This window comes from Callorhinus ursinus, unplaced genomic scaffold (genome assembly GCF_003265705.2).
Source record: "Callorhinus ursinus isolate GAN/ISIS: 27379988/994484 unplaced genomic scaffold, GSC_fseal_2.0 scaffold4, whole genome shotgun sequence".
In the NCBI taxonomy this organism is placed as follows: domain Eukaryota; kingdom Metazoa; phylum Chordata; class Mammalia; order Carnivora; family Otariidae; genus Callorhinus; species Callorhinus ursinus.
The window spans coordinates 20,149,188-20,210,135 of record NW_027397066.1 but is presented as its reverse complement, the minus strand read 5'-3'; the positions used below and the strand labels follow the sequence as shown (position 1 = coordinate 20,210,135).

The 60,948-nt window shown below is 38.8% G+C and overlaps 1 protein-coding gene across 4 annotated transcripts; it reads right to left on the bottom strand.

Moving 5' to 3' along the window:
• Positions 1 to 589: 589 nt before the first annotated feature.
• Positions 590 to 29,547, bottom strand: PI4K2B (phosphatidylinositol 4-kinase type 2 beta). 4 transcript variants are annotated; one of them, XR_012377868.1, is made up of 11 exons: positions 29,054 to 29,547; positions 21,420 to 21,556; positions 19,551 to 19,751; positions 18,800 to 18,931; positions 17,029 to 17,182; positions 15,421 to 15,482; positions 13,741 to 13,840; positions 9,825 to 9,958; positions 9,191 to 9,250; positions 7,832 to 7,982; positions 2,890 to 3,012 (listed from the first exon to the last, which is right to left on the bottom strand). XR_012377868.1 is itself a non-coding variant. In XM_025887318.2 (10 exons), exons 1-10 carry the CDS (start codon positions 29,361 to 29,363, stop codon positions 2,839 to 2,841), a joined length of 1,464 nt encoding a protein of 487 aa, XP_025743103.1. In that variant the 5' UTR covers positions 29,364 to 29,547; the 3' UTR covers positions 590 to 2,838. The 4 variants fall into 4 exon arrangements, 3 of the variants coding, with proteins under 3 accessions (XP_025743103.1, XP_025743104.1, XP_073747596.1); XM_025887318.2 differs by lacking the exon at positions 7,832 to 7,982 and having other exon boundaries at positions 590 to 3,012; XM_025887319.2 differs by lacking the exon at positions 7,832 to 7,982 and having other exon boundaries at positions 590 to 3,012; positions 17,029 to 17,167.
• Positions 29,548 to 60,948: the final 31,401 nt, after the last annotated feature.

The following is a 60,948-nucleotide window of genomic DNA, read 5'->3' as shown; positions in this document are numbered from 1 at the left end:
TATAACATCGCGCCTGGGGGTTTGGGGAGATTAAAAAACCACCCGCTGTTGCTACCATGGCACCTCCTAAAATTGATTCTTTATTTTAAAATAATTTGTATTTTTCTGTTATATTATAATGCCCAGGACAGGGCAGACTACGCTACAGCAACACATAAATTCCAGACTTCCGTGACTCAACACAAGCACTTATTTCTTGCTCACATCAGTCAGCGCGCTCTCCTGGTGGTTCGCCAAGCCGTGACCAACAGGCCCCGGCTGCATGCATTCTGCGAATTCTTTGTATATATGCCAACAGGAAGAGAAGAGGTGGTCAATCATGGCCACTGCAGGTGAAGGCAGTGAGTTTTACTGCCAGATCTGGAAGTCACGTCGATCACTCGTCCCCACGTGTCACTGGCCCCGGACGAACTGCGACAGAGGCTGGGCAGAGGTAAGAGCGACACTACGAATCTTTGCCACAACTCTGTACTGTTGCCCAAGCACCTCTGGGAGAAAAGACAGACTATCAAACGTAAGACCCTGCCTAGCTCTTCATGCGTCTGTAAGAGGATTTCGGATGTAATGTGATTAAAGAACACTCGCTATCTGTTTTTAATAAGGCTTTAATTCCATCAGTACAGAACTTTAAATAAAAAAAAAAATTGTGACTCAAACTGTTTTCAAGTCTGCAAAAAACCTTCCAAAGGTTTTCCACAGCCTCCAACCGCTGACAAATTCAGGGGAGAATAAGAAAGCATATAATTAAACAAAAGTAAAATGTCTCCAATTATAAAGGTTCCAGTTAAATATGGCTTTTAGAATTTTAAAGAATTAAACTATACCACTAATATACGAGGGAAATGGTGGTTTGGCATCATTCATAAACATAAATGTGTTCACAAATATTCGAAATATTCAATATACATACTTGAGGAGAACCGTGACCTTAAGCAATGATTAGTCTACCAAGTTTGACGCTATAAATACACTCATTGAAAAAAATTAACACAATATTTAAATAAGAATCAAGTTCATGAAAATTTACAAAATATAACCAATGTACTCTGACTTATGATCATATCTTAAATATTTCAACTTTACTCTTCTAGCCTGATGAGGCCATTTAAAAAATAGTTCCACACTATTTTTAACTTCAGGATATAAAACAGTAGGAATTTACTAAGTTTTCCATTATAAAAATTAATATAGCAATTCTCAAAATACTAAAAAAACCATTTTATGAAAGCAGTACTCACATCATAACAACTTATTTAAGAACACATCTTCAAAAGGCACATTTTAATCACTAGTATTTATCTGAAGATGGTAGTTGAGTTTTGAATTTCCAGTCAGTTTCCCATGCTCTCAGCATGAAGACGGCAGGAGCTCAGGGGAGGCAGGGGACCGTGAGTGTCCAGGGGGCGTGTACCGAGGCAGCAGTGTTCTTACTCGCCACATCCACAGAGACCAGGAGAAAGAGGTGAAGGAAGGGGGATCTGCAGACCTGTCTTCTGCCCTAATTTAACCTTCATGAAATATTTTTTACACGAAAATATTTAATTAAAAAAAAAAAATCACAAGACAGAAAGCTAAAAAACCAAAAGGCCCAGACCTCAAACTGCCAGTTTAGTTTGAGTGGTAATGTTACTTGTTTGTGGCCTGAAGAAAAGAATGAAGCTTCTGGTTCCTTGTAATCAAATCTTTGGACTGGGCTCGTCTCAATTTAAATCACTTGGTGAGTTAAAGGTGCTACAAAGTCCTAGGATGTCTGGTATACTGATTTTCAAAATCAGATATAAATGACTTTACGGTTATCTTTGTCATGTTCCCCATTAGTTAGGGCTGATATTTTAAAGTCGACTGTTAATTAAACTAACACTGGTAATTTCAAATACCCTACAATATGACTGTTATTTTTAAGGACTTATGCCCTAGAACCCCAAAATGCAATCCAATATACACTTTGAGGTATGGTTTACTTTTCAGTGAAGTTAATACCAACTGAACTACTAAACCGAGTAAGATCAGTACTCTAAAGTACTAACTGATTGTGTAACTGATCCCATGCAAGAAACAAAAGGGACTTTTAACGCTATTTTGGAATTTCAAAATATTGGAGATCTGCCTTAATTTCATGTTAGTCCCCTCCAGTCTCAGTTGAGTGTTTCCATTTTTTTTTTTAAAAAGGGGGAATATCTTTAGATTTGTTTCCTTACTATAACAAAATAATTGACCAAAAATATTCTGAAGTACAGAAAATAAAATGGTCACTTTTTACTCAACCAAAATATAACTTTCTGGTCCCTAACAATGGTCACTTTAGGGACTTATTCAAGTTCTAAAATAGCAGCTTTTTCAATTAAGGCAACATTGCTCTATTCTTACCTGTTTTTCTATTAACCACTTATTAAAGTTCGTAAGAGCAGTTTCACCCTCAAAGGCCTTTTATAATGTAAGAAGAGTGAACATGAACATCCTTCTCAATGTTTAAAAAATAATATAAAAAGTTATTCAAAGTCAACAAATACCTTATTTTTCTACTTGGAATTCTAAAGTAATTACAGTCATTTCAGAACGTATAAACCATGAAATTACCTTTTAAACTAACATCAACAACAAAAAATACAATTTTTCTACAAAAATACATATAGGAGATTTATCACTGCTTCCCTGAAATAGAAATTTAATATTTGGACAAAAAGACTGTAAACTTTTGATTACATTCAAAAGATAACCTTTTAAAGACTTACATTATTTGAGGTTTTGGCAATGGGAGCTCTGAACAGCAGATTTGCATTACTGTATTGTTTTAACAATATCGTGCCAAACGGTTTGTTTCCTTTACTCTTACATCTGCTACCAGGAGGAAAAGAATGGCTTCCTGCAGTGGACAGTCTGGGTGAACGCACTGCTCAGATGCACGATCCGACCCTGACTTCCACCTTGACTGCGTTCCACAAGCACACACGGCATCTGCACCAGCTGCACAGGACTCTTCCTGTCTTTCAGTGCCTGGGTAAGATTTAAGATCTGTGCAAAGAAGAGATATTTTCACTAGTTCATATAAGATAAAAAAACCTTCCTTCAGTTCACTGACACGATTTTAACCATTTATTCATAACTATAATTTTTATTTCATCCATTTATGCCCAACAGACCGAATAAAGTAAATGGCTCCACATCATCCATTTGACATAGAAGCTAAACGAAGACTGGTCTAAGTTGTCTGCTTGTTCCATAATTTGGCTATTGTTGATAGTGCTGCTATAAACATCAGGGGGCATGTAACCCTTCAAATCAGTATTTTTGTATTCTTTGTATAAATTCCTGATAGTGCAATTGCTGGGTCATAGTGTAGTTCTATTTTTAACTTTTTGAGGAACCTACGTACTGTTTTCCAGAGTGGCTGCACCAGCTTGCATTCCCGCCAGCAGTGTATGGAAGGAGCCCAAATGGCCACCACTGATGAATGGGTAAAGAAGATGTGGAATACACACACACACACACACACACACACACACACACACACAATGGATTATTACTCAGCCATAAGAAAAAATGAAGTTTGCCATTTTCGGCGACGTGGATGGAGCTAGAGAGTATTATGCTAAGCAAAATAAGTCAGAGAAAGACAAATACCATATGATTTCACTCATATGTGAAATTTAAGAAACAAAACAAATGATCATAGGGGAAAAAAAGAGAGAGGCAAACCAAGAAACAGACTCTTAACTATAGAGAACAAACTGAGAGTTACCAGAGGGGAAGTGGGTGGGGGCATGAGGGAAATAGGGGATGGGATTAAAGAGGGCACTTGTGATAAGCACCAAGTATTGTATGGAAGGGGTGAATCACTCAATCGTATACCTGAAACTAATATTACACTGTATGTTAGCTGGAATTAATAAAAACTTAAAAACAATAGTCTGCTTTTAACTACATACTTGCCTTATCCACTCATCCAACAAAATAATTATTGCATGCCTACTACCTGCTAGGCTCTAAGCGCTGGGGCTACAACAGGAAAAAAACAAACAAAATCCCTGCTTCCATAAGGCTTACATTTTAGCAGGGGGAGGAGTCACTAAGCATGAATCAGTAAATTATACCAAGTATTACAGGGTAAAAGTGTGATGGGAAAGCATGAGGCAAGGCAAAGGGGTTAAAGAATTAGGGAAGGTAGCCATTTAAAATAAAGTTTCATTTAAGAGTTTACTAGGAAGAATAAAATATATTACATTCCATGTTTAAACATACTCAGAATTGCTACTTGAGCACATAAATAAGGTTATGAAACTCAATGCATAGCTTACAGCCTATTCTACTCTGTTCAGATAAAATAAAATTTTAATAATTCATTTTCTTTTTTCCTGCATATCAGGTAAAAAATTCCCTTTGTTACATACTTTAGAAACAAAGATGTCTCCTTCAGGTATTTGAAAATATTTAATATACAGATAGTATGCATTTTAGTGGTTCTTGTAAAGATTATTTAATAGTGATAGCATAAAGGTTTCAACATAAAGCCATACTAATAAATAAAATTCAAATACTTTGAATAGTATAAAACTGACGGTTTAGATCCTAGAAAATCTGAACTATTTAACACCTCAGGAAATAAATCTTTACTAGCTACAGTAGTTACTCACTGTATTTATGTTTTAGGATCCCTTTCAAGTTCTTCCCTTAAAATCTTCTAGGCTGGCTATACTTGGATAATAAGACACAAAGAATTCATGAAATTCACATTTATAAGCATTGTTTTTATCATGAAAATAAATGTGGGCACATTTATTAGTTTCTTCTTCTGGTTTTAAAAATTCTATTCTAAAAATGTTAGTCTAAACACACTAATTTAAGTAATATCTAATATTTTCCTGACTCTAAAGACATGATTGTTGTAGAGAATCTGGAAAACAAAATGGTATAAAGAAAATGAAAGTCATTCTACAAGCTTAACAATTTTTAAATATATAACAGCAAAAATTACTCAATCCTGAAACTATTCTAAATATTAATGTTTCTTTGAAAGTTGAGAAGACACTTGATGATCTTGGATTTATTTATTAAAGAGACATCTACAGAGCATGCGCTGTGCTGGGGCAGAGAGAAGATTGAACAGGAGAAAAAAACCCATGTGAGCCCTTAAAGTACACACATTCTAGAAACAAACAGCCATATGAACAAATAACTAGAATAAAAAGCAATAAACACTTTAACAACAGTGGACCTATGCCCTGACTTAAAATCTGACCCCCTCCCCTAGATATCACCCATTTTTTCATTTCTGAAAGAACAAACAAATATATTATTATATATATAAATCAGAGAAGACTATTTTTAGAAATAGACTAAGCACTGCAGGCAAGGAGAAACACTCTAGTCTCCATCGATGCCACATTTGAGAACTGGGATGTGATGGTTAGGCCAAAGGCAGATGATATAAACTCACAGACTTCCACATACAGACTCTGCTCTCCTTTAGACTAGTTCACTGGTCCTCAAATTTTAGTGGGTATAAGAATTACTGTACTATCTAAAACCACACCTATTTTCTGGTTGATTTTAAGCGATAGTAAACAACAGTAATATGCCCAACATGCTGTTTTAACATCTGATTTTTGAGTCAAGGCTGACACCAGTGTATTTCCAGGGAATGCTGCAGAAAACAGAACTCTGAGCCTAGGAAGATAGGGCTGGAGCTTGAAGGAAAACCGTCCTCCAGAGGAAGAAGAAAGGGTAACTGAGGAGTGGTAAGAAGGCACATGAGGGTGCCACTGGGAAATGGGAAACGGGAGGGAAGGATGGCTAGGAGTGGCCAGGCTTAGGGGAAGCCACCACTGCCCAGAGATAAGGCAGGTGCATGGGATGGATGCAGGAAGAGTGCCAAAGGTCCCGTGGCCTGTGCTCTAAGTTGGCACTGGAACCAATGCACACCCAGGAGTCATGGAGTCGTACGTCACAGGAGACATGATCAGATGTGCTTTCAGAGAGATGGTTCTGGACTACTGTGAAAGAGAGACAGGAGAAGGGGTCAGGATACCACTTACAAGATCATTACATCCAGAGAAGAGATGGGAAGGGTCGCAGGCAGAGGCAATGCCCAAATGTAGCTGATGTGCCAGACGAAGAGTTCCTTATTTTACAGACTCAACATGTTACTTAACCCCGTTGAGCCAAGCTTCCTCCACATAAAACGCAGAGAACTATGGAGAGCTGCTGTAAGGATAAGTGATACCAAACATCACAGGGGTAAAGTACTCAGGAGCTACTCAAGTGTTCGTTTTCTTTTCTTCAACATCAATTATTACTGAGTCTGCAAATGAGCTTCTGGTTTAAAAGTCACTGAATAGGTGTTCACTGTGTATTCCTAGGGCAGTTTATTATTTCTGCCATTTTTTCAGACCACATGTAAAATACATTTCGCATAAATATGTCCCGAGGTCCAGTGTTCCCAACAGGCACAGTAATAGTAATATGCCTGGCACAGATAGAACACAAAATGAATGATCTTAGACTCTTAACGACAAGAGAACAAACTGAGGGTTGATGGAGGGAGGTGGGTGGGGGATGGGCTAGATGGGTGATGGGTATGAAGGTGCGCACTTGTGATGAGCATTGGGTGTTGTCTGTCAGTGATAAATCACCACACTCTATTCCTGAAACTAATATTGCACTACATGTTAACTAACTAGAATTTAAACAAAAACTTGAAACATAAAAAATAATAAAACAAAATGAATGATCTTACTGACCCTGATCATGACCTACTGTATTTAAAGTAACATTCAAAATCTTTAACTTTAATAAACATTACCAGTCCCAGACTTAAAAAAAAAAATGCCTTCATATAAGTTCTTAGTTCCAGTCCACATCTTTAGGAGAAGAATTAGAACATGTCACTGATTATGTGTGCAAAACTAAAAACTTACCATAAACTAGGGCAAAAGATTTGGTTGTACCAAAGCACAAATCTGAAGTTAAGTGGAAAACTGGAGGGGGGCAAAGAGGTTTAAGGAAAATTATAAACAATAGAAATAAAATAAGTATTTTGACTTAGTTAAGGAACTGGCTGAATAATGATTTTGTTGCTTGGAACATAGGTTGCTTTTATTTGTTTTTGTTTGTTAGGCTTCTGTTTCAAAACACTGATTTACTTTAGGACATAAAATACTATCTAACTTTTCAGACAACCTTTTTTTAAAAAACAGCTAAAACCAAAAAGCTATATATATATAATCATGTACATGGTCAGGGTACCTTATTCTTTTTGGCTATCAGAAAGACAAAACCAAATTAAGATTTAAAAAAACTAAAACAAAATAAAATTAAAACATATAGCCAAGGCATCCTTTTATCTTTTTCTTTCCCCAGATCTTGAGCTTGTCATTTTTACATCTTATTATACACATTTGTGTAATACCTTAACTCATTTGTGAATGAGACAGGACATGAATAAATAAACTTAAAATAGCAGGTAGCCTCTGGTCTAGCTTTGTGACAAGACCTCAGAACTGGAATGTCCCCATATCTTTTCAGACAAGCATTTTAAAATTTATATTTAAATTCCTCAGGTACTAACTTTAATCTACAATTAAAGCTGACACAATTATTTACAGCTTTTCCTTAAAAAGAATTCCTAAGATATATCTTTAGGGATAAGAGAATTCTTGAAGATGGAGCATACTGATAAATCAATTTTGTTTCAAGCGAAAGGGTCAACTTAGGGCCTAATTATCTATGCCAGAAAACTTAGCTCAATTATAGTTTGGGATGGTAACACTCTTCAACATAATTATAATCACCAATCACTTGAGCCCTTCATACATGCCTGAATTACCTCACTCACCTCCCTGCAAGGCTCCCTGGCTTCAGCCGCCTCTTCTGCTGAGCAAATCTACACCTCACTGTCCAGCCTCACCTTCTGCAGTGATCCTTAATCTTTGTTTGGGTTAGAGACTCCTTTTGCTGACATATAAATCCTATTGCCTGTCCCCACCCTAAAATGCACATATAAACAGAATTTAGCAGAAGTTCAGGGAGTTCACAAAAGCAACCCAGGAGGTGTCCTCTCTAGAAATATTGTCTCATCACAACGTTTCTGAATGGTAATCTCTCATGGCTCTAATCCCTTCCACATGGAATCTGTATTCTGGTACTCACGGCCTCCAAGATCTGGCTATAGCCTACTTCTCCAGCCATTTCGCTTACTATTTAAAACTTATGATTCCAGCAAAGGACTGAATACATACAATGGAGCACAGAGAGGTGTATGAAGTAATAATCCATCTCTTTTCCCTGACTCCTGGCCTCGTCATCACAGCACATGCTCCAGGAAAGAAGGAACCAGGTTTTGCTCATGGTTTTATTTCAATCACCAGAACACTTTCTGGCACTAGTTCTGTCAATAAATATTTGGTGAACGAATGATTTTCTAATTTAATTATACATATTTGTTAAAGTTATATAATGTAATAATCAGTACAAGAACTAGACTTCTTTGCCCCAGGTATGCATGCAGCAAACAGCTACCTTAAAATTAAATGCATACTTTAGGAAGAAAAAGTTAATTAGTAAGTCACTAAAAGACAATGTTTACAGTAATTTATTTGTTTACAATATTTACAAAATTATTTACATTAATTTATTTTCATGTCAAGTCTTCCTTTTGGAATCTAAATACTACTAATAGAGTGGAAGGACCAGACATTATCGGTAGGTCAGCCAGCCTACAGGTCCACACCAGCAGACCTAACACCTTGTATCCCTAAGTAAAGGAGGTAAGGAGTGACACGACTGAGTTACAATCAGTACTTTTATGCCTCAAGCAGTGCTCAACATTGGTGACGTGGTGATTCACTGACTGCTCCGGGAAAGGCCAAACACATTCTATGAGAAAGACAATCAACAGGCAACGGAACTTGGTATTGGAACATCCAAGCAAGTAGATAGGAGGAAAAATATAGTTAACACTGGGGAAAACAGTTATCAAAATGAGGACAAAGAATTCACAGGAGGGGAAACTGGCTAACAAACAATAAACAAAAAGGTCAAAAAATATCTAATTTAGAACATGAGGAAAGCCGCTACTGAAATCCACTTCATTTTTAATCACACGAGCTATTTTGGTTCAGCATAAAAGAACTGCATCTTTGGGTCACCATGGAGAAAAAAGTTAATGAACAAGATCATAAAAAGGTTAACTTACCTGACCCCTCATCACAGACATCTGACTTTCAAAAGTGGCTTTGTTAAATCTTCTGTCGGTCTTTTGTGGAACAGAAAAAAAACCCCACATTATTATAATTCCAAAAATCAAGATCTTTGAAACAAATATTTGAAAAGAAATGAACTCTTCAACTCAGCACGTAAGGCCATTCTGACACCTTCCTAATAGATAAAATAACGTTTAAAAAGTATTTTTCCTTGATTTATTTTTGGATGCCTCTAGAATGACAAGAATAGTTTATTTATACTCCAACTGGTTCCAAAAGGATTTAAAATGACCTTCCAGCCAATGGGTTTAGGCTTTTTTGAGAGGACTCAATCATAGCAGCTCACCAAGCATTTATTATAAATTATAGAGTGCTTTTGTAAAAATTCAACTTTTGAAGAAAACAACTTGTCAAGTTTTAATACAATTTCACTTCAGAGAACACTCATAATCAGTGTAACTTCACAAATTTATGCTCCTGTAAGGTAAAACTGTTAATTCCTTTTTAAGTCAAGTTCTACTGCAAGTAGTGATACCAGAAGCAATAAATTGCCAATTAGCTCTATTAAGAAAATCTCCTCTAAGATTTATTTCATTTTCCACAATAATTAACTAAAAATTTGTTTACCTTAAAAAGTTCATGAAGATCTTCACATAAATCTTGCACAAAGTTCATGTCAGAAATATATGGTAGAATTAAGTTTCTTATTTCTTCAGAAAAAGGAACTTTGGCTTGAGGAAGCCAAGCCCAGTGAAATGGATCTAACAAAAGAGAGAGAGAGAGAGAGAAAGAAGTTATCAGAGAATGATCACCCGAATCCAAGTTTGGTTGGTCAATTTAGATGGTAAAGCACAATCACTTCTTAGCCTTTTGGCTAAGATCAAGTGTAGACGGTAAGGCACAGGAAGGTATTACTGGAACTAATTAGGTTCCTAAGTTTTAAATAGTAAAGAGTAAGAATTTCAATAATGAGTCTATCTCAAACAGCCCTACATCAAAAATATATCTGAATCTCTGGTTCCTGAGTTTGGAAATTACGGGACACCTATAATTTGTTCACAGCCCCAGATCAAATACCATGGCTGACATTTCCCTGCCCTCTTACTCACAAATCATCAGGAATTGACCACTTGCATGCGTATGGAAACATACAATTTTCCAAAATTTTAAGTCATTAGTAGGTAAATAGGTAAGTGGCTTTAAGGGATCAACGATCCATTACTCCAGGCTAATTCTAGTTTTCTCCTAAGAAGACCATTAAATCTATGCAGTACTAGGATTAGAAAGATTTGTAAAGTAGTAGAATCTTCTAGAGACTAGGGTGCATATTCAGATTCCTGCAAGAAAGTGTAAGGCTTGTAACAATATGATCACCCACAAAACCACTGTGGGTTCACACAATGACAACCTCCAGCTTTGATGGCTCCTACCACTTAGAAAGCCCTAAGGAAAAAATCTATATCTAGAGTCATTCCTTCTTACTTCTCTTTTACTATATCCTTGTACACTGTGGGAAGCACACTGTCCATTCCTCTGGCCCACATCTCCCTGAAGCTATAACCAATTTCCTTTTTACTCTTCCCTGACCAATCACATAAAAGCCCTATTCCAAGCCTGCTTTTACTTCCAATCCCTATCCCTCAATTTCTATTATCACCATTCAAACTCTCTCATCTAGGGGCACCTGGGTGGCTTAGCTGGTTGAGCATCTGACTCGAGATTTCAGCGTAGGTCATGATCTCAGGGTTGTGGGATTGAGCCAGGCATCAGGCTCCGCACTCAGCGCAGAGTCGGCTGGAGATTCTTTCTCCCTTTCCCTCTGCCCCTCCCCTGCTCAAGTGCACTCTTTCTTTAATAAAAAAACAAAACAAACAAAAAACCTCTCTCCCCTAAGACCACCAGTCATTTCATAAGAGTCTCTCCAAAGGCCCATTTGTTCTCATGCTACTTAATGTCTCTGTATCAAGTAGTACTGTTCTTGATCATCTCCCTCTGTAAAATTCTCTATGTGGCTTTGGAAATACTACTCTTTCAAAGTGTACCTTCTATCTTTTAGGCCACTTCTCTCGTTTGCTGGCTTTTCCTTTCATCTGCAATGACACCAGTCCCCGTTTCTCTCCTTCATTTGCTAAACATTCATGAAACATTTACTGAGTATTTCTGTATCTCACATTGTCCTAGTGACGGTATTTGTTCACCATGACCTCCCTGGGCAGTAACCACCACCACGGTGACAGTTTAAAAACTATATCCTCAACATCAATTCCTTATTTAAGTTCCAGATCCTTAATTCTCATCTGCATACTTGGCACAATTTCCCAGATGTATTGTAGGCACCTTAAACTTAACACTTTTAAAATACGATTTGCATATAAATTCCAAACTATTAGAGGAAAAAAACCAATGAAACAAAGACATCTTAAGTCAGTTCAACAAAAGATAGGAAAGGAAAAAAAACAACTGGAATTTATGGTCAATAGAAAAAAACAAGATGGCAGGAAAAGTTCAAACACATCAGTAATTTATTGAGACTTTAACTAGAGTTGAGTACACCTATTAAAAGAATCTCAGATTGGGTAAAAAAAATATCCAGTTAAGTGTTGTTTATAAGTCATATACTTAAAACAATATGATGGAAGTAAAAAATAAAAGTATAGAATAATACCAGGTAAATGCTAATAAAAAGAAATGAGGTGTAGCAATGTAACAACAGATAAAATAAGAAAAATAAAAAACACTGAGGGATAAAGTGGGATATATTTCACACTAATAAAAGAACAAGCCACCAGCAAGATAAAATGCTGAGCCTTTATGTATGTGAAATACACAGCAAAAAAACGTATAGAAATGCAATAAGAAATTGCCAGAATCAATCACAGTGAACTTCAACTCTGTCAAAAATTAACAGATCAAAAAAAATTATGATTCGACTAACAACTAACAAACTTTAATTAATAGACAGATGCAGAACTTTGTGTTCACACACATTCTTTTCAAGTGCCTTCAAACTGGCCATCTACAAGATGATAAAGGAATTACTAACGAATTTCAAAGAGAATTCACGCAGCTGCATTCACAGATCACAAAGCAATAAAACTTGAAAATGACAATGGCCGATTCTTTTTTTTTAAATCAACTGACATAGAAAATGTAAAACCAAACAAAATCTTCCTAAATTACTCCCGCCAAAGGGTAAATCTGATAGTATGAATATGCAGAGCAGAACAACAGAGCAGCCCCTACCTAATCCTATGGCTTAGCCAAAAGAATACCTACAGAAAAATATATAGGCAAGCAAAATACGATGAACACAACAGAAGAAAAGAATAACGATGGAAAACAGAAATCAGTGAAAGAGAAAAAGCAAACAAAATGAAAACCTGATCAATACAAGGCCAATTATACGAAAACAATGAATCGTGGATCACTACATCAAAAACTAATGATGTATTGTATGGTGACTAACATAACATAATAAAATAAAAAAAAATACAAGGCCAATGATCTTTGAAAAAAAAGTAGAAAATAAGTAAGTGTAATAAGGCCAATGCTTTAGACAAGTCTGTGGCAAGCCTGATTAAAAAAAAAAAAAAAAAGCCCACTAATAAACAGTAGGAATTTAAAAAGGCACAGTCATAGCGATTATTTATTTTGTATTTAGTTTTAAAGTAAGTGCCACACCCAGCATGGAGCCCAATGTGGGGCTCAGACTCAGGACCCTGAGATCAAAACCTGAGCTAAGGTCAAGAGCTGAGTGCTTCAATCGACGGAGCCACCCAGGTGCCTCGAAAAAGAGATTATTTAAAAAATATATTACATATATTTCAGAAATATAAAAAAATTTAAAAACTAGTACAATGAACTCTTATATTTTGAATAATCTTATTCCCAAATTTTTACAAAACGTGTTTCACCTATCCCTGTCTTCCCTCCCCCTAAATATTTTAAGGCAAATTAGATATCATTTCCTTTCACACCTAAATACTTAATATACATAGAGGGGATTTTTTTAAATTATAAGACAATTCTATAAAAACCTTTGTACCCATAAATCTAGATCTCAAGATGGCATGAACAATTTTAAGCAAAATAAAAATGTCAAAAATTAGCTCAAAAAGATGTAGCAAACCAGACCAGTAACCACAGAGAATGAACAGGTAGATAAAACACTACTCACTTGGAAGGGGGTAGGTAAGTCTAAACTGTTTTGTAAGTGAATACTACCCAACACATTAAAGTTAAATTCTACCCAAATATTAAAATAGATGATTCCCAATTTGTAAATATTTAAAAACTTATTCTAGAAGACTAACACAAGCCAAAAAACCAAAACCAGACCCAGTCATTCAAAGCTAAGCAAACAATACATGGCAAGGCCCATGCAATACACATTTCTGTATCCCCAGACTCTAGACCAGAGCCCTAATCAATGGTTATCCTTCACCCAGGTTTTCTTCTCCTTTTTTGATATCTGTAATTTTTGTTCCCTTCTTATTCTGGAAAAGGCTAATCATAGAATCTATAGGTGGTTCTAAATACTCACATGTTCTCCATTCATCAGGATGCTTAAAAGGAAATGCCAGACCATTATCAATTGCAGCTATTTTAATAAGTGATTCTTTATTATCAATCCACTGCGTTTCCTAAAGAAGAAAAAAATGGTCTGCTGATAAAAAATTTGTATGAATATTTCCAAAAGATCAAGTATTAAATAAATTTTTAAAAATTACTAAGGTTTAAAGACATTTTATGTGAAGAGCCTATAAAAATAAAAAATAAGTTGCCAGAAAATACAAATTTTTACCCTCAAAAGGAAGAAACTGTCTTATAAATCAGTAAGAATTTCATAATCACTGTTTTTTTTTAATTTGTTATTATAAATTTAGATAGTAATGGTTTCATTTTTTTTCCTCTTTGGGGAAGAGGACCTGGAAATGCTAAGACTTAACGATATATTGTTCCAGGTAATTTATTGCTATATGCACTGCTTAAATGTATGACATTTGCAAAATACTGATATTTTTAAGAGAACTTAACAAACCTACCTTATTAAAAATTTAGTCTTTCCTAGGGTCCCCTAGAAATAATTAGTCCAAATACAAAATGTTTCTAAATAAAATTACCCAAAGACCAAATATAATAAGGTCCAGTAGAAGGAATCTCAAGATACTATTCATTACAGAATGTAGGCCATTCCTAACTTCTACATTTTTCCATAGCTGAAACAAAGACCTTGAGAGCAAGAGGGTTTTCATGTTAAGGAGTACTTATTATGTAAAGATAGATGGCTGCCATTATTAAGTGGCCAACATAAAAACAAAAGGTGAAAAAGATAAAATTAAAAGTATTAGCATGAAGGTCTGTTTGACATATGTCTGGTTAGTTTCTTTTAGTTTATATCAAATATCTGACCTCAACGAAAATGCACAAAATACTTAAAAGAATGAAGTTTTCAGTAAAATCTAATTGCTTAAGATATACCAATAAAATATATTTAGAAACTATTATGAATGTGTATATTTATGTGTGTATTTTAAACCCATTTCTGCTACAATTGCCATTTTTTTTTCTATTTACAACTTCACTGAGGTATAATTTACACACAATAAACTTCACATATTAAAGTATACAATTTGATAAGCATTTGCAGATGTGAAACCTTCACCAAAAGTTTCCTGGTGTCCTGTGCAGTCCCTCCTTCCCTCTGCCCCACCTGCAGGCAACCATGGTCTGCTTTCTGTCACCAGGGATTAGTCTGCAGTTTCTAGATTTTTATGTAAGTGGAATCAGACAGTGTGTTCCCTTTTTGTGTAGCTTCTTTCACTCAGCAGGATTTTTAGATTCATCCACATTATTGAGTAGTCATAAGACTCAGAAAGAAGCGAATTACTAAAATATAAACATGCTGACCAAAAATACCAGAAGCCTTTATTTTTATTACATAAAGGCAAAATAAATCTAGTGGTTCTACAACAAATTTTACAAGTTCTAAAAAAAAGTTGTAAAAAAATACAACATAAAAGCTACATAGATTTAGAAAAATAGAATTTAAAAAACACAATGTAAACGGAAGGAAAGAAAAAAGATGAGAAAAACAGAAAAAGGAGATAAAATCAAGGATCTAAATGAAGGAAATGAAGAAATGAAGAATAACATAAAATTTAAGGAATCGTTTACAGAAATTGATTGTGCCTGTATGGGTATAATTTTGAAATTTCCTTACCTTAATTTCTTTTCCCTGTTTCTGCTTTTCATATTTGATTAACCAATTATCATTTCCCCTGTCTTTCAAGACAAAACAAATCTGTTACTTCACTTTTTATGGATATCATAGCTTAATAGAAAAAGGAATAATCTAGTCACCTTTTGATTTTTAAGACCTTGATTGGTTATCTGTGGCCTATGTTTACATATTAAAAGCTCTAATTTAACACACACAAACTAAAAAATACTTACAAATGTTAGCTAGCACTTTTTGAGAGTTTACTCTGTGCCAGGCATTGTTGTAAGTACTTAACATGTACTAGTTCATTTAATCCTTACAACCACTCTGTGAGGTATGTATAATTATTATCAAGAACTATCAAATCAGGGAGCCTGGGTGGCTCAGTCGGTTAAGTGTCTGCCTTCTGCTCAGGTCATGATCTCAGGGCCCTGGGACTGAGCCCCACCTCAGGATCTCAGCTCAGTGGAGGGTCTTCTTCTCCCTCTCCCTCTGCTCCTCTCCCCTGCTCAGTGCCTGCTCTCTCTCTCTCTCTCTCTTGCTCTCTCTCTCTCAAATAAATAAATCTTAAAAAAAAAAAAGAACTATTAAATCAAGTTTGTTAAAATCAAGGATAACTTCTCTTTACCTTAGGAAGAAAAAACATCTACCTCTATTGCCAGGCAAATTTCTGGGTAGATTCTCACCTAATGTCTATAGAAGTTCTCTAGTCTCTACATCAATTTTAACATTAATCCAGGACCATATTAATTAAGAAGGTAACTCTGGAAAAGTATAATAATGCTTTTTCAGAAATCAATATAAATGAGCAAGCATTTTGAGCCAGAACTTCAGAGTGCATCAGAATTATCTGGAGGACATGTTAAAACAGACTGGTGGCCACCATTTGCAGAGTTTCTGCTTTAGTAGGACTGGGGTGCACTCCTCTGAGAAGATGTAAATGTAACAAGTCCCCACATAATGCTGACCCAGTCGGTCCAGGGAACCACATTTGGGAACCACTGTTTCAGATTATTGACATCATTGCTCCCTTCGAGAACAGAAAAAATTAAGAGTATAATGTATTTATAGACTATACTAACAGTCACCTAACATCAAAAGAAGCATCTAAAGTAATTTACACAATCAAGTTTTTAATTATTCATATTACACAGATAACATTTCTGGCTTTGACCTACTGCCCAGAACTTCCCCAGTAGGGACAGGAACTGACCTCTATCACCGGGGCAGGAGCCTGCTAGGAGTTAGGATCTCCAGTACAGGTTGCCCAGGGGAGTCAGTACTACATCTCTGTTTTCCAAGGCAGATAGAGAAAAAGTAGCCTCAAGACTTCTGCATCAAGAGTTGAATACGGGGACACCTGGGTGGCTTAGTCAGTTGGGCGCCTGCCTTCAGCTCAGGTCATGATCTCAAGTGTCCTGGGATCCAGCCCAGAATCAGGTTCCCTGCTCAGCGGGGAGAGTCTGCTTCTCCCTCTCCCTCTGCCCTTTCCCCTGCTTTGCTCTTTCTCTGTCTCAAATAAATAAGTAAAATTAAAAAAAAATAAAGAGTTGAATACAATTTGCAAGCTAACAAGATTTGAGTGAACGAATAAGAGAACTTCAATACCTGTATTTCTGATGATATAATCCAAAATAACCAATCTTTCAAACTGTGACTGAAATTCTTTTCTAATATTCTCAGGCAAAGGGTCAGCTTCAAATTTCCTAAGCCAATATTCAGCCTCCTTGTAACCTTCAACAAATAACTGAAAGGAACCAATCTATAATTTTAAGAACTATAGTTAGAAAAGAAAGTACAAGAAAAAAGGGATTACTTTTTCAATTTCTCAGTAGTATCATCATAAAATGTTATATAAACATGGTAAGAAAAAGAGTTAACACTAATTTAGATAAGCCACGTTTATCAAAACCATTTTTATACACTAATTTTAAATAATCACATAAAGAATACATAGCAAATTAAAAATGCTCAACCCTAGGCTTTTGAGGAGCATAGACTATTTTAGGATAATTAAAAAAGAAAATGCCTCTCAAGGTGATAATCTCAACTCAGAAAGCTGTTTTCTAAAAATATTCATTAAAATGACTTTAATTATGGAAGCCAAATAGTACAGCTATCCTGGTCATTTAATAACAGTGCAATTTTATCTTATGGAAGAAATACTTTAGGATTTTTTCTTTACAACATAAAATACAGAATATAGCTTTATTTTAAAAAAAGAATGCATTGTTTGACTCTGCAGATTACAGATACTGTCACAAATTTTAAAGAACTAATCAATCAATCATAAACTCTATAGTGGTTTTTAAGAAAATCCTTTCCTCGAAAATATGTCCATTTTAAAATGCATTTCTGTCACTAAAATTACTATATGCATGTATTTACAGCACAGGACATACAGGTCACCTAGTTGGTCTCATAAATACAAACTACCACAAAGAAAATCTATTTCTTATCTTAACACTATGTTCTTGTTGTTGGCATGAAATTTTAACTATTGCTAAAAGGTTTTCTTTAAAGCACTTATAAGTCCTAGTAGTCATAAATATGGAAATAATAATATCCTTCTTTAGTCACACTTAATTTCAGCATATCCAAGGAATAATAGGCCTTGTAAAAATTTCCAAACTTCCTGCTTACCTGGAGTACAATTTTAAAAACAATTTATGTTAACCATGAATTTTTATTCAAATTCTTTTATCTAGACAAATGCATTGCAACCACAAAAGAAAATCACAAATATATTAAAAAAAAAAAAGCCTAAAGTTTTTCTAGAATGCTTTCCCATGAATCCTCCCCACTCTTGCTTAGTTAGCTGCTAATCATTCCTCAGGTTTATTTAAAAGTGGTAAGAAAGAACAAAATCTAGTATGTAGCCAGTAACATAATTACTACCACTTACTACACTGTGTGCCGGGTACCATACCAAGTACTTGACATGAATTTCTTCATTTAATCTCACAGCCCCAGGAGGTAGTTTTTCTCACCCCCGTTTTATAGAGCCTAGGGCTTAGAGAGTAGGGGACTTGCCCAAGGTCTCAGAGCTAACTGGTAGAGAGGCTGGGAGGGAAACCCAGGTCTGGTTCTTGACCTGTGCATTTAGCCTTTACTTTAAAAAGCCAAAGGTGCAAACTCCTCTTGGAAACACTCCCTAACCATCCAAACTGAGTGAGACAACCCTCCCCAATCTCTGACCTTCCTGCATTTAACCATCCTAACAGCTTTATCATATTGCACTGAGATGGCTTATTCATTATAAGCTCTTTGAGTATGAAAAACCCATTTTATTTACTATTATATCTGCACCTACAGCACACAGTGCTCAGGTAATATATGCTGAATTGCCCCCCAAATAAAACTTAGCACAGTAATTTACCTTAGGAGGGAGTCCTATCCGATGGAATTTTCTACCTACTTTTGGCACTTTCTCTAAAGCATACTTTTTGCCTCGAGATTTTGCACGGTCAATTGCACTGTAGTTAAATGTCTCACTGACAAGCCAAACCACCTAGAAACACACAGTTTTAGAAAAATGGTTATTAGAATTTGCATTGCAGTATTTCTACTCATACACTACATGAAATGTACTCTAAAACTATAAATTAGCAGAGTTTAACCCTATACTAAATGTCTCAGATAATCTAAAATAGAAAGGCTTAGGGATTTTGCAAACTCAGTTAAATGGCATATATTTCTGGGAGGGACAGCCTAAAACTGGCCAGTGGAAGCAAGAAGTAATCGTCCAGAGTTGTTGAATTAGGAACGAACATTCTGAGGAAGTCTTCAAGTAAAAATTTATAAAGGCTAAAAAGAAAAAAAAAAGCAGTCCTTTGAGCACATTAGTTATCTCTACCTTCAAGAGAGTATCTAGAACCTCAGTATTTTTCTTTCTAAATTTTAGTTTTTTTCCCTCTTGTCAGCACCATAGAACCTTGTATGAGCAGGGGATATTCCCCTTGGACACTATGTGGATCTCCACTAGAATCAATTTATTAATTACTCATGACTCTGGATTACCAAAACAAGTGCTCAACTTTAGGCTCTGTCATTAGAAATATTACTAAAGTGTTCACAGAGAAGTAGACTATAAATTAGAAGTACATAATTAAAAACAATTTCTCTTTTACCTTTGTTTTAGGTACAATGCCCAGATGAAGCTTTTCATCCACAAGGGAGGCACCAGCTTCAGAAAGGTATCCCTGATTAGGAAGCAGGCAGCCTCTACCAAAGCAGCAAGGGCAGCAGACCTTATGAACATATTTGGTCCATTTTGGATTCAGTTGGCCATAAGGCTCTTCTGATTTGGGTTTAAACACACCAATAATTTTCTATATAAAAAAGTAGAAATTTTGTTAAGACTTTTAATATAGAGAGACAATAATCCATAAAATGCATTTTGAGCAATCTTTTTGTATTTCTTCCCACCAGATTTGGGCATTATCCTTACATCTTAAGAGGTTCAGTTTTAATTATGTTTTTATATTCATTCTCATTCAACAATCTAACATCAATAATCCTTTGGGCTAGTAGTTTTCAAACTGTGCTCTGAGAAACACTAGGGAAGGTGAGAGTGGAGATGAGAGAGGGCTCTAAGACCCCATGCCACTTAACTAGATCAACTCTGACTTCATCTGTTTTGTTACTGTACTTCCAAGTTATGAAAGGGTTACACTGATTTACAATGTTTGAAAACCACTGCTCTAGGTCAAACTAGGTCAAACGATGTTATTATTCAGTATCTATTAAATATCAAAATTATATGTTTGTTTATCATCTACTTTCTCATTAGATGTACATTCTAAAGGACAGAGACTTTGCTTGTTAGGGCTGTATCCCAAGTATTCAGTACAGTGCCTGTACACAGTAGGCATTCAAGCATTTGTTAAATGACCTAATAAATCCAATGACAAAAAGTAGTCTCTAAAATACAAAGGTAATGATAGCTACATGTGAACATCTATGCTGTGAGATCCTCCTACCCTAATCTTTTCCCATTTTTTTTTTATGAATCAATTTTAAATAAATTCTCTCCTCTTGAAAAAATTGCTCATGGATATCTCAAGTCTATAATCTTTATTACTGGTCTGATAAAATATATTCATATTAAATTTAGAGGGTGAATTATCCTTAGACAAGATTTAAAATTTTAAGTATATAATTGCTTATAATTTTAAGTACATAATTGCTTTATAATGTAATAAAATCTAAGTCTCTAGTAAAAAAGTCAACAAGAACAAATTACAAAATCATACTTGGAATAAAGGCTGATAGATTGACATTACCTACATATACATTTAAAACTCAAAAAAGACTTTGTTTTTTAAAATACATCTTCAATCTTTGCAAAAAATATTAGGATAAAATCATAATCTTTTTTACTCCTGAAAAAAGAACTGCTGGCTATGTAACATTCAGAAAGCTCTTAGAGATAATAATATAGATTTCTGAAAAATTCTAGACTAAGTGGAACAAAGTCCCATATCAACTTCTTTCTTCTGCCCTAGAATTATACTTTGGTTCATTTCACTATGTCACATTCCAATGTCTTCAATCTTCAGACTGCCCAGGCTCCTCTGGCATAATGCAGGAAAAAATACTCCTAGGGCAAAATAAGCCTTTGAAAAAGATCTGGAAATGACATTAAATACGTTTTGAAAGTTTAAATTTCTACTTTGGTTGGCTAATATAGTTGCTGTAAAGTAAGGACTTATGAATATAAACTCAACAAATCCTTTGCTGAATATGAGTATTCCATAAATGCTTGAAACCAAGTATTAAAATAGTAGGACACCAAACTATGACTTAAAATGAAGAGCTTTATTTCTAAATAGTAGAATGCTTTAGTTAAAAATAACAAAAACTTGATCATTATTTTTGAAAAGGGTGCAATCAGATTTATTAGGAAAATATCTTCAGAACCTCACAGTGATTTCACATTCAAATTAGTGTTTTCCAAAATTTCTGTTATGTATACTACAGATCTGTGAAATTCTCACCCTCTTAGGATCCTTCACAAAGTAACTTCCACTTGAACCTTGAGAGATTCTTTCTGGAAAAACTCCAAATTCTATTGCTTGCTCTGCTTTCAACACAATATCAGCAAATTCAGGATCATCCAAGAATGTATTCAATGCTGAAGAATCAATAATTATTGCATTAAAAAAAATCAATGTTAATATAGAACATAAAGAAAAAAGAAAGGCCAGCTATGAGAATGCTCATGACAGGGACCTGTAATACTGGGTTAGGTTATTAGCATTAGGATATTAAGGTACAGAAACAAAAATGTAATCAAGCATTGTATGGGTTGCTTGGCTCCTTCCTTTTTTCCCCCTAACCCCACTTCTCTTTAAACTTCAAGTAATGACACATGAAAAACAAAATCCCTATTTGTTGAAATAATCACACTAATGAATATCTCACATTACTCTGGATTCCTCTCTTCCAGTGATTTTGTTCTCCAGCCTATCTCAACCTCCAACTGCACAGTCATACCTCAAATCTGTCATTACTAATACCTGCAACCTCTCTATACCTTTCAATTTCAAGCACCTTCTATCTCCTAGTTCATTCCTTCTGGTACCGTGAATCCAAAAATTCTTCCACGCCCCTAGGGCCTACAAAGCACTGATCTACCATGTTGTCAACTGATCTTTGTGTCCTTATGTCCCTCCTTGGCCAGCTGAAATTATGGTCAGTCAGCACATAATCACTCTTCCTTTCCTCCCTCCCCTCATCATGGTCACCTGGAAAAATACCAGTCCTGATTAAACTCAACTGTCTGCTGAGTATGCCTAGGCCTGGAGAGCTAAACTCAATTAGACAAACATACACAAACACAATGCCCGATAGCTCACTTTAATTTAAATTCATCACCAGAAATCTCAGGTGGGCCCTTCATGGTGCCTGGGGAGCATACTACATTCCTGTTACGAACAGACTGTCCTCCCAAAATATGTTGAAGCCCTAACTCCCAATGGAATGGCATTGGGAGATGGAGTCTTTGGAAGGTAATTATGTTTAGATGAGGTCATGAGGGTAGGGCGCCCACGACAGGATTAGTGCCAAGGGCATGCTCTCTCTCGCCCTGTGTCACATGAGGACACAGAGAGAAGGTGGCCATCTGCAAGCCAAGAAGCCAGCCCTGATCATGCCAGCACTCTCATCTTGGACTTCTCAGTCTCTGGAACTGTTAGAAATAAGTTGTTTAAACCACTTCGTCTATGATATTTTGTTCTAGCAGTCTGAACTAGCACAACTCCCGGTACATAGTCTCTCCCACTGTTCTGGGCAACTCTCACACCCTGCCCTCTTCTCAAATTTCCAACACCTCCTCTCTCTCAGATGAGCCTTAAGAGATGCAAGCAGAAAAAACTATCATCAGCCCTCTGCACCACATCTGCCCACGACATCCTCTGCCTTCCACCTATTACTATAGATGAACCACCTAAATTCCAAGATCAGCTCATTCATTTTGTGTACCAGACCCTATCTCTTCCTGCCGACTCCTGGGCATTTCTTCAGCAGTTCTTCCCTACATCAATATTTCCCTCTTTACTGGATCATTTCCATCACCATACAAAGCATGCTGTAATTGTTCTCATCCTAACTCTAACTCCCACAATACTCCTAGACATTTCCTCACTTTCTTTGACCCTCTGTATAGCAGAAGGCCTCTATAGTTATTTATATTTACCATCTCCAATTTTTCTTCCCTGATTTTCTCTTGAACCCATTTAAATCAGGCTTCTGTCCCAACCATTCCATTGATAAAACTTTTGCTGGGGTATGTAGTCGTCCATATCGCTAAATCTAACCTTAGAACTTACCTTCCTTGCCCAACTCCAACATATGACCCTGTTGGTCACTCCCTCCTCCTTCACTTGGCTTCCAGGATCCCCCTTCTCCAGGTTTTCCCACCTCATTGGCTCCTCTTTTTCAGTCTCTTTGCTGGCTCATTTTTATCTCCCTGACAGGTTGACTTTGCAATGCCTCAGATTCAGTTCATGGTCCTCTTCTCTTCTTCATCAACACTGATGACTCCCAAATTTATATTTCAAGACTGGACTTCTGCCCTGAACTCCAAACTACTATACTCAACATCTCTACTTGGATGTTTAATGGACAGCTGAAACTTTACTCCCCAATATTCAATTCTTATCTTCGCCACCCCTCCTGACTGCTTCCCTCCCAGGCTTCCCTATTTCAGTTGTTGGCAACTCCAAAATCTTTCAGCTGCTCAGGCCAAAAACCTTGGAATCATCCATGATCTTATACTCTCACCTCCAACATCCAAGCCATCAGCAGGTTGCCTGGCTCTACCTTACATAAACACCCAGAATCCAACCATCTCCATTCCCCTGATGTGATTCAAGTGACCATCAACTCTCACCTGGATAATTATAAGTCTAACCACTCTCCGTCTTTCACCCATGCCTTCTCTATACTCAACAGAGAAGCTATAGCAGTAATCCTTTTAAAACTTGTCAGATCTGGGGCACCTGGGTGGCTCGGTTGGTTAAGCGCCTGCCTCCGCTCAGGTCATGATTTCAGGGTCCTGGGATCGCGACCCAGTTGGGCTCCCTGCTCAGCGGGGAGTCTGCTTCTCCCTCTCCCTCTGCCCCCCTGCCCCATCCCCTGGCCCATGCTCACTCTCTCAAATAAATAAAATCTTAAAAAAAAAAAAAACCCAATGTCAGATCGCGTCACTCTTTTGTATAAAACAGCCCAATGGTTTCCCATCTCACTAAAAGTCCATGTCCTTATAATGGCCCCAAGGCCCTATACAATCCTCCCTAACTTCCACTTTATTTTCCTGTTTAGCGCTTATCACCCAATACATAATTTATTTTGTGAGTTATAAAAAGACAAGGATTTCTTTCACCACTGTATGCCCAGAACTTTTACAGTTCTTGGAACATAACAGGCACTCAATACACACTTGCAGAATGAATTAACAATTAATCATTTAAAGTGACAGACAAGGCAAAAATTATTCATACTTTGGAAGGTATTTAAAGGGCTATTACATGCATTCAACATTATGAAAATTCAAAACATAAATTTACCTTAATTTAAAATTTGCCTTAATTTAGGCAGAAATAAAACTGTTATTTATTTTTAAAAGTATGTGCTAATGGGGCACCTGGGTGGCTCAGTCTTGAACGTCTGCCTTCAGCTTGGGTCTGGGATGGAGCCCCGCGTCGGGTTCCCTGCTCCGTGAGAAGCCTGCTTCTCCCTCTCCCACTCCCCCTGCTGGTGTTCCCTCTCTCGCTGTGTCTCTCTCTGCAATTCAATAAATAAAATCTTTTTTTTTTTAAAAAGTATGTGCTAAGAAAAATACTACAAAAAGGGCAATTGGGCATATTTAACTTACTTAAAAGAAGAATAAATAATCCAAGTATTGTAGTCATGTCAATACAATTGATATGCTAATTCCTAATCATTCTCATTTACCCCATGAAAGTAATTAAGAATGGAGAGACTTTATCTTTCTTTATTCACTGTATATCCCTGGCACCTGGATGAGAGATCAGCATTTAGTGGGTACCTAATATATATTTAATTGAATAAATGAAGTATTGTTTATGTACTCCCTTTCGGTCTCCTCTAAGATGTGGTGACCTTCTACTCAAGTTCCAGTCCTATATGAGCTCCTCACTTTTCCTAAGATATCCAGCACATCCTCTCAACATTTGCCTATGCTATTCCCCATGTATAGTCCAAGCTTCCTCCCCAGGGCTAATTCTTACTGATCCTTGAACTCCATCTCCTCACTTGTAACACTAAAAAAAAAAAAGGATCTAAGTTCCAGAAGGGCAGAGATCTTTGTTTTGCTCTCTGGTATATTCCAAGTGCTTAAAAACAGTGCCTGGTACATAGTGGGCCCTCAATAAATCTGACAATTATTTATTAACAAACTATCCCCTTGACCACACTTAAGGGTTATCACTGGTCCTTTAGTAACCAGACTTGAAAACAGAATAAGAGAATCCATTTTACAAATCTTTTATATGGGTGCGTGTGATAATTATCAAGTTCTCATTTTAATAAATAAGCCAAAATGAGCCCCTACTCACTTGAGGGGGTTGGGATTCTATCTTACCCACTGACCGGAATATTTTTTAAAAAGAAAAGTGGTTAGCTCACTAGTTTGGTGATCAGAACCCTGCCCTTGCGAGTTCCAGGGCCAGCCATTTTTCAGGTCTCAAATTGGATACTATTTCCTCTGCTAAGTGTTCCTTGGTCCCTAAATCCAGGGCACAGTTCAATGGAACCCTCAGTTTTCCCCATCCAAATATACCTGCTGTTGGAACTGTTTTAATTGACCATTTCCACTATTAGGCTATAAAGCCATGTGGGGACAAGGCGAGTGACTGAACGTGCATCTGCTATCTGGTCACTACTGTTTCCCCAAGGCCTCAATTTCCACGGGCACCCAGCGGGCACTCAAGCATTTGAGAATGATGTATCTCGGCAATAAATGGAAAACGAAGAGTAGGTGTCTTCTCATTACTGGCTGAAGAATGACCTCTTGACAGGGAGAAGTGGCTGCTCACTCACTATCTTTCAAAAGCTCAGCTGTGGAGAACTGTCAAGACACACAGGGCATCTACTCTTCTCATATCTTCCTCTAAATTCAGCCAGCTTATCAGTGTCTAGAATACGGATCCAGCAACACTGATAGCACCATCCATTAGAATTTTCTTCTTTTAAAATGGGTTTCAGGGAAGTTACAAGAAATGCTCCTATGAAACTCATCACTTTTATTACAAAGATACTATTCATCATATAGTCTCTTCTCCAAAAGATACAAGACAGGTTTTCCTTTGTCTGTTTTGATTCAAATAACTAGTTTAACTTTATGGGCACCCTGATTGTGCTCCTCTCAAGTTGCCTCCTCAGGAACTTTAAAGAACAGATTTTTGGGCTGCCTGCATCAAGCGTCTCCTGTGCATTTTGTGTACTCTTAGTCCAACCTCCATCTTATGTTTTTCATCACCTTATTTCCCACTCACATCTTTCTTCCTTACTTTTAAACGATGTTATTTTGTTCACACATTTATAAGGCACCATGAATCATTAAAAGGTTTATACATACACACTTCCTTTTACTTTGGTAGTTCTTTGTGTGTTCTAACACCATTCTCTAATTGTAGGCTCTCCAACAAAACTGGTAAGTGCTCCTGGTTTGTATTAACTGGGACCTTGAGAAACCACTTCATTTCTCTGTGCTTCCTTAAAATGAGAGTAACGAATAGTAGTCACTTCATGGGGTTGGTTAGGAATTAATATAAGTGAAGCTCATAGAACTCTGCCCTACACATACTGCTACATAGGTATTATCATCTTTATTACTCTCCAGCTCACTGAGTAAAATGACAACTAGAACAAGGAATGCCACTAATCTTTCTACTTTGACACTGACCCAACAACACGATGTTTATGCTGGTTCTAGACTTTGTCAGTGTCTTGCTCAAGTGAAGGTTACAGACATTCTTCCACTGGCTAGAGTACATAAAGCTCCTATTTACATAAACAAAATAGTTAAGCATAAATGCATATGCATTAAGCATAAGATAAATAATGTTAATATCAATCTAAAGGTAGGACTTTCTTAGAACTAGAGAGGTGGCTCCATGGGAACTGGGTGGTAAAGGGCAAAGAAAGTTAATGGACTCATTAAAAAATAACTTAAAAATCTAGTTATATTACTCAAAAACTAACTTTTTAGGAGACTGGTTTGAAATTTTTAGAATACTTTTTACAATTCAAAAACTATTTTTAAATCCACAAGTAACAGTTATTTTATAATACTTGGGATCTACAGCAAAATGGAAAAATGCAGGACATAAAAAGAAGAACTAGGCTCAGTTCTGGCTTTACCACTTCCTGTATACTTGACTTTGGCTTACCGCAGAAGTTCTATGACCGACTCGTCATTACAGTTTTATTCATTTTCAATCCTCACAACATGGATGAGGGTGAATAACAACCTGTTGTGCTGTTGTGAGAATTAATGAACTATACAAAAAGAGATCTTAGCAAACTGTAAACTGTGATACAAATAAATTATTACCATTTAAAAAGGGAGGAATTCTCTTTAGTAACCCATTTGTATTCTGAGTACTATATTCTATTCCACTGTTATTTTTTCTAACCTTAACACTTTTTTTTTTTTTTTTTTACAAAACCTCACTTTCACAGAATAAACACACTCAAGGTTTTAGGTTCTTTTAAAATCTAGCTACACAGGTAACTTGAGGGTAGAAAAAAGCAAGCTAGCCACACAGATCTTAGTTACTTTACAGAAGGGATTCTAGGTAATACTGAAACAAATTACGCAAGTAGGTGAATGTGGGTCCATTTGTGATCATCATGTTTGTTCTGTTCAATGTTATGCTGTCAGTGCACCTGTTAGCTAACATAATGGCATAATGCATGTCAGACCAGTGTGCTAAGGCTTTATTCATGAAACACGTGAAGGGGAAAGTTTGGTTCTCTGGGGCCTCTTCGATTTACCTGCCTGAGAGGATGTTTGAATGTAAGTTCAACTACAACTTGAATAATCTATTCTATCCCAAATTCCTTAAATTGTAGGAGCTCCATTACTGTACTGGTAGCAGGACATGTACAATCTAAAAACTCCAGGAAAACTAAGCAGCATTAATTAAAGTGACATTGTCTGTGGCTTTTCTTTAAGCCATCACATATGGAGTTCTACTACAGGCACAGTGCACATACCACCTCACTTAAACCATCCCAACCACCAATAAACAGATGTTATCATAAGTTTATAAACTAGCCCATCTCATCTCCAGCTACGATTCATACAAGTCCACCCTATTTTACTATCAAAGTAGCCTACCTCGACTCAACCTGCCAAAAAACTTACTTTATCAACAAATACTCATGCTTGCAAGAGCGTGCTTACACTTTTACTAGCTTTCAACATCATAGCATATTAATTACCCTCTTTTCCACCTGAAGCTACCAGTCCACCTCTTATAGTATAAGAATAGAAATGACTCAAGAAAGAAAACTTTGCAAGAGAGTTGGCAGCTAGAGAAATTCAACTGCCTCTGTCCCCTCTGGCTAACGTCACAATAACATTAACCAGAAAAAGTTTTGAAAACGCGTCCCAATGGCACCTAGATATTCTTGCTGTGCATCTCTCTGCTGTCATCCATCTGCCTTGCAAATTCACAACCCAGGGAACTTTCCTGATAGTTCAGGGTTCTTAATCCAAACCTCAAGTCCAAACTTGAGCAAACTTACGTCATTTTACCGTGCTAAGTTTTTCTCCGTGTCTGATTTCAAAAGTTTAGGCTTAATCTTAGGGGAGGCCCCAAGGATCAGTCCCGTGACAACCACAGGCCTTCGGTGAAGTGGCCTATGCCCCCTGGAAAAGGTGCGAGGAAACGGGGGGAGCAGAGAGAAAGGCAAGGGGTCCAAGGTTCGACCGGCGACGCGCCCCCTGGCCGGTGCTCCGGATGGGAGGGTTGCCCGGCTGACTGCCTTTCCTCCCAGGCAAGTGCTGGTTGGGGGACAGAGATGGGACCCGGGAGGGGCTGGGCGGCGACGCGCGCGCGGGGAGGGCTGCGGGGTGGTGGTAAGGGCCGGGTGGCACCTGCAACTCGGGGGCGTTTCCGTTTCGGGCGGGTCGGCGAGCTCCGGAGGTCACTCACGCTCCGGGAGGGCCCGCTGGGCGCGTCCCAGGACGGGAGCAGCAGTTCCTTGTCTCCAGCCTCGCGAGGGGAGGCCGCGCCCTCCTCGCCCGCAGCCTCCACGACCCTGACGGCGCTCCCCGGGGCGCCCTTAGGCGACTGAGCCCAGGCGATCCGAGGTAGCAGCGGCTCCCGCTCCTCGTCGTCCTCCTCTTCCAGGCTCCCGCCGCCGTCCGCCGACGCCAGCCGCCCGGGCTCGGAGGACTCCGCCATGGCCTGCCTCCCTCTGTGCCTTCCGCGTTGAGACCGGCTCAGAGAGGCGAGCTGCCCGGGTCTGGCCTCAGCATCGCGGGGGACCGCAGCCGCCGGGTCGGGTCGAGGACACCTCACAGGCGTACCACCCCGCTCCGTGCCAGCCGGGCGGTTGTCCCCGCGCAGCCGCCAGTCGCGCCCCACCTCCCGCCAACCCTGCGCCTGCGCGGAAGCGCGGGGAGGGGGGGGTGTGGGCGGGGCGCGGGGCGGGGCCGTCACCTGCAGCGGCTGGAGCGGGAAGACGAGAGGTGGGGTGGATGTCCGCGAGGAGCGCCTGGGTTAGCGTTAATTTACCTCAGCCCAGGAGCTCCCGTCCTACCTAAATCAGTCTCTCCTCCACTGCAGAATTCCTTCATAGAGTTTACCACAATTCATACCTACACATTTATTTCTGTGACTAACATTTGTTACCCCACTCCAGGCCCACCAGAGTAGAGACCTTGTCTCTTGTTCAGACATCCTGGACATCGGTTGTTTGTATATTGTCTCTTTTTTTCCCGGACTGATTTAGCGAGAAGTTTATCATTTAAAAATTTTTTTTCACAAAGCTGTCTTTGGGTTCCAATGATTTTCTGTTTTCTAGTTCATTGACTTTTGAGTTTTATTATCTCCTTCTTGCTACTTAATTTGTATCTGATTTCCTCTTCTTTTGCGAGCTGCTTAGAGTAGAAGAGTGTATTGATTTTGGACCTTTCTATTTTTAAAAACTATAACTATTTAAAGCTATGCTGGGTTGCCTGGGTGGCTCAGTCATCAAGCGTCTGCCTTCAGCTCAGGTCATGGTTGCAGGGTCCTGGGGTGGAGCCCCACATCGGGCTCCCTGCTCGTCGGGAAGCCTGCTTCTCCCTCTCCCACTCCCCCTGCTTGTGTTCCTTTTCTTGCTATGTCTCTATCCGTCAAATAAATAAATAAAATCTTTAAAAAAAGAAAAGGCTATGCCTTTCCCTCTAAGCACTGCTTTATCTGCATTCACAATTTTTGCTATTGTGTTTTCATTTTCATCATTTCAAAATAGTTTTTTATTTCCCTTATGCTTTCTTCTTAGACTCACTTCTTCGAGGTGTGTGTGTAATTTCCGAATATTTATGGGCTATTCTAGAAATTAGTATTTATTTCTAATTTAATTCTCTTGTGACCAGAGAAGATACACCAAGATTTAAACCTTTTTCGAAATTTATTGAGACATTTCATAACCTAGTATATTACCTACATTAGTGAACAGTCTATGTGCTCTTTAAAAAGAATGTGTAGGGCGCCTGGGTGGCTCAGTTGGTTGAGCGACTGCCTTAGGCTCAGGTCATGATCCTGGAGTCCCAGGATCAAGTCCCACATCGGGCTCCCTGCTCAGTGGGAAGTCTGCTTCTCCCTCTGACCCTCCCCCCCTCATGCTCTCTCTATCTCATTCTCTATCTCAAATAAATAAATAAAATCTTTAAAAAAATAAAAAAATAAAAAGAATGTGTATTCTGTGGCTGAGTGGGTCTATAACTATCAATTGTTTCTATAAATATCAATTCAGTATTGATAGTGTCATTCCCATCAGGTATATCCTTATGGATTTTTTAAAAAGATTTTATTTATTTGAGAGAGACAGAGGGAGAGAAGGGGGAGGAGCAGAGGGAGAGGGACAGGCAGACTCCAGGCTGAGCACAAGCCCCACATGGGGCTCAATCCCAGGACTCTGAGATCATGACCTGAGCCAAAATCAAGAGTCAGATGCTTAACTGACTGAGCCACCCAGGCACCCCTATCCTTATGGATTTTTACATTTAGTTGTTCTATCACTCACTGTGATAAGGGTTACATTCTATGATTGTAGATTTGTCTATTTCTTCTTTTAGTTTTGTAAAGTTTTGCTTTATATATTTTTGAAGTTGTGTTATTAGGCGCATACACAGGATTTTTATGTCTTCAGTTGGGTTTTAATTTCTACCTGATGATTTGATTTGACCCTGTCCTTTCTTTCCTTCCTTCCTTCCTTCCTTTTATAATGAACAGTCCCTCCTTATCTCTCCTAATACTCCTGCCTTGAAGTCTATATTGTCTGATAGTAATATAACCACTCCACTTTTCTTAGGCTTACTGTTTGCCTGATAAATCTTTTTCCATCCTTTTCAATCAGTTTGTGTCTTTATGTGTGCATGTTTGTAAATATGTATCTCCTCTAATAGCTTATAGTTGGTTCTTGATTTTATTATTTACATTTAGTCTGATAATTTCTGCCTTTCAATTAGAGTTTTTAGTCTACTTACATTTAATGTAATACTAATGTGGTTGGATTTAGATTTACTGTCATTTGCAATCGTATTATATTTGTTTCATCCTTTTTTTGTTCTTCTCTTCCTCCTTTCTTGCTTTCTTTTGGGTTAATAAATATTTCTTCATATTTCATCTTAAATCCTCTATTGACCTTCTGCTAAACCTCTTTACAATAATTTTGAGTGCTTATTCTAGCACTTACTGTATACATCCTTAAATTATCTCAGTGTATATAGAGTTTATACTGTAGTACCTGATGTAAAATATAAGAACCTTGCAAAAGTGTTGTTCTATTTATCCCCCATACATTATGTTATTATTGTCACATATATTAGACCCACATATGTTTAAATAAAGTGAATATATTTTGTCTTAAACATTTACATGTCTTATAAAGAAATTAAGAAACCAATGTATAGTGTTTTATATTTACCCACATATTTACCATTTCCAGAGCTCTTTTTTCCCCCCAGCGCTCTCATGCCTTTCCAAAGATCTGAGTTTCCAACTAGTATAATTTCCCTTCCCTCTGAAGAATTTTTTTAAAGCATTTTTTGTAATAGAGATCTGCTGGTGATAAATTCTAAGTTTTCATTTATCTGAAATTATCTTTATTTCACCATCATTTTAAAAAATATACTTTCTCTAGATATAGAATTCTGGATTATGTTGTCCCCCTGCTCCCCCTCCAAGTTCAAGTCTAAACATGTAATTTCATTGTCCTCTATGCTTCATTATTTCTGGATTCTGTCCCTCCACCCACCCACCCAGTTTGCACTGTCATTTTCTCTAGTTGCCTTTAAGATTTTTTTCTTTATCCTTGCTTTTTCAATAGCTTGAGCATGATGCTCTTGATATAAGTTTCTTTATATATATCCTGCTTGAGTTTTCCTTGGGTTTCTTGGATCTGTAAATGTATATATTCCAACAAATTTGGAAAAATTTCAGCCATTATTTTTCCAAGCTTTTTCCTGTCCCATTCTGGGATTCCCATTATATATATGTTAGACTTTTTAATATTGTCCTAAAGGTAAATAGGACTCTGCTAATTTTTTTCAATAGGTTTATCTGTTTTCCAGATTATATAATTTCTCTTAATCTGTTTTTAAATTTGCCAACCCTTCAGCCATTTCTTTTTTTCTTTTTTTTTTTTTTTTTAAGATTCTATTTATTTATTTGACAGAGACAGAGACAGTGAGAGCAGGAACCCAAGCGGGGGAGTGGGAGAGGGAGAAGCAGGCTTCCCGCTGAGCAGGGAACCCAGTGTGGAGCTTGATCCCAGGACCCTAGGATCATGACCCAAACCGAAGGCAGATGCTTAATGACTGAGCCACACAGGCGCCCTCCTTCAGCCATTTCTAATTGACTGTTAAACCCACCTCGTGGGTGTATTTCAAATGTTGTACTTTTCAGTACTAGAATTTCCATTTGGCTCTTCTTTAAGAGTTTCTATATATCTGTTAACATTTTCCATCTGTTAGTTTATTATGACTATATATATTTTTAAGTCCTTGAATATATGTAAAGTGTTTGAAAATCTTTGCTAATTCTTACATCTGAATTATCTTAGAGTCAATTTCTATTGATTACTTTTTTTCTTGACTATGGGTCAAATTTTCCCATTTTTTTACATATTTGTTATTTTTTAAATTGTATATTGGATTTTGTGGATGATATATTGTAGAGCCTCTAGATTCTATTTTCTTCTGATGAGTGTTAATATATTCTAGTATGTAGTTAAGTAGTCTAGAGTCAAATTTCACCTGAAATTTTTGATCATTTCTTTCAGCAATCCTGATGTTGCTTTTTGCTGGGCTCCTTGGAGTCTCCCTCATGCAGACTTCAGGAGTCAACCAAGAATTTGGGTAGGGTGTATGTGTAGATTTTGGAGCTCTTTCCCTCTGTTACTCCTTCCTTTTCAGGATTTCCCTTTTCAATTTCTAGCTGTTCTGGTAGCCAGACTCCATCCTTAAGCCATTAAGACTGTGGCTTTCTGATTGACTTCCAGGTGCCTTTCACAGTACAGACTGAGTAATCTCCCCACATGAAAAGATGTATAAGCACAAATCATACTTGTTGTATTTCAATTCTTTGAAGAGTGGCCATCCTTTCAATTACTGCCTGCCTGATTTTGATTTCTTTCCAGTATCTTCAAACAATTGTTTTTTTATTTTCCCCAAAGTTAAGCATTTTTATCCATAAAGGGGTTAGTCTGATATAACCTCCTTTGACATATTTTATTGGAACTGTATCCTTTAATGAGATAAATGGTACTATATTTTTGTCAGTAGTTTACATGTTAGTACTGGACTATTACTTATTGCTTCATAAGGCAGGATTCAGCATGAGTTCTATTTGTAGTTTTAGTTTTTATAGACATAAATGCTGAGAAAATCTGTTCAAATAAAGAGATGAATATGGGAAACATTTTATAATAACTATGTCACTCAAATCTTTTTTATTTTTTATTTTTTTTTTATTTTTAGATTTTATTTATTTGAGAGAGAGAGAATGAGTGAGAGAGAGCACACATGAGAAAGGGGAGGGTCAGAGGGAGAAGCAGACTCCCCGCCGAGCAGGGAGCCTGATGTGGGACTCGATCCCAGGACTCCAAGATCATGACCTGAGCCGAAGGCAGTCGCTTAACCAACTGAGCCACCCAAGTGTCCCTGTCACTCAAATCTTTGATCTTTCTTTCAAAATATGTGCTAAAAATCTCAGAGTATTTTATCTTATTACCAAAAATTCTTTTTATGATCAATCATCAGATACCTCATTTAGGTCCTCCTTTGAGTTTTTCACTTTCTCAATTTCTTTCTTTTTTTAAAATTTTTTAAAAAGATTTTATTTATTTGACAGAGAGAGACACAGTGAGAGAGGGAACACAAGCAGGAGGAGTCGGAGAGGAAGCAGGCTTCCCATGGAGCAGGGAGCCCGATGCAGGGCTCGATCCCAGGACTCTGGGATCATGACCTGAGCCGAAGGCAGATGCTTAAAGACTGAGCCATCCAGGTGCCCCTAACTTTCTCAATTTCTGAGAAGTATATCAAAAAGGCTTTTAAAGATGTATCCAATTATTAATAACTGCACTGTAATTCACATCAAGGCACCTTCTTTTTTAACTCAGAATTGGAAAAATAAAAATATTAACATTTTTATAGAACTTTTGCCAATACGATATTATTTGCTAAAATGCTTTTATCTTATCAAAACCTTGGAACTATAGGTTTGACTCATTCAGTGTATGTAAAACATCTAACTTAAAAGTTAATTGGTAAAGCCAGGCTGCAATAGATTAAAGCAGACTTTTAAAAATTCACATGAATATGGTAAAATATGTCCCTGTGTCAATATCTCAGTTTTGAAGTCTCTGTTACCTTCAGCATTTCTCACAGATATTTACTTTGTTTCCATGGCATATTCCCTTAGGGGGGGTTCATTTTTCGATAGTAGTAAGGTCTAGAAGAAGCAAGATCTTTAAATGAAATTTGTCACAATTCCCACAATCTCATTCTACAATATCTATGTATTCAGAACATCCTAACACAGGCCTAAATGCACCATGTCTAATGTCGCCATCTCCTTTAAAATGATGCTCCTTTAATAAGAAAATGCAGGAAGCATTGCTGCTATCTTACGGGGCCTTTGTTTAAGGAGGCTTTTCCAAAACCTGTATTTTAAATCTAATCTTTGTTGGGAGCCTCAGGTTTTTTATACCCTGAAGCAAGGAGGCTTTGGATGTTTCAGGATAGACATTCCTATACCAACTGGTATACCACAGTTCAATTCTGGCACTAACCATCCTGAGTTAGCAGAGATTCCACAAGCTAAGGGGTCAGTCCCCCATAAAACTGCCCTCACTTCAAATGCCAGCCTCATTTCAGGGGGCCCCTGGGCCACTTGCATTTATGACCAACTGTCTACAAATTTGGGGGATCCTATGACTCCCCCAGATTCTATAATTTGTAGAACAACACACAGAACTCTGCAAAGGCCTCAAGGTTCTTCCCCTCATGGAGATTGTGAAGACATGGAACTTAAAAAGAAACAGGCAGTTACAATACAGTATGCTAAGTGCCATGTGGAGGCTACTATGAAGTCATGTAGGAGGGGCAAAGATCAGGATAGATGGTTAAGAAAGAGAATCCAGGAGTAGGAGAGAGACTTGGCTGGAGTAAAATCCCACCTGAAATTGCTGACATTTCTTTCAGCAATCCAGCTGTTGCCCTTTGCTGGGCAAATAGATGACAGGGGAGGCCCTCGGGGCAGATGACATTTAGTTTTGTTGTTGTTGTTGTTTTTAAGATTTTATTTATTTATTTGAGAGAGAGAGCATGAGTGAGGGAGAGGGGCAGAGGGGGGAGCAGACTCCCCACTGGGCTCCACGTGGGGTTCGATCCCAGGACCCTGGGATCATGACCTGAGCTGAAGGCAGATGCCCAACCGATTGAGCCACCCAGGTACCCCAAGGGTGGATGACATTTAGAAGGAGACCTGGGGCTGAAAAACAGCTGTTTGTGAAAAGAATGGGGGAAAGAGCAATCCTGGCATAAGAGGCAGCTTGAGCAAAGGCCCTGAGGAGTGCCCGTTGTGCATTAGGCACCAAAGAGAGAACAGAGTGGAGGTGTGGTGGTGGTGAGAGAGAGAAGCACGACACTGGGTTCAAAAGGTAGTCTAGGGCTTCATTGTGTAGCCTTTCAATACAAATCTCATGCCAACATTTTCACCCTTTTACTGAAGGTCCTGACCACCCCTCCGCTCTCTGGCTAGAACCCAGGGTGGAGAATAACAAAAGATGAGATTAGAGACTTAGGGCATTTATGAAGCTGGGCTTTGTGGGTCGGAATAGAGCTTGGATTGAATTGGAAATCCAGTGAGTCCATAGCCCTCTCAAAAAGGGTAACAACTTTTGCTTAAAGGTATTTTAAGGATAGCTTAAAGGATTTTAAACAAAAGTTTGATTTTTCTAATAAGTGAACAAAACACATAACTCTAAGATACTGTTGAAGATTAATCTTAAGTACATATACACGCATTGAATGTTTTTGGAAATATACACAGAAGAATGATAACCGTGGTTGCCTCTGGAAAGGGAACGTGAGATTAGAGTTTGGGGCGGGCAGAAGATCTGCTTTTTTCTCTATACACGTGGCAGGACCGTGGGGGGCTTGTTGCTACTGGTTGGGCTCCATCAGCAACCTTCTTTCCTCCAGGGCACCCCAGTCTAAGTAGAAAACCATACTTACTAAGCAAACACAGATTCAAAACGTCCTAGTTCCTCCATTCATTCATTCAACAAAAACTTATTCCCCTACTGGGTGACAGGTGCTATTCTAGTGCTAGAGTGAGAGGAGTGAACCCATCTCTGGTCTCAAGAAGCTCCCATTCTCATGGGGGAGATAAACAATAACAAATAATGGAGAGGATTTAGCATATAAAATTATAACACACGCTATGAAAAAGGACAATGCAGGAAAGGGAATACAGAATGATGGTGGTGTGAATGGGTAGGTGCTATCTTACATAAGGTAGTTGTGGTGGGTTTAATGGTGGTTCCCCCAAAAGATATGTCCACATCAAATCCGTGGAACCTGTGAATATTATTTTATTTGGAAAAAGGGTCTTTGCAAATGTGATTAAGTTAAGAATCTTAGGATGAGATCATCACAACAAACGTGATTAAGTTAAGAATCTTGGGGTGAGATGATCTTGGTTGGCTTTAAATCTAATGACAAGTGTATTATAAAAGAAAGGCAGAGGGAGGTTTGAGAAAGAAGACACATGGGAACAGATGCGAAGATGAGGCACAGATTGGAGTGATGTGGCCACAAGCCAGGGAAGCCAAGGAATGCCAACAGCCACAATAAACCAGTACAATAGTCAAGCACTCCAGGAGAATCTTGATGGAATTGAGTGTGACAGTGATAGCTATTAGGGTAGCTGGGAGACTGTTTCAAATACACCAAATTCTTTCTATATGGAAATTCTGAGAAAAAAAAAGGAAGAGATTCTGGAGCTTCTACTTTTGTATACCTTTTCACACTATTTGAATTTTTTTAACCAAAAAATTACATTCAAAATGATTTTAGTGCATTACAAAGTTTTTATAGCAATGGGAAAAAAAAAACAAGAACTATTTGACTGAGGTGAAAGTTTTAATTAGATGTGATTTTAAAGGTCGTGCTTCAACTGCTGTAAGTACAGAAAACAGAGAACACTACTGTTTGAGTAAATCTGATAATAGCTACTAGATTGATAATCTGTTTTTGGCTTTGTTGATCTAGCTGCAGTGAACTTTTGCTTCATAGGGAATCTATTATTACATTGAGAAAACACAGAGATTTTCTAGATGAGCCCTTCAATCTGTATTCTGCTTCACTTCAATATTTACATGTGTATGTTGTGATTTGAATACAGATATATTTAAGAAAAACTTAACTCCTAGTTTCCTGTCATTTCCAAAATTTATCTTATACTAAAATTGGATCTTGCTTTAAGCAGAATCTGTTCTCAAAAACTTATGTACAAATAAAATGCTGCTTTGGTGCAGTATTAGTGAAGGCTACAGTTTTTGAAAATCAGCTACTATTCCATGTACTTTGAATTTTTAGCATATGCACCCTCACAGCAACTTATAGAGGCAGGGGTTCTTATCATCCCCACTCTACCAGTGGGAAAACTAAGGCATATAAAGTTTAAGTAATCTGTCCCAGATCACCCAGACATAAGTGACAGAGTTAACACCGAATACAGGGGTCTGTCTTCATCTTCTTAAGCCACTCTATTATGCAGCCTCTCTTCACTTAGGATACCAGTGGAAAGTTCCTTCAGAATCATAATTCTGATCACTGTCACTAATTTCTAATGCTATCCCGTTGCTCGTCAAAACACAAACACAAAAACAAACTAACAATTTACTATGGTATGTAATTCCTCCCAAACACTGGGCTCTAGTCTCTGACATAAGCCTTATGTTTTACCTCATCCCAGCTACAGCTCTCCTCAACTTCTCCCTCTCTCTAGAATCAGTTATTTCATGTCTCTGTGCCTATCCTTGCTGTCAGGATATCCTTACCCTCTTCTTCACTTGATCCACATCTACCTGGCATATAAATCCTAGGCATGTCAATTCCTTTGGAATACTGTCCCCACCAGTTTCCTAAACAGAGATCATCATGTCTCTGCCTTGTATTCTCCCCAAACCCTCGCTCTGACCTCTGATGGAGCCCTCTCCCACTGAAGTTGGATTATGTCCCTATTCAAAGGTGCCATGAAGATGTGAGCCCCTTGCAAAGAGAGATACGTTGTTCTCTTCTCCATAGTTCTCTCTCTCTCCTCCTCTAGTTTCCAGTAGGAGAGTGACAAGAACATAGTGTGTGCTTGACAAAAGTTTTGGAAATTAATGAACAAATGAATGAATGAGTAAAATTATATTTAAAAGAATTCTGTAAATGAATTTTGTAGTAGAAGCCATCACCCCCAACTCCTCTTTGGTGGCATTGATAGCCGCTCTCCAAATATCACCAAGACAATTTGCGTTGGAGGTTCCCAAGAGCACCCCCAGGTTTGATGATTCACTAGGAGGACTCACAGGGCTCAGTATATAATCATACTCATCATGACTTATTATAGTGAAAGGATACAAAGCAGAATCAAGAAAGGAAAAAGATACATGGGACAAAGTGCCGAGGAAAGCAGGCACTCATTTCCAAGAGCTCCCTCCTTGTGATATCACACAGGACTCTCATACCTCCTCCAAACTATAAGTATGACAACATTTTTGAAATATTGTCTCTGAGGGAACCTCATTAGAGACTCAGTACCCAGGGTTTTTATTGGGGCTGGTCATATAGGCACCCTCTGCCTAGCATCTATCAAAACTCCAGATCCCTAGAAGCAAAGCAAGTGTTCAGCATAAACCATATTGTTTCTGCAAGCAGTTTGGGTACAGTGAATCACTCTTACCAGGAATGGTGGGAACTCTCCCAAAATCCAAGTTCTCAGATGTCAGCCAAGGGCCATCATGACCTTTTCAGAGATGATCACAACTACCAAACGAGAAGGGGAGCTCCTGCAGGGAACGATACAGCTCAGCAAGAAAAGAGGGAGGGGGTTGGTCAGCCCCGTGCTCCTGAATGAACAAAAAGGATACAAGCCTAGTTCCTCAGGGACGAACTCAGAAGGGAGTTAAGAAAAGAGTTGTCAGATTTGCTTTTCCAAAATCCTGGTTTGGGATAGGGATGGGGATTGGTTCACGGGGTGCATAGCTGTGGTGGTTGTTAGAAATGCATGTTCTTCATTAAAATGCACTGGTACTTCCTGTTTGTGCAACTTATATTAAGAAAAATTTAAAATATTTTATAACTGTATAGATGTAGACAACTCAAATTTTGTTTTTTCATTTCAGCAGAGAAAAAGCTAAAATCCCCAAGTGCCAGTTTAATTGCATTCAGCCTTCTCTCTGCGTATCTTTGTGTGTCTTCTCCTCTTCTTATAAGAATACCAGTCATTAGATTGAGGGCCTTGCCTAATCCAGTATGACCTTATCTTAACTAATTATATCCGCAAAGACCCTATTTCCAAATAAGGTCACATTCTGAGGTTTTGAGTGGACATGAATTTTGGAGATGGGAGGGTTGAGGGGAGCTATGCAATCCACTATAAACTGCCATCACAGTAACTTGCACCTGTTATTATCAGAATGAAGTTTCCCCCATCAAAGCCTTGGTATGTGTATTAGTACAGCTTTACAAAAAAGGAAGACATTAACAAATCTAAAAAGTAGTCACAAAACAGAGTGAGCAAAAGCAAAACTGCTTCCGGTATGTGACCAGATTTATGCTTTTTTCCTTGGATGAAAAGACCATGATTCTAAACTTCACAATGAAAGCTCTTTGTTGAAGGAAACCTGCCAGAAAATTTGCCTCTGAAACACCATGAGCCAAATGTGGTTCCATTCATTCTTTGGGACATCTCGAATGCTCTCCGAGCTTCCTCACACAGTGCTCCCCTCACTGAGTGTGTGACAGGCCCACCTGCTGGGATCCAGGTGCAATCAAAGGCTAAGGAGGGAACAGGATGCATATGCCCGTAAACATATCCAAACCTGTCCAAGCCGTCCATGAAGATGCCCCACCTATGCTAAATGACCTCCAGCCACCCTCTTCTAGAAGCTGCTCCTCTGCTAGGCTTTCTCATTAAGCTGGCCTCAGAATAAAGGACAAGTTTATTTGTTTGAGAAAGCTCTGGCCATTTGGAAATGGTCACTCTCGGCTCTGAGGAAATCCTTGAGAGTGGCTGCGTAGTCATTTCTGCTCCCAGTTAGACTTCTGGAGCCTGGCATCGATTAACAAAGAAACTTACGTGCTGATACTATTTTTAACTTTGACCTTAGAGTTAGTATTGTTGGCCAATGAATTAGATGCAAAAGAAGCTCAGAAGTACAATGCAATCATTTGTGTCCCACAAGAAGTTTTCAAATGACATATTAAGCTATTAAGAAACAAGCATAGGCTAAATGTGTTCTGCCAAATTTCATATGGTGGTATCTAATCCCTAATGTGATGGTATTTGGAGGTGCGGCCTTTGAGAGGTAATTAGGTCATAAGGGCAGAGCTCTCATTAAAGGATTTAGTATTCTTACAAAAAAATATCCCTGAGAGCTCCGGGGTCCCCTTTCACCACATGAGGACACAACAAAAATGGCCTCCTATGAATTAGGAAATGGGCTTTCACCACATGCCAGATCCACTAATTGGACTTCCCAGCCTCCTGAAGTGTGAGAAATAAATTTCTATTGTTTATAAACCACCCAGCATATATTTCTGTTACAGCAGCCCAAATGGACTAAGACAGTCATTGTCAACATGGACAGCACTTTCCTAATGATTTAATCTATCCATCCCTCCATCCACCCACCCTTTACCCTGTTGATTCTACTTTTGAAATACCTCCTAAGTCATCAACTTCTCTTTCCCTTCATCACTCCCAGCCCCGTCCAAACCATCATCATCTCTGTCTTGACCACTCCAATAGTCTCTTAACTAGACTCGTATTTCTACTCTAGCCCCTCAAATAGTTAAGATGTCATGGAAAGCAAAAACAGAAATCCCAAAGCAAACTGGTTTCAAAGAAATTCATTATCTTGCAAAGGAGGAAGGCCAGCAAGTGAGCAAGTTTGGGAGCTGGTTGACTCAGAGACTCATCACTGTCGCCAGAGACCCAGGTTCTTTACCATTTTAGCTCATGCTTAGTTTGTTGGCTTTACTCTCAGCCTGCCACCCTTATGGGTGAAAATGGCTATGCAGCTGTTGTAAGCAGCTTCAAACCCAGACATGGCCATATCCAGAAGCAGGAAGAGACTGTCCCCTAGTGCATTCCTACAAGTGAAAATACCTTTCCCATAAGTCTCCCACGACTGACCTCCCCTCAAAGCTCATTGCCAAGAACTGGTTCACATGCCTACAGTGGAACCAGTCTCTGACAAGGAGAATGAGACCATGGTACTGACTTGGACAATCACAATTTATCCTTGAAGTTGGGAATATGATCCCACTTTCCTGAGTCACCTTGACGAGATGGACACCAGAGCAAAGATAAGAGGTAAGGGAGGAAAAGATACCAGCCACAGGAGGTGTCAGCCAGACCTTCCATTCCATGTCTCTCTTCTCAATTTGCATTTGTAATTATGTTCCTCCTCTGCCTAAAGCTTCGGTGGCTTCACCTGATACTTAGAATGTAATCCAAAAACCTTATTTGGGTTGACAAAGCTTTGCAAGCTCTGGACACTTCCCTCTCCACTTTCTGTAGCCCATCCTTCTGGTTTCCTCTCTCAGGGCTTGCACCTGCACCTGCACATGGACTGTATCAGTCAGGGTTCTCCAAAGAAACAGAACCAAAGGGATAGAAAAGATTTATTTTGAAGAACTGGCTCATGTAATTGTGGGGGCTGGCAAGTTTAAAATTTGTAGGTCAGGCCAGCAGGCTAGAAACTCAGATAGGAGTTGATGCTGTAGTCTTGAATTTCCTTTCTGGGAAACTTCAGCATTTGCTCTCAGGCCTTTCAACTGATTGGATGAGACCCACCACATTATGGAGAGTAATCTCTTTCACTTAAAATGAATTGATTATAGATGTGACCCATATCTCCAAAATACCTTCACAGCCACACCTACACTAGTATTTGATTAAATAACTGGGCACTGCAGTCTAACCAGGTTGACACATAAAACTAACCATCACTTGACCATTCTTCTCCTCCTGTCTAGCCAGAACATGCCCACTTCCTCTTCCAGGTCTCAATTTCCCGGGGAAGACTTCTTTGCAGGCCTCCTTCCTCAAACCAAATAAACTCTCTAACTAACACTAACGTCATCCAATATTGTAATAACCTGTTTGTCTGTTTACCAACTAGAACATAAGCCTAAAGAGCAAAAACTGTGCTTAGTTCTCTGTCCTACCCCCATCAGCTAGTACAGAACTTGCCACATAGCAGGTGCTCAATAAATAGCTACCAAGGGAACACATCTGGTGCAACACCATTTTATTGTTAAAATAATAGGTTTAGGGATGAAAAACACCTTACTTGTGATTACCCCACAAATCAGTAGCAGAGCTTGATTAGACCTCATGGCTGTAACTTCAGCCTCCTCTCCCCTTTGCTCCTCCTTTTTGTGCAGGGAGGTTAAGTTCCACCAGATGTGACAAAGTTTAGTTTTTAAAGGAGTGTGTGTGTCCAGCTCTTTTGTATTAAAAAAGGGATTCACACTCAGGTTCCTGCAATAGGGCTTTGTGGGTTTGTTTGTTTCTCTTTTAAGTGTATGCATGATGATAGGAAGCTCATGTGACAGAAACTACAGTCCGGCTGAATTTGAGGGAATCCCGGCTAGGAAGTAGCTTCTGTCTCTGCCCCCCAGCAGCAGGGGGTCACCAATTCCTGCCATCCTGCTGATTCAGCGCTGCCTGATCTCATCTGTTCTTTTCCTGCTACCTGCCCACTCCTCGTCTGGTCATGCTTTCCGGACCTCGTGGCCCCTGCCAATGAGTACTATGGGCTCACTCATGCCTTCTCCTTGCAAGTTTCCAGAGTCTCTTCCTGCCGCCCAATTGACTCTCTCTTCGTGTTTTCTAAATCTAATTTCCAACAGGGCACTCTGGTTGGCTTCTTTGTTACTATCTTTCCTGGTTGGATAGAGTTTTTCATGCCTCGTCACTTCAAAGTTTAGCCCATGAATGGGCTGCTTTTAGGTCCAGTCAGTTGTGGTAGAGGAGGTCTGGAGGCAGGCATATCACATGGCACAGAACATTCTAGAGACTGCAAGGGGGCATTTTTTTTTTTTCCCAGTGACCGAGAGTGAGGCAGTTACCTTCACTGACCTTTCAAATACAGCAGAAAAGAGATGGCCAGAATTTTCGGATAATGGTCCAAAGTATTATCTCATGGCAAGGTACGGTAGTATTTTAAAGAGGCTCAGGTGCCCTCATTTCTGGCACATGGTGGCTTTAGATTTTCCTTTTCAGGTTAAGAGGCTGGGAGTAAAACATGCTGGGGGCAGTGTGAAGAAAATGGGGAAAAAATGGAAAATGGAAAGAAGTAAAATAATCCTGAGATTATAACATTATTTGACTTGGACAATAACAAGTGAATTTAAATTAAGCTAGATCTCAAAGGGATTTCTATGAAAACAGACAACTACATTTTATTTTTCTTCCTTTTTTTAATAAAGGTTTTAATGTAATCTGGTAGAGTAGAAGAAAATAACTCAATGTTCTGAAAATAAATTTCCCAGAGGAGGCCATTAAGGCAGGCCTTTTGTTTCCTGTCATACTCTGAAATCAGTTACAAGGACAAACTCTATTTGTTTGGGTACATTAATTTTGCTCAATGGCTTTTCTATAAAATGAGCATCAGATTGATGGGACTGGACCTCAGCAAAGAAGAAGTTCCAATTTTCTCTGGATGGATTATTCTGGATGTGCAGTGGAAAATTATTATTAATAGCGATTCATGTTTACTATCCAGTGAGCATGGGAGAAAGGAGTTTAGAAACACAGCTGTATCCAACTAAGCACTGAGCATCATAGGACAAATTACTAGGGAGTGATGACCCCAGTCTTTGGCTCCTGTGTGGCTGGTCTGTCTGGGCCACATTTGGTGTGTTAGATCATCGGTTTTCTCTGACTATGCCTTGGTTTGGGGACTTCAGGAAAGTAAGATAGGTTTTTGATATGATCTAGTCATGTGAGTTGTCTTCTTGCAGGTTCCATGTGGGGCTTATGCTCTGGATGCTTCCATGTGTATATTTCAATCATTCAACTGAGCTGAACAGACATGCTCCCTTCCCTCATGGAGTTGATATTTTAGTGATTCAATTTGGTTCCTAGGTCTTTCTGATTCTGATTTAGCCTTCAAAGATCAAACAACAGCAGAAGCACTTCGTGGCTTTGGATTTTCCTTTCCAGGTTAAGGGGTTGGGGGTAAACCATGTTGAAAGAGGGTGTGAAGAAGGAAATACAAAGAAGTAAAATAACTCCAACTTCTTGGGGCTTAATCAGAACCCAGCTAGTCCCTGTGGTTAGTGGGGTATGGAGAGTTACTATAATGCTCATTTCTCATAAATGCATATGCCTTTGTCACCTTTGCTATTTGCATTCTGTGCTAAGCTCTCTCCTGAGTTTATTTTTCTTTCTCTTCTGCAGAATAAAGACAAACCAAATGAGAACAGGCAAGGTGTCTTTATTTAGAGCTTGCTATAGCAAAGGAGTCAGCCACCATCATTTGCACTTTGGCAGAGACTGAAAGGCAGGCAGAGAGCGGAAAGTTTTATAGTGAAACAAAGGGAAGGCTTCAGGTATGTCCTGATTGGAGGCTGTTGGCATGGGGAAGCTGGGGGTAGACTAACCAGAAGGGGACACTCTATATGATTGATTAGGGGCATTCCATGTATTTGGGCTGTCTTTGGCTGGTCCAAAGTTAAAAAATTAGGGAAGTTCACTTACTAATCAAGTCCTGGCTGTTTTGGGTCAATTGTTACAGAGACTGTTGTCTAGTTTAATGGCCAGTTGACAGAAATAGTGATCTGACTTATAGATAGAAGGTTGGCTTCCTGGGCTAGTTACTATAGATAATAGGTTGGTTTCCCAGGCTGGTTGCTGCAAATTGTCGGTCAGAGTCTGTTTTTATATATGGTCTGGCCATTGTCTGTTTGTATAGTCAGTCTCTCATTCATTTGTTTTACTTAGGATGCTTCATCTGTTTTAACTTTTAAATCCTTTAGTTTTTACATATTTATTAGTAGCCATCAATTCTGCAACCTTCATCGTACATTTCCAAGAACTTTCAATGAACAAAATAATGCATGTTCATTGAATAAAAGGTTTTAAAATAGAAATAGGAAATGGAAAAATAATTTTATAAACTCCCACCAACCATGTTCCTACTGACAATTTGCTATATATTCTTCCTATGCATATATATCAGTATAATCTCATAGTACTTTGTACATTCATAACTCTCTTATAAAGAGTAGTTGGTGTGTATTTCTCCCACTGAGGTTTTGCAGAGATGGAGTGTATTTCTCATTCAACCGTTACTCCCCAAACCTTGCATAGTGCATTGAATAATAGTATTACTATATTACAGTATATATACTATATACAAGTATTAACTGAATATTTTATATTGAACCACATGAAGTTGTCTCTTTTTTAAGAAAAAAATGATCAAATAATGGCAACTCAATGTGGTTAAACCTATTGGATGGATGATTGAATGGATGGACAGATAGACAATGGATGGATGAATTATAATGCCTTTTACCATTGTCAATTCTATTCTGCATCAAAATTCTGGATGAATGTGTTGTGGCCTCTTGACAATGATGGGGAAAATCCTGACTTCTGCTCTCAACTTAGTTATTTCTTCCCTTTGTTTATGACTGTTATTTAGCCAATTACCAAATGGCACTCTCAGTCCTTTTCAGCCATATATGCATTCAACTTTTTTTTTATAAGACTTCAATCTCCTTGTCCTGAGTAGATGGATCATTTCATTTTTCAATTATTTGAGCTTCAGTTTAGGATTTTGACTAATGGGTTTGCAAGACATTGATTAGAAAGGTCTTTTTGTTCCTGATTAAAAGCATATATGAAATCCTTTCTCTAGCTCTCTTTTATTTGTATCTAGTAATTGTGGTTATAAATATACAGACTCTGGTGATCTGTCACATATATTATGTGAATTTTTCAGGAAGCAAAATCTTTTTTTTAAATCATTTCAGAAGATTGTCATTAGTCAGACTAAGGATTCTGGAAGTAAATCTTAAGTAAAATGAATTGTTTTCAATAAAACAGTATAATAGCAAATCACTGCTGCCAACTCCTATTTAATATTTCTCCTATTATAATATCTGTGTATAATATCTGGAGTAGAGTTGCCGTTAAATTATCTTTAACGCTGAGATCCTTAGGGCTTGGTGTTTAAAAACTACAACCAGTTGGTAATTGAGTATAGTGGGTAAAAGTACAAGGTTGGGGGATGCCTGTGTGGCTCAGTCGGTTAAGCATCTGCCTTCGGTGCAGGTCATGATCCCAGGGTCCTGGGATCGAGTCCTGCATTGGGCTCCCTGCTCCCGCGGGGAGCCTGCCACTCCCCCTGCTTGTGCTCTCTCTCTCCCCCTCTCTCTCTGACAAATAAATAAATAAAATCTTAAAAAAAAAAAAGAGCACAAGGTTGGCTGTTCTTAGTTCTCTTTTCTTCCATGTCTGTCTCTTTCAAGTCCTGCTACCTCAGGCATGTTACCTTTCCTCTTGGGGTCTCAAGTTACCTCCTCTGTAAAATGGTGCTGCAGTTCAAAACCAGCGTGTTGTAGTTGGAGGAAGGAGTACTTGGGTTCAAATCTGTTATTAGATCTTGGGAAACTTCTGAGCTCTTCCTACTCAGCTCCCCCCTGGGCAAAATGTAGATAATGGCTTCAGCCTCTCTCACCTCCCAGAATTGTTGAGGCGGTTACTTACACCTGTTAGCAGTTTACATACGTTATCAGATCATCAAATGAGATTAACTCTTTGAGTGCCCTTTATAAACTGTCAATGTAGTAGTGGGGATTAAGAATCTTAAAAAATAATCAAACTCAGGTTGGTTTGAAGAAAGCAACGTTTTTTTTTTCTAGTTTTTTGTTTAGAGAGTTAAACATTCCCAGGGGAGTTTTACAACTCTTTCCTGCACTTGGGGAGAAAAACGTATCCACAGCATTTCTGGAAGGCATCACTCTCCATTCTGCTTATTAGTATTAACTGGAATACCTCTAAAAATACCTGTACCTGGGTCTCTCACCCCAAGCAATTGCATTGCAGCCCCTGGGGACAGGACGTTTAAAACAGTTAAAAATCACCTCCAGGTGGTTCTACTGTTCAGCCTGGGCTGGGAAGCACAGCCCCAGGAGGTGTTCTTCTAATGCTCATGCCTGCCTGTGGTTTTGCGCATTACAAATGTCCCACGGCGTGGGGTGGGGGGGCGGTGCTGGTTTGCTCAGCCTCCCTGCACCTTCAAAGGGGACAGCTGTGCCAACGCTTGAGCGCTCAGGCGGTAGGACAGAGGACCTGCTGCCCTCTGCTCTTACAAATGGCATCTCCAGCATTTCATACGCTTTACAGTAGTTCTAAAATCACCCATAATTGAATTGCTTCACAGATTACAGAGTGCTTTCAAATGCATCATCTCATTGAAATAAATTTTTTTTTTCAGATACAAGGAAACATATGATCATCAGAGGAATTTTACAAAGTATAGAAAAGTGAAAAAAAGGCATTAAAAATCTCTCAGATCCCATTATCCAAAGACAACCATTTTAATATTTTACAAATGTCCTGCCAGCTCTTTTTAATGAGTTACAATCTTATTACAAAATTATGCGTATTGGGGGGTGGAGCAAGATGGCGGAGGAGTAGGAGACCTGGATTTCGTCTGGTCTCAGGAATTCAGCTGAATAGGGATCAAACCATTCTGAACACCTACGAACTCAACAGGAGATTGAAGAGGAGAGTAGCAACAACTCTCTGAACAGAGAAGCGACCACTTACTGGAAGGTAGGACGTGTGGAGAAGTGAATCCGAGGCGATATTCGGGAGGATAGACGGCGGGGGAGGGGGCCTCCTTCGGCTGCTTCTGGCAAGTGCTAGAGCCGCGGAGCACAAAATCGGAACTTTTAGAAGTCGGGTCCGCTGAGGAACGTCACTCCAGTGGCTAAGTGGGAGGGGGAAACCTCGTGGGACAGTGTGGTCTCAGGACCCTCAGGGTCATAGAAAGACCGGGGGTGCCTGAGTGCAGCAGAGCTCCCAGGTATCGGAGAGGGGAAGCCGGCTGCAGAGACGGAGCCGAGGCGCGGGCTCTCAACTCAGGGTTGCCATAAACTGTGATCCACGGCCCAGTCGGGCCACTGCTCCTCCAGCAGGGACCCAACAGGCGGCAGAGCCGGGGAGACTCCCCTCCCTCCCCCGGGAGGAGCGGCGCGGGAGCGCACCGCAGGGATCTGCTGGGTTTGGAGACTCCACACGGGGTCGGGTGCCAGAGATAGAAACGCTCGGTCACAGGCCGGGTGAGCACGGAGTGTGGCCGGAGATCGGGGACACGGGAGTGACTGCTTTTCTCTGGGGGCGCACTGAGGAGCGGGGCCCCGAGTTCTCAGCTCCTCCAGGTGGAGATGGGGAGGCCACCATTTTCACCCTGTTTCTCCAAAGCTGTACCTAGAGCTTGCTGGGTACAAAAGCTCCTGAGAGCAAACCCGAGCAGCTTGCTTAGCCCGGACCGACAAGGGCGGGGCAATTCAGCCTCCGGCAAAGACATTTGGGAACCACGGCAACAGGCCCCTCCCCCAGAAGATCAGCACGAACAGCCAGCAAGCCAAGACCAAGTTTACCGATCAAGGAGAACGGGAGAACGCCAGCGCTAGGGGAATACTGCACATAGAATTCATGGCTTTTTTTTTTTTTTTTACCATGATTCATTAGTTCATCAAAGTTAATTTTTTAACTGTTTTTTTAATTTTTCTTTTTCCCTTTTTCAACCAACATCTTATCAATCCCTTTTTAAAAAAAACATTTTTTATTTTTCATTTTTAGAGTCATATTTTATCCCTTCATAGTAGTTACCCTTATTTTTGGCATATATATATAAGTTGTTCTCTCTTTAAAATTTTGAGATACAGTTTCTTCTAACAGATCAAAACATACCCTAAATCACTAGTGTATGGCTTTGTTCTAGTCTCCTGCCTGATCACATTCTCTCCCTTTTTTTCTTTCTTTTTTTTTTAAATCTTTCTTTTTTCAAACAACTTCTTATCTTATCAATTCCTTTTATAAACTCTTTTATAATTTTCATCTTTACAGTCATCTTCCATCCCTTCATTGTATCAACCCTTATTTTGTACATATATGTCTTTCTTCCTTTAAAATTTTAGGAGGCACTTTTTTTTAACAGACCAAAATACGCCCAAAATCTAGTGTGTGGCACTGATCTATGCACTAGCCTGATCATATTTGATCAAATTCTGCTTTTTTTGTATTGTTCTGTTTTTGTTATCTTTTTCTTTTTCTTTCTCTTTCTTTTTTCTTTCTTTCCCTTTCTTTTCCCCTGGTTTCAGGTCTTTTCTGATTTGTATAGAGTATATTTGCTGGGGACGTTGTTAACCTGTTAGCATTTTCTTCTCTCATTCATCTATTGTCCTCTGGACAAAATGACAAGATGAAAAAAATCACCTCAGCAAAAAGAACAAGAGGTAGTACCGTCAGCCAGGGACCTACTCAATATGGACATTAGTACGATGTTGGACCTAGAGTTCAGAATCATGACTTTAAAGATACTAGCTGGGCTTGAAAAAAGCATGGAAGTTATTAGAGAAACCCTTTCTGGAGAAATAAAAGAACTAAAATCTGACCAAGTTGAAATCAAAAAGGCTATTAATGAGGTGCAATCAAAAATGGGGGCACTAACTGCTAGGATAAATGAGGCAGAAGAGAGAATCAGCAATATAGAAGACCAAATGATGGAAAATAAAGAGGCTGAGAAAAAGAAACAACTACAGGATCACGAGGGCAGAATTCGAGAGATAAGTGATATGATAAGATGAAACAACATTAGAATAATTGGGATCCCAGGAGAAGAAGAAAGAGAGAGAGGGGCAGAAGGTATATTGGAGCAAATAATAGCAGAGAACTTCCCTAATGTGAGGAAGGAAACAGGCATCAAAATTCAGGAGGCACAGAGAACTCCTCTCAAAATCAATAATAATAGGTCAACACCCCGACATCTAATAGTAAAACTTACGAGTCTCAGAGACAAAGAGAAAATCCTGAAAGCAGCTTGGGAGAAGAGATATGTAACCTACAATGGTAGAAATATTAGACTGGCAACAGACCTATCCACAGAGACCTGGCAGGCCAGAAAGGACTGGCAAGATATATTCAGAGCACTAAACGAGAAAAATATGCAGCCAAGAATACTATATCCAGCTAGGCTGTCATTGAAAATAGAAGGAGAGATAAAAAGCTTCCAGGACAAACAAAAACTAAAGGAATTTGCAAACAGGAAACCAGCCCTGAAAGAAATATTGAAAGGGGTCCTCTAAGCAAAGAGAGCCTAAAAGCAGCATAGATCAGAAAGGAACACAGACAATATACAGTCACAGTCACCTTACAGGCAATACAATGGCACTAAATTCATACCTTTCAATAGTTACCCTGAATGTAAATGGGCTCAATGCCCCAATCAAAAGACACAGGCTATCAGATTGGATTAAAAAACAAGACCCATCGATATGCTGTCTGCAAGAGACTCATTTTAGACCCAAAGACACCCCCAGATTGAAAGTGAGGGAGTGGAAAACCATTTACCATGCTAATGGACACCAAAAGAAAGCTGGGGTGGCAATCCTTATATCAGACAACTTAGATTTTAAAACAAAGACTGTAATAAGAGATGAGGAAGGACACTATATCCTACTTAAAGGGACTATCCAACAAGAAGATCTAACAATTGTAAATATCTATGCCCCTAACATGGGAGCAGCCAATTATATAAGGCAATTAATAACAAAAGCAAAGAAACACATTGACAATAATACAATAATAGTGGGGGACTTTAACACCCCCCTGACTGAAATGGACAGATCATCTAAGCAAAAGATCAACAAGGAAATAAAGACTTTAAATGACACACTGGACCAAATGGACTTCACAGACATATTCAGAACATTCCATCCCAAAGCAACGGAATACACATTCTTCTCTAGTGCCCATGGAACATTCTCCAGAATTGATCACATCCTAGGTCACAAATCAGGTCTCAACTGGTACCAAAAGATTGGGATCATTGCCTGCATATTTTCAGACCACAATGCTTTGAAACTAGAACTCAATCACAAGAGGAAAGTCGGAAAGAACTCAAATACATGGAGGTTAAAGAGCATCCTACTAAAGAATGAGTGGGTCAACCAGGAAATTAAAGAAGAATTAAACAAATTAATGGAAACCAATGAAAATGAAAACACAACTGTTCAAAATCTTTGGGATACAGCAAAGGCAGTCCTGAGAGGAAAGTATATAGCGATACAAGCCTTTCTCAAGAAACAAGAAAGGTCTCAAATACACAACCTAACCCTACACCTAAAGGAGCTGGAGAAAGAACAGCAAATAAAACCTAAACCCAGCAGGAGAAGAGAAATAATAAAGATCAGAGCAGAAATCAATGAACTAGAAACCAAAAGAACAGTAGAACAGATCAATGAAACTAGGAGCTGGTTCTTTGAAAGAATTAACAAGATTGATAAACCCCTGGCCAGACTGATCAAAAAGAAAAGAGAAATGACCCAAATCAACAAAATCATGAATGAAAGAGGAGAGATCACAACCAACACCAAAGAAATACAAACAATTTTAAGAACATATTATGAGCAACTCTATGCCAGCAAATTAGATAACCTGGAAGAAATGGGTGCATTCCTAGAGATGTATCAACTCCCAAAATTGAACCAGGAAGAAATAGAAAACCTGAACAGACCTATAACCACTAAGGAAATTGAAGGAGTCATCAAAAATCTCCCAACAAACAAAAGCCCAGGGCCAGATGACTTCCCAGGGGAATTCTATCAGACATTCAAAGAAGAATTAATACCTATTCTCCTGAAACTGTTCCAAAAAATAGAAATGGAAGGAAAACTTCCAAACTCATTTTATGAGGCCAGCATTACCTTGATCCCAAAACCAGACAAAGACCCCATCAAAAAGGAGAATTACAGACCAATATCCTTGATGAACATGGATGCAAAAATTCTCACCAAAATACTAGCCAATAGGATCCAACAGTACATTAAAAGGATTATTCACCACGACCAAGTGGGATTTATCCCTGGGCTGCAAGGTTGGTTCAACATCCGCAAATCAATCAACGTGATACAATATATTAACAAAAGAAAGAACAAGAATCATATAATCCTCTCAATAGATGCAGAAAAAGCATTTGACAAAGTACAGCATCCTTTCTTGATCAAAACTCTTCAGAGTATAGGGATAAAGGGTACATACCTCAATATCATAAAAGCCATCTATGAAAAACCTACAGCAAATATCATTCTCAATGGGGAAAAGCTGAGAGCTTTTCCCCTAAGGTCAGGAACGCGGCAGGGATGCCACTATCACCACTGCTATTCAACATAGTATTAGAAGTCCTAGCCACAGCAATCAGGCAACAAAAAGAAATCAAAGGCATCCAAATCGGCAAAGAGGAAGTCAAACTCTCACTCTTTGCAGATGATATGATACTGTATGTGGAAAACCCAAAAGACTCCACCCCAAAACTGCTAGAACTCATACAGGAATTCAGTAAAGTGGCAGGATATAAAATCAATGCACAGAAATCAGTGGCATTCCTATACACCAACAACAAGACAGAAGAGAGACAAATCAAGGAGTCGATCCCATTTACAACTGCACCCAAAACCATAAGATACCTAGGAATAAATTTAACCAAAGAGGCAAAGGATCTGTACTCAGAAAACTATAAAATATTCATGAAAGAAACTGAGGAAGACACAAAGAAATGGAAAAACATTCCATGCTCATGGATTGGAAGAACAAACATTGTGAAGATGTCAATGCTACCTAGAGCAATCTACACATTCAATGCAATCCCCATCAAAATACCATCCACTTTTTTCAAAGAAATGGAACAAATAATCCTAAAATTTGTATGGAACCAGAAGAGACCCCGAATAGTCAGAGGAATATTGAAAAAGAAAAGCAAAGCTGGCAGCATCACAATTCCGGACTTCCAGCTCTATTACAAAGCTGTCATCATCAAGACAGTATGGTACTGGCACAAAAACAGACACATAGATCAATGGAACAGAATAGAGAGCCCAGAAATGGACCCTCAATGCTATGGTCAACTCATCTTTGACAAAGCAGGAAAGAATGTCCAATGGCAAAAAGACAGTCTCTTCAACAAATGGTGTTGGGAAAATTGGACAGCCACATGCAGAAGAATGAAACTGGACCATTTCCTTACACCACACACAAAAGTAGACTCCAAATGGTTGAAAGACCTAAACGTGAGACAGCAGTCCATCAAAATCCTAAAGGAGAACACAGGTAGCAACCTCTTCCACCTCAGCCGCAGCAACTTCTTCCTAGAAACATCGCCAAAGGCAAGGGAAGCAAGGGCAAAAATGAACTATTGGGATTTCATCAAGATAAAAAGCTTTTGCACAACAAAAGAAACAGTCCACAAAACCAAAAGACAACCGACAGAATGGGAGAAAATATTTGCAAATGACGTATCAGATAAAGGGCTAGTATCCAAAATCTATAAAGAACTTATCAAACTCAACACCCAAAGAACAAATAATCCAATCAAGAAATGGGCAGAAGACATGAACAGACATTTTTCCAAAGAAGACATCCAAATGGCCAACAGACACATGAAAAAGTGCTCAACATCGCTTGGCATCAGGGAAATCCAAATCAAAACCTCAATGAAATACCACCTCACACCAGTCAGAATGGCTAAAATTAACAAGTCAGGGAACGACAGATGTTGGCAGGGATGCGGAGAAAGGGGAACCCTCCTACACTGTTGGTGGGAATGCAAGCTGGTGCAACCACTCTGGAAAACAGTATGGAGGTTCCTCAAACAGTTGAAAATAGAGCTACCATACGATCCAGCAATTGCACTACTGGGTATTTACCCCAAGGATACAAATGTAGGGATCCGAAGGGGTACGTGCACCCCGATGTTTATAGCAGCAATGTCCACAATAGCCAAACTGTGGAAAGAGCCAAGATGTTCATTGACAGATGCATGGATAAAGAAGAGGTGGTATATATACACAATGGAATATTATGCAGCCATCAAAAGGAATGAGATCTTGCCATTTGCAACGACGTGGATGGAACTGGAGGGTGTTATGCTGAGTGAAATAAGTCAATCAGAGAAAGACATGTATCATATGACCTCACTGATATGAGGAATTCTTAATCTCTGGAAACAAACTGAGGGTTGCTGGAGTGGTGGGGGCTGGGAGGGATGGGGTGGCTGGGTGATAGACATTGGGTAGGGTATGTGCTATGGTGAGTGCTGTGAATTGTGCAAGACTGTTGAATCACAGATCTGTACTTCTGAAACAAATAATGCAACATATGTTAAGAAAAAAGAAAAAGAAGAAGATAGCAGGAGGGGAAGAATGAAGGGGAGCAAGTCGGACGGGGAGACGAACCATGAGAGACGATGGACTCTAAAAAACAAACTGAGGGTTCTAGAGGGGAGGAGGGTAGGGGGATGGGTTAGCCTGGTGATGGGTATTAAAGAGGGCACATTCTGCGTGGAGCACTGGGTGTTATGCACAAACAATGAATCATGGAACCCTACATCAAAAACTAATGATGTAATATATGGTGATTAACATAACAATAAAAAATAAAAAAATTATGCGTATCACTGTGAAAAGTCAAATGCAGAGTTTATAAAGCAAAAAAAAAGTCCCTGTCCTCTCCCTAACACCCCACCCACCCCAACTCCAAAAACCACCTTGCCAAATCACATTCTTCAGAGGCAGACATTGTTAATGTTCTTTAAATGCAAACACTTCCAGACTTTTTCTTTCTATAGGCCTAAGTTAAAAAATTTTTGCTATTCATGGTTGTATTCTTAAAGCAAGTTCAATTTCTATTCCATTTCAGCCCATTGAAAATTACATCATAAGCTTTCTTGAGCATAATTTCTAATGACTGCCTAATATTCTACTGAATATATGTATTATCGTTTGCTTAATTATACGCTGTTGGATAATTAGGTTATTTCCAGTTTTTCACTATTATAAATTCTGCAATGACTATCTTTGTGCATAAAGCCTTTTCTGTTCTACTTAGGCAATTTCTATAGAGAAATCCACATTCTGGGAGAGTATTCCTGGGTCACAGCGATGATTCTTTCCATGACCTTGGAAAGTTGGCTATGCAGATGCCTGCACATTTTATAGTAACCCAGAGAAAGGATCATGGGCTTTGGGATCAGATAAACTTGCATTCAAATACCATTTTTGACATTGATTAGCTGTGTGACCTTGGAAAGTAACTTAATCTCTCTGAGTCTCACATCTGCATCTGTAGTATATAGATAGCAATGCCTACTCGATAGTGTTACTATGGAGGTTATTTTGTAAGCACTTAACGTAATACCTTCCCTAAATAAATACTGAGTAAAAAAATGTTTTGGAGCACCTGGATGGCTCAGTCAGTTGGGGGTCTGCCTTCAGCTCGGGTCATGATCTCTTGGTCCTGGGATCGAGCTCTGTGTTGGGGTCCTGGCTCAGCCAAGGTCAGGGGGGGTCTGCTTCTGCCTCTCCCCCTGCTTGTGCTCTCTCTCTGTGTCTGTCTCTCTCTCAAATGAATAAATTTAAAAAAATCTTTTAAAAAAATGTTTCCTATACCTCCTTTAAGAGAAAAATAAAACTTTTTTTGGCCTTAGGAATAATTGAGGCATAACATATACAGTAAGGGGCACACCTGTGAAATAGGTTGACGATGTTTTACGTGTGTATAAACCTACCTAATCACAATTCAGATCAAAATGTAGAACATTTTTATCACCATAGGAGATTCTTTCATGCTCTGTGCCCCTTAATAACCATCCCCACCTCCCAGAGGTAACCACTGAATTCTATCACCATGGATTCGTTTTTCCTGTTCTTGAACTTTATTCAGTTGAATCATGTAATATGTACTCTCATGTGTACAGTGGTTTTTGCTCAATATTATGTCTGTGAGAGTCATCCATGCTATTGTATTAATATTGTTCTTTTATATTGTTGTATAGTATCCCAAAGCATGAATATTCATTTACTTATCCATTCTGTGGATGGACATTTGAATTGTTTCCAGTGTGAAGGTGTTGTGAACACTTTTCCACATGTCTGTTATAGACACATAATACTTATTTCTTTTGGATACATACCTAAACTTGCTGCGTCACAGGGTAGATGAAGATTTAGTTTGGGTGGATATTTCTTTTATCTTCTTTGAAGACAAATTTTGAAAAGTTAAAACCATTCATTTATTCATTCAATAGAGCTTTGTTAAGTGCCTAATAGGCATCAGGCACTGTTCTAAATCCTAAGGTAGGGGGGTGCCAGGGTTAGTTAAATAAGAGCTTCAAAGATGTCATTAAAAAACACTCTTCCTTTTCACCATCCTTAGAGGGTTTTAGAGTATTCAACATCGGGTTTATACCCTCAGTCTCAAGAAGGCTGCTGCAGCTCCAGGTATCACATCATTACAAGGTCTGATCCACAAACAAGTGGGGAGAAGGGTCCTTCTTGTGTGTATGAATTTTATTTATTATTTTTTATTTTTGCGAATTTTATTTTATGTTTTAAGATTTTATTTACTTATTTGAGAGAGAGAGAGAGAACACAAGTGGGGGGGCAGGTAGGGGCAGAGGGAGAAGCAGACTCCCCGCTGAGCAGGGAGCCCAACATGGGGCTCAATCCCAGGACCCAATATCGTGGCCTGAACTAAAGACAGATGCTCAACCGACTGAACCACCCAGGCGCCCCTGTGATTTTTATTTTTTAACCAGGGAGAAAACTTTCCTCTAAACAGACTCTCCCCAGCAGACTCTCCTTTAGGCCCTATTCGCTAGATTGTCATATATTCATGCCCTAGCAGGAAAGAAGTCTGAAATAAAGTGTATTCAGAATTTTCAACTTTTTAAACGAGAAGCGTGTTCAATGTGCAAAAAAAAAAAAAAAGGAACTAGCTGTTGGTGAGCAATTACAATGTCTGCTGCAACTTTCGTACAGCTGTTCAAACTTGGGTCAATGACTTGCTGTCTTTGAGGCTTGCCCATCAGAAAAATGGGGGCAGTGCTCTAAAGGTTCGAGCCAGTATTAAGTGAAATAAAAGAACATGCGATGTGATGGGCAAATAATAGGTGCCAAATAAATGTTAATACTCTCCCTTTAGGCTGTTCTTATGCCCATGCCCATGTCGCTCGATGTTTGTGGGGGATTTCAAAAAGAATTTTTAAAATGAAAGATCGGTTGAGAAAAGTGAAGAGGAGAAAGGCAGGGGATGCATTTCATGTGGTGATATGAGTCTATGTAATTTAGAAATTATATGGCTAGGGAAATTGTAGCTTATTATTTTAGGATGCAAAAGAGAATGTGGAAAGCTAAATCAGTTACAAGGAGATCTAGTGCAGTTAGCCACATTTTGTCGCTTCACAAATACATGAAAAAATATGATCACGTGAAGGCTATTGGATACCAAATGGGTTTTATTTTTTTTTTCTTTTTTGGGCTTTATTTTTAACTGTTTGTTTTAATAGCTCATGAAAATATGGTGGTGCTTTTTATGGCTGTAATGAATTTTAAGGATATGAGACTTCACTTCAGCTTTCTAGTATTAAATCTTTTTAGTAGAGAGATAAGATACTCAGTATGCTGGTATCTCTGCATGCTCCTGGTGGCCAATGCCTCCTTCTGTCGCTATTCATGCTTTTCTAAAAATTGCAGGCGGTGAGTATGCTCTTGATAACTGACGCGATGATAACTTCACTGGCAGTTGGTGCCTAGGAAATTGGCCTCATCCTCTGTGAGCCGTACTTGCCTTCTTCAGGTTTATTCTCATTTCTTAATTTTTTTATTTTTAAATATTGTATTTATTTATTTGAGAGAGACAGAGGGAGCAACAGAGATAGTGAGAGAGAGAGCACGAGCTGGGGAGGAGAGGGAGAAGCAGGCTCCCCACTGAGCAGGGAGTCTGACTCAGGACTCGATCCCAGGACCCCAGGATCTTGACCTGAGCTAAAGGCAGATGCTTAACTGACTGAGCCACCCCGGTGTCCTGGTTTATTTTGATTTCTTAAATGGGAACTTTTCTCCTTCCCTCTGTAGTTTTCTTAAAGAGCACGAGCTATGGAAGTGGAGTGCCTGGGCTTAAGACCAGGCATTTCTAGCCCTGACCTTACTGGCCGTGTGACTTGGGGCATGTCACTTAACCTCACTATGGCTCAGTTTCTTTACTTGAAAAATGGAGATAATAATAGGAATTGTTGAGAGAATTAAGTGAATAATGCACATAAAAATACTTACATGATAGACTGGATCTCTGATCACCTATATCTAATCATCTAGGGGAAGAATGTATCTCCTCACTCCCCTTTGAAGTTGTGGGGCTTGGCCTTGTGACTTGATTTAGCCGAAAAAATATGATAGGAAGTGACACATGTTCCTTCTGAGTGGAAGCTATAAAGGCTAGTGTGTGTTTTGACATATGCTGTGTAGCACAGAATTTGGCCTTGCCCAAAGAAAGGACTGGACTTTGCCCTTAGCTTCGAGGAGGTGCTCAATGTCCTACTTGATAGAAGTGTCTGGTGAGGGCGGGGGTTGACCATACCAGAGAGACCAACCATGTGATTTAGGATGGGGACTTTGGGTCACATGTTACCAGTCAATGATTCAATCAATTGTTAAATCATTCAATTAATCATGCCTCTCTAACCTCAGTAACAACTCTGGACACAGAATCTCAGGTGAGCTGCCTTGGTCGGTAATATTCTGTGTGTACCATCAAACATCGATGCTGGGAGGGTAATGCATCCTGAGGACTGCATAGCTTTGTGTCTGGAAACTTCCCAGGTTCTCTCCTATGTGCCTCTTCCCTGAGCTGATTTTGATTAGTATCCTCTCCCCACAGAAACCTGTAACTGTGAGCATAAAAGCTTTCAGTGAGTTCTCTGGGTCCTTGTAGTGAATTATTGAACCTAAAGGTATTTGGGGGAACCTCTGAACCTGCAGTTGATGTCAGAAGTGAGAACAATCTTGGGGACTGTGCCCTCCAACTTTTCAGTTTTGTTAACTCTGGGTATATGCTTTTGTTTTTTTTCTTTTGATAGGGCACTGGCAATGTTCTGGATGTTGGCAGCTCTATCAGCCTGGCTCTTAGGATAAAGAAGATGATATGCTGAAACACAGTCCTTGGGCCAACCTATGTAGCATGAGTGAGGAATAAACTCTAGTTAATTTTAAATGAAATTGCACTTATTTTGGGATTGGTTGTAGTCAGAGTGTAACCTAACCCATTCTAACGGATGTAGCATGGCACAGGGTCATGCTCAATATTAGCTACTACAAATTAGTACTGTAACAGAAACACTTTTTTGAAACATAAACATATATACAGATCAGCTTTAAATTACAAGAAATCTTCCTACTAGTGTCCGTTCTTTAAATCTTGAGAGCTAAAAATGTATAATTTCTGAACAATGTTCCATAAATAACAAGTCCCTTTTAAGTTCTTTGTACAATGAAGACAATTGATCTTTGGGAGTGCTGAGGATTTAGTATTCCTAGCAGAGTAGCTGTTTTTCCAAAATCCAGAGCCTCCAACCTCCACCCAGGAAAAAATCTGGAGCAGTTTTTTTTTTTTTTAATTGTGGGAAAATACACATATCATAAAAATTACCTTTTTTTTTGAGAGAGAGAGAGCACACACATGTTGGGGGGAGGGGTAGAGGGAGGAAGAGAGAGAAAATCCCAAGCAGGCTCCACACTCAATGCAGAGCACAATGTGGGGCTCCATCTCATGACCCTGAGATCATGACCTGAGCAGAAATCAAGAGTTGGATGCTTAACTGACTGAGCCACCCAGGCACCCCATAAAATTTGCCGTTTTAACCACTTTTAAGTGTTCAGTTCAGTAGTGTTAAACATATTCACATTGTTGTGTAACCAATCTC

Bases quoted from the DNA above. Each gene is read 5' to 3' on its own strand.
- PI4K2B (XM_025887318.2), bottom strand. From the start codon at position 29,363: ATGGCGGAGTCCTCCGAGCCCGGGCGGCTGGCGTCGGCGGACGGCGGC. The intron at 19,752-21,419 runs GTGAGAATTTCA...TTTTTTATATAG, and splicing joins TTGTGAAGGATCCTAAGAGG to AAAATTATTGGTGTGTTTAA. The intron at 9,251-9,824 runs GTAAACAAATTT...GTTCCACAAAAG, and splicing joins ATCTTCATGAACTTTTTAAG to ACCGACAGAAGATTTAACAA.